This window comes from Emys orbicularis, chromosome 2, assembly GCF_028017835.1.
Source record: "Emys orbicularis isolate rEmyOrb1 chromosome 2, rEmyOrb1.hap1, whole genome shotgun sequence".
Lineage (NCBI taxonomy): Eukaryota > Metazoa > Chordata > Testudines > Emydidae > Emys > Emys orbicularis.
Genome location: NC_088684.1, coordinates 77881350 through 77953438, shown reverse-complemented (window position 1 = coordinate 77953438; position 72089 = coordinate 77881350). Strand labels below are relative to the sequence as shown.

Sequence of the window (72089 nt, the reverse complement as noted above, 5' to 3'; positions counted from 1 at the left end):
ACTCTCACTCTGACCAGGGTCAGTCTTCTCTGGTTGCCTGCTTCCTGCTCTCTGCTGCTAGGCTCCCTTTGCCAGACTTTCTTTGCAATAGTCAGCCTGAGGTTTCTCAGCACAAGCCACACCTATTTTCCTTCTCAGGCCATATCTTTCTCTTCATAGGCCTGCTATCTCTGAAAGTGGCAGAAGAGGGAATGCCACTCGCTGGGGTCTGGAGGAAGCCAGGTCAATGAAGCAGGGAATGTGTTGAAAAGGAAGTGGGGACCCTGGTCACAGATCCTGATGTGACAGACACAGCTGCAGAGAGTGGGGGAGCATCTTAAGAAATACCAGCAGAAGGAACAGTCAATGTGGGCATAGGGAGGAAATAGTCAGGACACATCCAGCCCAGCTGGAAGAGCAGCTGCCCTGGAAAGCAGGGATAGGCATGGAGAATCACATGAGGAGAGAAGTGGTGATGAAAGCCTGACCAGAGAAACCCACGTGCCTTTGTCTCTGCCCTAGTCTTCATCATTGTCCCTTCGCACCCCTCTCCCTTTGCCTATCTTTCTCTGTGCCCCGTTTTTTAATCCCTGCATCTTTTCTAGCTCTATGCCCTTGTATCTCTTCTGACCCTCTGCTCGTCTCCCTTTCCTCCAATCTATGGCTGAGTGAGCAGCAGGAGTATATATTAGGCAGCAGGTCTACTAAAACCATACCATTGTAAATCTGAAGTTACAGTTTAAATAGGCAGTGACCGATCAGCCTGTCTAGATATTTTACATGCCTTTTTTCAGTTTTACTCAGCCCATCAGTGATTTGTAAAAGAATTTCAGACTTGCAATTCACAGATCATCACATTGCTTCATATAGGTTCCATCTTTCTGCAAGGTTTGAGGCTGCACTCTAGGATCGGAGTTTAATTTGGGCAAGAAATTGGAAACTTTCAGTTTTATGTTGTGTACTGCCATCCTGTGGCCAATCCATGCTGCGTACATTGTGATAGTACAGCTTGATGGCAAGCTGTGTTGTACTGCCTTTGCTGAATGAATGTGTCATATTGTAATTGCATCGTGAAATAGATCATCACTCACACCTGTTAAAATACTACAATTTCAGCATGGGATCAAGCTAATTTGTTATTGTCATTCTAAGCAGGTAAATCAACTGTCATTTTTAGTGAGCTCTCAAACGTCTATTGTATTTTAGTTTTGAAACTATGCTAATTGCTATTTTTATGGTTGAAGTTTAGTCTCTATATTACCTGCTCATTGACTAAAAGTACCTGACTCTCTAAGATACCATTAAACACTGTATTTTCCTTGAATACCAAGTTTATGAATTTTAGATTGCCTGTAAGTGGTGATAGTATAATACAAACCACAATTACCAAATATTGCCCAGTTATCTCCAGAATGGCATAATATCCCTCCCTCTTTGGGTCAGCTGTTTTGAATCTGCAAATGACTGGCTGTAATTAAATTTAGCAATGCATCACACCATATGATACAGGAGAACATTCAAAACATAGTAGTACAATAAGGAGACAGAGGCAGAGCAAAACAAGAAAGGCTCAGCTTCATTTTAGCATAGATAAACATTCAAAAGCTTAGATATGTAATCAAATGATATGAATCTTTTGCAGGTCCTGTCCCCCACTAGGCTGCACACAATCCTAGTCTTCTCCCACCTCCCCTCCGTGGGTTTCAGCTACAGCCCACTCCCTTTTTAGCTTATAGGTAAGGCATAGGTAGTAATACAATGAGCCTACAAGCCTTAGCTAACTGAGGTGTAAGTCTCAAAAAGCCTTAGCATAAGCAGTGTACCAGGAGCAACCCTAGATCATAACATATCAGAAAATGCTGTAATGACTAAACTGCTGACCTATAACTACTAGATACCAGTTTATACCAGCTTGAGGTATTTTAAAGTTAGGAACATCAGCAGATGTCCAGCCACAAGAATACTATGGTAGCTAATAGACACATATGCTAGTGAACTTGAGATAAAAGGACTAGTAGCCTGTGGAAGAAGGGCATACCAACATTAATAGGGTGAGGAACTACAAATAAGGAAAAGGGGACGAAACTCCCTACTGAATATGCATTAGGCATAATGGCATCGACATAACACATTATAAACGTTGTATCCCAGCATGTGTGCCTTGGGAGATGTAGCTCTTGGGAAAAGCCAGGGTTATGGTGATGAGGATGATAACGATGGTAATGGCTAACACTTCAGGTTGTTTTGCAAGGGATTGTGTAAGTACACGGATACCCAGATGCACATTCTCTATTATCTCTATCTACCTTGCTGGGTTAGAGTGTTTGTCACTTTGCTAACTATATTAGTAAAACTATTACAAATACAGAAGGTTTGTCTTAACTGTGAGTGTTGCAACCATGCACGTTGGGGTTCCCAACTGAACAGTAATTCTAATAATAATGGACCTGATTGTGGAACAGGAACCTATCAAACCTCAGAGTGTTAACTAGGAATTCTTAAGTAATTAATATAATTTATACACAATCAAAAGATCAGGCAACACCATTTGTATGGCATTTCTTCTTCATGGAAACCTACCTAGCTAGCCATTTCAACAGCCAGTCTTTTTTTAATTTTAAGGTGACAACCAGAAATCCCCCTGGGCTAGTGGTTGTGCTAATTTTCCCTCTGCTGCTACTAGAGAGATCCATAGCAAAGATGTTCTAGCACAGTGTTTTTCAACCTGTGGTCCGTGGACCCTTGGGAGTCTGCAAATTATGTCTAAAGGGGTTCACGAAAGGTTGTTGTTACCCTAGAACAGTGGTTTTCAACCTGTGGTCTGTGGATCCCTGGGCATCCACAGACTATATCTAAGATTTCTAAAGGGGACCGCACCTCCATTTGAAATTTTTAGGGGTCCTGAAATGAAAAAAAAGTTGAAAACCACTGGTCTAGCAATATCCATCCCAATATGGTGGAGACTGTGAGAGATGGAGGGCATAGAACAACTATGCCAGGAGAATCCCCAACTGGGTGGACTGGTTTTATAGCCCTTTTGCACTGCCAGAACAGTGCAAAGAGGCAAGCTAGGAGCCAGGCTCTTCCCAGTTTATGACAACAGTTACCATACAGTGAAAACTGAAATACTGAACTTTTCCCATTTACTTAGAATAGCAAATAACTGCGGTATCTCAGGTAATGTTGCATGCTAACTGTTTGAAAGAGTTGGCTTTTTAATGGTGACCATTGTATGACATAAAACAAATTACATGATCTCTAATTGTTGCCCTGCTCCATCAACACCAAAATCACATTTGTCTGTTGTGATCAGTTGCTGTAGTGTGTCTAATCTTGCCTGTAGACAGTTTTACATATCTCTGAAGTGCCATGCACCTTTGTTACCTTAGACTATATATAAAATGTTTTACCAGTTATATTTTAACTACTGCATTTCCTTAATTAATTTTGTAGTTCTATCATCGTAGGCAGTTAACAATGGAATGATCATTTAGACTGGATCCAGTATCACGTTTCCAAAAGTGACCAGTATCCGATACTTTAGGGGAAGATGTAGAAAACCCCACCATGGTCAGTTGTGGCATAATCTGCCAATAGAGAAGTTTCTCTCCAGCACTTGTCAGTTAGAATTTGGCTTATAGTCTGAAGCAGGCGGTGTTTATCCCTTCTACATTTTCTATGGGCTATTTTAATGTAAACATGAAGGTTCCCATCTAAATGGATGATTTCCTTGAATCCCAGTAAGCCCCTGGCTTGATATCAATGTTCCACCGTGACTCCATTCTCCTTTCTCTCAGGACTCTCTATCTCTTGCTTCCTGCCCCAGTTTTTGTGACACCATGTACCGCGAGAGTGTAAATGGGGGGCAGAGGTTGCACTTGCAGGAATTGTAATTCTGTTCAGCCCTCAAGGCAAGTGTTCTGCCCCCTCCACGCCTTTGCACACCAACATGTTATCTGGTTTGACACTGCACATCTCTGTTGAACTTGTGAGCTCATCAAACCTGTGATCCCTGTTCTACACTAGCTGCCTATGGGTTTCAGGGTGAAGTTTTAGGTGTGGGCTTTGACACATAAAACCCTAAATGGCTTAGAACCTAATTATCTGAGAGACTGCCTCTTTCCCCATGGCATCTTAGCAGAGATTGACAGAGGTACTCAGGGTGGAGCCCCATTATTACAAAGGAGAAGGGACTGGTGGTCAGGTGTTCTCTATGAGGGACTCTTTAGGGTTAGAATACCTCCTTCCCCACTGGTCTGAAATTGCCTGAATCTGGGAATCTTCAAAGCATATTAAGATAATCATACTTCTTCCCCCAAAATTTGAAAATGTAGGATAGAGTGGTGAGGATTGTGTGAGTGGGGAATTGTTGAAGGGGAAGGGGATTTGAGGTCCTTGGTTGCGTGACTTATTAGTGGTGGGTTATATTAAATTGTACTGCTGCACTCAGAGTTTGTGATATATTTTAAACTATGTCAAGGATGCCTAGAGCGTATAGATAGACACCAGGTTTAGCACTTGCATGTATAAATAAAGGAAGTGGTTATGATCTTTTAAGCTCTCCACATGTGGAATCCGTCTAGCCTTTGACAGGAGTTTCTCATGTAGGTCCAATGGATGTTGCTTCTGGAGATACTAGCGCCTTCTCAAGCATAAATTGATATGAGCCTTTGATGTTCCCCTGTATTTATGTATTATAGTTACTGTATTGTCTCTATGGTAGTAGAATTTTTTTTATTCTTAATAATGGATGTTTTTCTTCTTTAAAACAAATTGAGTTGGTTCAGTTGCTGCACATAAAATATTTTTCAGTTAATTAATTGAGAAGTGAATTTGGGGGAAAAAATCAACTTTGTAATTGACTTGTGAGAACATTTAATAATTAAAACATTAAGGGAGTTGTTTGAAAGCCACGTAATTATGAAAATTAATACCATGAAGTCTCAGAGTTATCATATATAAATATTAGAAAAGGAAAAAAGTATAAATGAATCCAACTGATGTGGAGGGGAGGAAAATCCTTGCCTTTGGGAAAAAATAACATGAAAGAAAATAAGAACCATATAGTTTGTCAATATTGATTTAAGCCTTTTTGCAATAACTGGATATGTATGTAATTATCATTTACGAAAACCCAGCATGTGTGTTTGCCTTGTAAGCTGAATACAAATTAAGGATAAGATTGTCCCTCTATGAGTATACAAGGTAAAGGCAGAAAGGGGGGATCCATGAAGGTACTTAGGCATTGCAACACTGAGCATCACGGCACCTAACTTTGAGGTGCATAGAACATCAAAGGAACAACACTGTGATCCACAAAGCTGACCGAGGTGCCTAGGCTCCTTGTAGAGTGTATGGGGAGAGATGGGTAAGAACATAAGTAAGAATGCCCATACTGGGTCAGACCAATGCTCCATCTAGCCCAGTATCCTGCCTTCCGACAGTGGCCAATGCCAGGTGCCCCAGAGGGAATGAACAGAACAGACAATCATCCATCCCCTGTCACTCATTCCCAGTTTCTGGAAATCAGAAGCTAAGGACAGTCAGAGCATGGGGCTGTATCCCTGTCCATCTTGGCTAGTAGCCATTGATGGACCTATTCTCCATGAAATTATCTAGTTCTTTTTTGAACCCCATTATAGTTTTGGCCTTCACAACATCCACCGCCAATGAGTTCCACAGGTTGACTGACTGTGCATTGTGTGAAGATGTACTTCCTTTTGTTTGTTTTAAACCTGCTACCTATTAAAATAATTGGGTGATCCCTGTTTCTTGTGTTATGGTTGTGATGGGTTCGGTCACAGATACTCCCTTGGGACTGTCACCTGATGTGCTGAGACTACCTCTGAGCCCGTTTTCTTTGCCAGTTTGGGTCTCCAGAACCCTTCCTTGTTGAGCCAGACACGCCAGTCTGCTCCAACACAGACCCAGGGTCTGAACCACGTGCCCCAAAGCTGCAGACTTAACTGAAAACAGCTTCAGAAGTGCTCCTGTCTCCAGCACCCAGACACCCAACTCCCAATGGGATCCAAACCCCAAATAAATCAATTTTACTCTGTATAAAGCTTATACAGGGTAAACTCATAAATTGTCCACCCTCTATAACACTGATAGAGAGATATGCACAGCTGTTTGCTCCCCCAGGTATTAAATATTTTCTCTGGGTTAATTAATAAGCAAAAGTGATTTTATTAAATATAAAAGTAGGATTTAAGTGGTTCCAAGTAATAACAGACAGAAAAATAAAACAAAACACACAAGTCTAAGCCTAATACATTAAGAAACTGATTACAGAGATGTTCCTATAAGCTTCTTTCACAGACTGGACTCCTTCCTAGTCTGGGTCCAGCAATCACTCACACCCCCGTAGTTACTGTCCTTTGTTCCAGTTTCATTCAGGCATCTCTTGGGGGTGGAGAGGCCATCTCTTGAGCCAGCTGAAGACAAAATGGAGGGGTTTCCAAGGCCTTTATATTCTCTCTCTCTGGTGGGCAGAAACCCCTTTGTTGTTCTGTGCAAAATCACAGCTACAAGATGGAGTTTGTAGACAGCTGGGCAAGTCACATGTCCATGTTCAGCTTTTTGCAGACCGACGCCATTGTTTTCATGTTAGTTTGAATGTTCCCAGGAAAGCTCAGATGTGGACTGGAATCTCCCAAAGTCCATTGTTAAGTGTTTCTTGAGTTAAGTGTCAGTTAAGTGTTTCTTGAGTGGGCACTTACTGAGAATAGTCCTTTCTCAAAAATCTGACCAAATGCTTCCCTGAGGCTACTTAGAATCAAACACATTGAGATACAAGTACATAGCCAATATTCATAACTTCAAATACAAAAATGATACACACATACCGACAGCATAATCATAACCAGCAAACTACAACCTTTCCATAGATACCCCACTTTACCTCCTCTGTACAAGGCCTGGTGCAAACATAGGACGCTGGTTATAACAATGATCTATACGGTCACAGTTCATGCCAATAACATCACAATGGGAATGTCTAAATAAAACTTCTGATTCACTTTCTCCACACCGGTCACAATTTTCTTTACCTTTATCATATCCTCCCTTAGTCATCTCTTTTCCAAGCTGAAAGTCCCAGTCTTTTTAATCTCTCCTTATATAGAAGAGAGAGTTCCACTCCCTTAATAATTTTTGTTGAACTTTTCTGAACCTTTTCCATTTCTTATATATCTTTTTTGAGATTGGGTGACCAGAACTGCATGCAGTATTCAAGTTGTTGGTGTACCATAGATTTATATAGTGGCACTGAGATATTTTCTGTTTTATTATCTATCCCTTTCCTAATGGTTCCTAACATTCTGTTAGCTTTTTTGGGTGCTGCTGCTGCACATTGAATGGATGTTTTCAGAGAACTATCCACAATGACTCCAAGATCTCTTTCCTGAGTGGCAACAGCTAATTTAGATCCCATCATTTTGTATGTGGAGTTGGGATTATGTTTACCAATATGCATTACTTTGCATTAATCAACATTGAATTTCATCTGCCCTATTGTTGCCATATTGTTGCCCAGTCACCCCGTCTTGTGAGGGCCCTTTGTAACTCTTTGCTGTCAGCTTTGGACTTAACTAGCTTGAGCAATTTTGTATCGTCTTCAAATTTTGCCACCTCACTGTTTACCCCTTTTTTCCAGATCATTTATACATAATGATACTCTTAAGCACAGTAGATACTTGTTTATTTGTTTACAGCAACACCTCATAAGAGCAACCACCGCTTACGAGCAACATTTCTCCTGGGAACACTTTCCTTACCATGAATTGTCCACTCAGTAACAGCAACATAGCTGCCGCATACGAGCAACATTTGTGACATCACAGCCAGAGGTGGATATTGGAGGGGGGCATGGAGGGGCGTTGCCCTCCGCAAAGGCATCTTTCTACTCCCTTCCTGACCCTGGCCCTTCAGTGCAGCTCCAGGGCACACAGCCCCATCCACTGGCACTGCCTGACAGAACCTATGTGGAGACCATGTGTAGGGGGAGGTTTGGGGGGAGGGTCTGGAAGAGAGGGATTTTTCTGGGGTGGGGAAGCTGGGGTAGGGGGGAACAGCAGAGGTGCAGCTGGAAGGTTTCCTCCTCCCTTTGTCAGTGTCTGGCTTGCAGGCAGCGGGGGTGGGGGTTGCTATTTTGCAGTGGGGAGTATCAGGGACTCCCCCCATGCACTGAGCTGTCCCCTCCATCTTGGTTGCCAGCGGCGGGGTGTTGGTGAGCTGTTTTGCAGTGGAGGCGGTGAGGTCGGGGGACCCCCCCCTCAACAGGGCACTGACCTGTCCCCTTCCCCACTCCTGTCTCCACTGTCTGTGGGCTAGGAGCCACCCTCCCCCTCCATTGCAGGCTGTGCATGGTGTCCTCCCCAGCCTTCCATCCCTTGTCAGAGTGGAGCATGAAGCTGCCAGCAGGAGCATCCTCAGCCTGTCCCTGGCAGGCGGGCTTGCTCAGGCATTTTGCAGACTGGGGGTTCCCCTGCCAAACTCAGGGTTCCTCATTTCCCCCAAGCTTGGGTTCCCTCCAACTCCTCTGCCCCAACATTGCTGCCCCACCCCTTCTGAAATGCCTTTAAATGCTTCATATACCTTTGGTCAGACAACACTCCCCATAACAGCGGCAGCTCTTAGGAGCAACATAGCAAAAGCACACTGATATGTTGCTCATAACGAGTGGTGTGTGTGTGTGTTTTTCCTAAGGGGATGTCTATACTGCAAAGACAACTTATGGCATTGAGTCTCAGAGCCCAGGTCAATTGACTTTGGTTTGTGGGGCTTGAATTGCAGGGCTAAAAATAGTAGTGTGGATGTTCAGGCTCAAGCCCAGGCTCCAAGACCTGCCCCCTCCTTTGCTGGGTCTAGCCCTACCCCAACCATCAGCACTGCTACTTTTAGCCCTGCAGCCCATGAGGGCCCCATACATGACTTAGGAGGCTGAATGCCAGTCTTCCCCCAGTGTGTATCATAGAATATCAGTGTTGGAAAGGACCTCAGGAGGTCATCTAATCCAACCCCCTGTTCAAAGGGGGAACCAATCCCCAGATAGACTTTTGCCCCAAATGGCCCCCTCAAGAATTGAACTTATAACCCTAGGTTTAGTAGACCAATACTCAAACCACTGAGCTATCCCTCCCCAGATCATTCTGGGGCTTAGGTGGAAAGTAGGCAGCAGTGAACATGCTCAGAGGCAGGAAAATAGGTGCCTAGGGAACTTTTACTCTGAAAAATGTAGGTCCCAAGCGAGTAAATTTAGGCACCTACAGAGTTGTCCTCTTTCTGTTATAATAGTGATTCAGCAATTAATTCCTTTTTTGCTGATTAATTTCTCATGGCTCTGAAGAATTACATTTCATAGTCTTATTGTAACTATTTCCTCAGAGAGAACTCTCCAATTCATCAAGATAAGTACCCCCATTCCCACCCATCCCCATTCCTATTTAAAGAATAGCAGTGGCCTAAAATGTACATAAGTGAGAGTTAGACCTTAGGTGGTATAAATGGGGGTAGCTCCATTGAAGTCATTGGGACTATGTTGATTTATAGTAGCTGAGGATCTTGTCTCAATGTAGATTAGACCATTTAAAATGCATAATACCTGTCTTTGGACATAGTGCAAATCTAGGGTTACCATATTCCCACAATCAAAAAAGAGGACACTGGGGGGGGGGGGAAACCCCGCCCTAGCCCCGCCCCACCCCCACTCCCTCCCACTTCCCACCACCTGACTGCCCCCCTCAGAACCCCAACCCCCCCTGCTTCTTGTCCCCTGACTGCCCCGACCCTTATCCACTTGCATGGGTGGCAGAGTTGTAGAAATTTTGGTGGTGCCCAGAACCCCCCCACCACCACCACCTGCCTAAGGCTCTGGGAGGGGGGTTGGGTGGGGGGAGGAGGTCTGGGGTGCAGGTCATGGGCTGGGGATTAGGGTGCAGGAGGGGTGCAGGGTGCAGGTTCTGGGATAGAGTTTGGGTGCTGGGTGCAGGCTCCAGGCTGGGGCAGGGGGTGGGTGTGCAGGAGGGGGTGAGGGGTGCAGGCTCTGGGATGGAGTTTGGGGGTGGGAGGCGGTGCAAAGGGAGGGGGTGCAGGCTTTGGGAGGGAGTTTGAGGGCAGGAGGGGGTGTGTGGGAAGAGGGGAGGGGGTTTGGGAGGGAGTTTGGGGATAGGAGGGGATGCAGGGGTGAGGGCTGTGGGTCTGAGGATTAGGGTGTGGGGGGATGAGGGCTGGGGATGAGGGGTTTGGGGCATTGGAGAGGCTCAGGGCTAGGGTGGAAGGGCAGGGTAAAGGCAGCCTGTCTTCCCATTGTGGGACACTAGGACCCGGGGGCAGCAGACAAGGGAGCGGCAGGCAAGGGGGGAGCCCACGGGAGGGGGACGTGAGGAGGGGGGTGGCAGGTGGAGGCCGGGGACCCATCCAACACTCCCCCGCACCCTGACTGACCCCCTCCCCCGGACACCCCTTACCTGGCTCCACGTGTTTGCAAAACACGCTGCCCGGTGGGTCGGTTTGTGTGTTACACAGGGCTGCAGACAGAGGGAGGGGGGAGCAGGGGTGGGCTCTGGCTGCTGGAGGCCAATGGGAGTGGGTCAATCGGCCCAGCCGCCCAATCAGCAGCCGCACTCTGCATGGAAGGGAGGGAGGGAGGCGAGGGAGAAAAAAACCCTGGACATTTTAACCTTGTTACCAATTCCTCCCGGACGGCTATTTAGAGACGCAAAAGCCGGACATGTCTGGGGAAATACGGACGGATGGTAACCCTATGCAAATCTCATTTCCCTCTCACAGCACAGCACTGTGCAAGATATTGAAGCAAGGCCCAAGGACATAACCTTGGCCATGAATTATGCCTTCTCATTTTGTGAAGCAAACAAGTGACCAGAAGGCCAGGTACAACACAAGCTTGCAAAAGTTATTTTGAAATAGGGGCACAATTTGGGGACTTTTGCAATATAGTAATTAGGTAGTTACACCACATCCACATATATGATTTATTAAAAAACTGATTGATGCAAATTGTTAGTGATTAGAAGTAAAATTATGGACACATATGGGAAATGGGCAGGTACAAGCCTTATTATGGTCACAGAACATGGGCAAATATAGTTATACATCCAAGTAGCTACATAAACAAAGAGTATAAAAGGTCTAACCCAGGTCCCTAAATTTGGGATTGTCGGGGTCCTGAACTGATGTTAACTAGTTTGGGACCTGCCCTCTGATACAATCCACTGACCGCATTCTTCTATCTTTGTTTTCCATAAGCCTTAGGAACATGTAAGTATGCCTATAATCCTAAGAGCTATCTCTCTATTTGTAGATTTAATTTGTTTAATTATATTGATGAGTGGGTTTATTTGAATGTTAAGTAAAACTTGTACTTATTTCTGTCATCTGTCTCATCAACCCCAATCAGTCAATCTGTCCCAATCAAGAATTACAAGAATCTTCTAAGTAGCCACCTCAGGGGAAAGGAGCTGTGTTTAAAATAATTATAATAACTCTATTACACACACTTGCAATAATTGATCAGACTACATTATTAAATGAGCTAGGCCCTAATACAATATTGGTGTATACCACTAAACAATCTACCCCATCAATAGGAACATATATGTCTGGCACTGTAGTCACAATCCTTTTGCCAGTTTTCAAACTATATACCATATTGCCAATCTCTAAGTGTTCAAAAATCAGGAGTCAGACCTCCCTACTCCCCCCAAAATGAGATTTTTTAAACTAATTTTATTTACCTTCTGGTTTGAGGCTTTAGGGTTCACACACTAATTTTTATTAAATGAGAGCTAATGTGATCACATGACTCCAGGAGCTTCGGCTTTAAGAAAAACATGAACCATCACCAGAGGTAGCAGCACTGCCTATATTTTATTATTTTGGCTGGTTCAAGAATATGTTACCCTACATGGGGGGAGAGACCATGGGCAAGATTATGACTTTTTCTGTGCTGCCATGCAGGGGAGAAAAGGTAAATAAGGCTTTCCCTGTGCTACCTCCCCACATTGCCAGTCTGTGCCTGGAGAAGGGGAGGAAGGAAGAGTATGTGATGCACTGGCTAAAAGGAGGAAGTCATCCATTGATGTTGTGGGCCAATAGATGATCCCACCCCACCCCACAACACACAGTTCCTCTTCTGGACTGCATGTGTGGCCATGCATAGCTGAGCGACCCTTATGCAGGGTGAGACAAAATAGGCTTGTCTACAGGGTCAGTGCATGGAAAGCCGAGGTGTAAATCTGCCACACACCAGCTTGTTCCATTCTAACTGGTCATGTGGACCCTGCTATGCTATTGTGCACTAAAAGTTCTGTAGTGTGCTTTGACCTACTGCTGTTTGAAATGAGAGTATATCAAAGTGCACTACTGAGCTTTTAGTGTGCAGAAGCTGGGTCTGCATGACAACTGTGTGCAGCAGGTTAGTGTGCTGTACATTCACACCCTGGCGTGCTGCACACGGAGTCTCCTTGTGGACAAGCTCAAGTCTTGCCCAAATTGTAGAACAAACAATGGCTTTGCTGAACTCCTCAGTTTTAGTTGTGTTTTTTGTTTTTTTTAAAGTGGAATAACTCTTGGAGGATGGGGGTTGACGTCTATATGTATATACCTGTATTATTTTTCTGCAATGCCCACTTTCAAGGTGCCTGAAACTGGACAATCTGTTTTCAGGAAAATTGCAGGTAAAGGTATATGGAGTGAGTTTTGATCTATGGTAATATTTTTAAAAGCTTTTTAAGAAATCCCAGTTTTGATTGTCTTTAATATAAATCTGTCCTGAACTACTTGAAACAACTTCAAAGTAGGCAACAAGCTCTCAAAGAAGAGTTTTAAACTACCCATTTCATCTCTCTTTTCTCGCTTCTTTTTTTCTTTCCTTTTCTCTTTGCTCCTTTTCTTTCTCCCCCTTTTTTTCCCTTTCCTCTTTTTGTCTTTTCTGTCTTCCTTTTTTTAAAGCCCTACAAGAAATGTTAGGTCTTTCCTTGAGGGAAATAATAAAAAAATAATCGCATAGCCATACGTTTGTATATAATTAAGACTTGTTTTAAGCATCAAAAGCAAACAAAAGGAAGTATTTCTTCCCACAACACACAGTCAACCTGTGCAACTCTTTGCCAAAGGATGTTGTGAAGGCCAAGACTACAACAGGGTTATCAAAACAAACTAGATAAGTACATGGAGGATAGGTCCATCAATGGTTTAGTCAGGTTGGGCAGGGATGGTGTCCCTAGACCCTGTTTGCCAGAAGCTGGGAATGGGTGACAGGGATGGATCACTTGATGATTCCCTCTGAAGCACCTGTCATTGGCCATTTTCGGACGACAGGATACTGGGCTAGATCGACCACTGGTTTGACCCAGTATGGCCATTCTTATGTTCTTATACTAAAACAGTATGTAAAAATATCTCTTGTTTTGAATATGGGAATTGTATCAGTCATGAGCTAAAGGTTTATTCTTACATAGAGTGAATGAATAGATAACAAATCAGGAACAGTGTAAAAGGGAACTATATACTGACACTCTATTGCTCCATGTTCTCATTCTTTTATATTTGTATGGGCTTATGTAAAGGTGTTGATTGACAGCCCTGAAGAAAATTAATCTAGTATTTCTCCACAGAACAGGTCCAGATCAGGCTGTGTCAGGGCAAGATAAGCCTTGCTATCTTGTCCACAAATGTGGCTCAGCCCCAGTCTGGAAGAACGACTTTTAGGGTGTGAAGGTAATTCAGTCTCTATGTACATTCAGTGCTTGGGTTCTGGGCTGGACCTGTCAACAAAGCTACCCACAGTGGAGTTTTATTGTGTGGCTATTTTCTTTTAGGAACTGGACTGATATGGTTACATGCCAGGGTGCAATTAAGAGGTTGTCTCACTACTTGTCCTGTAACTTTGAGTGCCTTACACTGCTCTGCTGCTGTAGCTCACTGTCTGGACACTCCCAGCCAGCATACAAGCATGCACTTAATGTCTGTGTGTTGAGCAGCCATGGTGCAGCAACTCTGATACCAGAAGTCATAGTAACACTCTCATCTCCACCAGCCTTGGTTACTACTAGCCAAGTGACCCCAACACACCCCCAGTCCCGAATTTCCCCAAAACTATCTTCCCTGAAATGCCCAACCCTCTCCTAGAACATTCGGAGGAGTATTAAAGTCCATTGCTCCTGTAAAGAGACAAAAGCACAACAACTTCTTGCTTTAACCAGCATTAATAATCACTTCAAGTCGAACACAGTAGTGGATTGATTTAGAATAAAAGATAAAACAAGTTTATTTAATCAAAGAGAGAGAAAGAGCTTTTAAGTGAATTGACGGAGAGAGTGGCATTGAATAATTCAGTCCCTCCTATCCTCTCAACACTTACTTATTTCAGGAAACACTGTCAATTTGCCTCTTACTCAGTGCTTGTGTGAGGAAGTCTTCACCACGGTGTGTGCAGGCTAGTTCAGCTTTCCTGGGTATTTCTTGATTGGCATGTTTCATCTCAAACTCTCTTATCTCTCCCTCTTTATTCTTCTCTGTCTTGACTAACCACCATTGTAATTACTTTAAATTAATTAAACCTCTAAAGCATTTGGGGATCCAGTTTGTATGAAATGCAGTATACAAAATCAGGGCTAGATTGTGACACCACATGATGGATGGTATTAATCTGTGTTAGGTAAGGATTTCACGATTTGGCTTTAACTGTAGTATATTGGCGTGTCTATTATAGACCAGATTATGGCTACAAAGACACAATCAGCCCTTGGATACAGAATAGATTTCTGCTTGTATGTCCAATGATTAAACCAGAAATGTAGCATAAAGGCCAGATTCCATGCCCAAGTAGGAAATCTCATGATCACTCCAATTTAGTGCGGGGGATGCTTATGCATGTGCCACAACCTGGAGAGTGAAAAAAGAGGCAGCAGCAAAGTGAAAAGCCTTGGGAAGCAAGAGAAGGAGTTTATGTGAACATTTTTTGCTAAGCAAGCTAACATAAGGCCAGGCACATTGGCTTTCAAGGCTTCAAGGCATATGTTGATCATATTTATAGATCAAGAAGAACTATGTACAGCCTTGTGCAGTTGGCTAGGTGCATTAAGGTATTTTGACCTTTGTTGTTATGTTGTACCTTTGAGCTAGGTTGTTCTGGCCACTGTGCTGGATGTGTGGTCTGATTCGGTATTGCAATTTCCATGTTTCCATGAGAAAGACAGCTAGAGGGTCTCACAGCCCTTAGCAAGGAAATAAAATTAGCCTTATAAGGTATCTCTCACATGACAATACTCAACACCAGTTGCACAATGTATCCCTAGTTTGTTCTATTACATTTATGTTCTATCTTGTTTGTGAATTAGTAATGTTGAAAGAAATGTTGCAATCGCTGTTCCTTAGAAATTTTAGTAGTATAATCATTCTGATTAGAGCCAGTTAAATCATGTTAGTAAAACATGTCTGGACAGCAAGAGGCGGCTGCCCTGTAGCAGCAAAACAATGTTCAGGACAAGTGTTGAATCTCATCAAGCAGAAAACATTATGTACTGATGTTGGAATCTCAAATCACTTTTTGAAATAGGTTGCATGATTCTGAAATGAAGACTGAGAAACAAGTAGATATAAATCTGATTTCTGTGCATTCACTGGTGAACTTATAGGCAGAAAGCCATCTTCTGAGATTCCCCTTCCTCACTCATTGTTGCACTTTCTGAGTGCTTCCTTTACCTTTGGCAGGTGCTACACATATTAGCACATAAAGGAAGATTATGATAGAGGCATGCTCTGCTCAGTCCCAGTTCTGATCTCGTAGCCTTTACCCTATTTCTGTTTGTCTGGCACAGGGGATTGATGCAAGTCCCATTTAAGTCAAAGACTTAACTGGGAGATGGAAAATGCTTTTTCAGAGATGTCAGCAAAGTTGCCATTGTCGTTTTTGATTTAGATAATCAAATTTGAAAACATTTTAAAAATAAATTTGGATATTTTAAAAGACTTTTTATGAGACTCTCAAGCTCAGAGCTGTAGCTAGTGAAGTGCACAGCATGTTTTGTCTAAAGCTGACTTCACACTGCTTTGAACAACACATGCTCATTACTGTGTTATCTAAATTTGGGCCACCCAGTTCTGACATGAGCGCTCTGCCTTCATCCCCACAACTCTTAATGGGAACTCTTTCTTCCCAGTGTGATGCTATCAGCTGCCCTAGATTCTAAATCTACTGTGTCAGCAAAGAGTACACAGGTTCTCAACCTGCTCAGACTTGATGTTTACCACTTCTAGCTCAGCTCCAGATTTGACAGTGAATCCGGAGTAAGAGAGCTAGCTTCTGTATGTGTAACCTTTCTGCCCATCTAAGTTGGCAGCAACAAGGGCCAGGTTCTGTATCTAGGGGTTCCGTTTCAATAACGCAATGCAAAACCGGCTCGAGCCCCGACCCAGTGATCTGGGACAATTACATACCACCCCCTGGGCGCCTCTAAGAGGCAATACTTCCCCTCTCGCAAGCACGGAGTCTGAGTGTAGCAGAAAATGTTTAATAACATGAGGTAAACGACATCAGCATTAAATTGGAAAAAACACCACAAACAGGATTCATAACACAAACCATGAGCAAAAGACCCACCCCAGCAAATTGGGCTGTGTCCTTTCCCTTTGGTTCTTGAATCCAGCAACCCCAAAATCACCCAGAGTCCCCAAAGTCCAACACCCCCAAAGTCTCTTGGGTCCAGCAACCACCCAAAGTCCCCAAAGTCCAACAACCCCCAAAGTCTCTGTCCCTGGTCAGTGCAGCCCCAGAGTAAAAGGGGGGCACGCAGGGTGTTAAGGGGCACCTTACGTAATCAGAGGCCGGCCGGCCGTCTCTCCATGGGGTTCCGCCGCAGCCTTCACCACGAGCCAGTCCACTTCCTGCCGTCCCACGAACTGCTCTGCTCTACGAGCTGCTCCGCTCCGCTCACCGACCTGTGAGCCGCTCCAGCCGTCTCCACAAATGGCTCCGCTCACCGACCTGTGAGCCGCTCCAACCATCCCCACAAATGGCTCCGCTCGCCGTTCCTTGGGCCGCTCCAACCATCCCTGCAAGGCTCCACGCCGCTCGCTGCTCCGCCAGCCGCTTAGCAATATAGCTTCAGGCTCCCCCACTATTTAACACAGCACTCAGCTCTTAATAACTTTAGCTCTTCTGTGATTTCAGCTCTTAGTAGGGGGGCCCCAGTGCTGGTGCACCATTAGCCCAAAGTGAATTCAGCTCAGCAGCCTGTAACTAGACTCCTAATGGAATCAAAGTTAGCTCTGACATTCAAGAGTGGAGAGAGAAAGTGTTACAATTGGTGTTTCAAGTCCTCAAAGGGGGCCCATACCATTATGTACAAATACCTGTCCCCATCCTCTCTCAATTCACTGGGTTGTGGAACCCATGTCCCTTGTCTAGCGAGTGCTACTTAGGTGATGGTGAGACACTCTGTCATAAAACAGTTTCATTGTCCTTGATTCACATAATCAGGGTAACAACACTTTATTCCTCCTGCCCCAATAACAGAGAAACTGGGGATCCCACCCCATCCAAAGTAACCACTATCAGTTGCTGTTGTCTCATGCCAGGCGGGTGGGTGTGCCTATGCAAACAAGATTAGCCCCTGGAGTTCTTTTCCACACTTGCCATAATTCACCACCAGATGTCAGGGTAGAGCTCATCCTGACTCTGCTTACATCTGCATTTGTAAGACCCTGCTTTAAAAAAAAAAAAACTAGAAAAAGCAACAGGATGTTTGTGCTCAAGGCATTTTTCAAAGGGATTTTTTAAGTCAACCAAGTCTGTCTGTATAGTTTATCTAAAAATATGTTTTAAATGCTTCCTGTGTGTGAGTTAAACTGGCTGGTTCTGGTAGCAGCAGCTATGTTTGCAACTGCAGAGCTGTAACAAAGTATTGGACTGAAAATATCTCCCTCCGAAATCAAATCAAAGTGAACTTTGCAACAACAGCAACACGTAATCAAACCGTAGTTTATTTTACTACAAAGCCTACTCGGGCTCTGTTGACAAATTAAATTATCTCTGATCTTTCTAGCAAAAACAACTTCCTTTGAACTATCAGACTATGGTCAATGGCTTGCAATTCCCTATTAAAATCAAATCAAATCAGTTCTTCTTTCTCTCTTTACGTGTTCCTCCTCCCCTTTTAAAATGAGTTATGTTTCAGGCAAAATATCTAGCTATGTTACAATTCTAGAATATGAATTACAAGCTCCTTATGCAGTTTTTTCTGTCCAGTCCAGGCTGTAGTGTTGCCACTGCTCAGTTCCCCCAAATGAATGGCATATGACCCAAATTGTAAATTCAAAGCCAAATTATATCTGGCTTTGTGCAGGTGCAAGAGAAGATGTGGAGAGTCCCCTCCACCCAGCATATCCATGCCATAATGCATGTGCTCCAATCAGGAGTGCCTGGAATGGGCCAGCTAGTGCTGCCAGCAGTAATCACCACTCCAGAGAGGGCATACATGAGTAGAGGGGTAGTGTGGCCAGGACCTTATCCCTCCCCACCTCTATAGAGATAAGTACTAGAACAGGGGTAGGCAACCTATGGCACACCTGCCAAAGGCGGCACACGAGCTGATTTTCAGTGGCACTCACACTGCCCGGGTCCCGGCCACCGGTCCGGGGGGCTCTGCATTTTAATTTAATTTAATTTTAAATTAAGCTTCTTAAACATTTAAAAAACCTTATTTACTTTACATACAACAATAGTTTAGTTATATATTATAGACTTATAGAAAGAGACCTTCTAAAAACGTTAAAATGTATTTCTAGCATGCAAAACCTTAAATTAGAGTGAATAAATGAAGACTCAGCACACCACTTCTGAAAGGTTGCCGACCTCTGTACTAGAAGGTGAGTACTGGGAGTAGGGCAAGCCACACTTACTTAAAAATATCCCTAGGGGCATTATGTCTTACACAGACATAACATACACTTCATGTATCCTTCCACTGCCATTAGAGCAGTTGGTGCTCTTCCCAAGCCAGGGGCTCCGAGTCATATTTTGATCTTTAATTTTTTGTTTTATATAATATATTCTAATTAAACTAGGTAAGTGCAAAGATATTCTCAAAGGATATGTGGAAAAAAATGAAATGAAGAAAAATGAAATTAAATGATTTTAGTGAGAATGGTTATGGATGATCAGGTGTTATGTACCATCTGATAGTTTCAGCAATCAATATCCTGCTCACATATGAAGACACCTACTGTATGTGTACAGCCTTGGAGTGTAGTACTAACAACCTCCATGTTTAAATACAGTTGTTGCTGGCATGCTGCTATCTCCACTTCCCTTACAAGTGTGAACTGAGTTTCATCCCCCCTCCCCCCTCCAAAACCATGTTACAGGCTAGTGCAATCTATGCTATAGATGCTTGGAAGGATTAGATTTTTATCAGTAAATGTCAATTTCCCCAGACACACGCCAACTGACGAAAAAATATTTCCATCGATAATCATCAAAATTCACCGAAGTAAGAAAAATGTTGCTAGAAACCTTTAGCTCTGGTTTCTGTGTATATGTTTACATGATGTTGACAATTTGTGTTTGAACAGTTGCAAAGCTTTAACTTTTTGAATCTCAACATCTACTGTCATTAAATAATTTCCCACCACTGTGAAAATTTAAATTGATAAATATCAATTTCTTTTTATATGTCACAATTATAAAAAAGAAAAACATCTAGCACAGAATATCCTGGGGAGAAGTAAATAGCATTGTTTGATTAGAGCAGATCTCAGCAGGAAAATTATCACTTGGACACAGTGGTTACAGAAAAGGTTGTAGCAGTGTGGACCAGGCTTAAAATCTATAGCAACTTCTTTTCCTCATAACATTAGCGTCCTGTTCATAATAACGTTATAAAACCGATGGATGTTTGTGAACGAATAGGAAGGGGTGCCGCTACACATACGGTAGTGTGGTCTTTCAACTTTCATTCTGATGGCTTTCATCTCCGGTCACTATTTTTATTGCATTAGCAAATTTTAATTATGCAAGTTGTTAAGGAACTACTGTAGAAATGTGTGCAGCGAGATCACTAGTTGCTGACTAAAGGATATGTATAAAGTAATAGAAGTGCTGCTGCCCCTCAAACAAAAAGCTTTAGTGGCAGTTTAGCTATTCCAAAGTTTTGTGGAAGGTTTTAAAAAACCTGCCTCTTGTGCCCTCATTCAATATGCACAGCTCCTTTGGATACCAGAGAGCTTAGGAATGGACTGAAGGAAGGATGTAGCCTTTATTAGCTGAATGTTTCTTGTCACCTCCTTCATCTAGTTGCCATGTGCTTAACTTTAACTTTTTTGTATTAATTTTGTCAGGTGATATAGTGCTGACTAGAATTAAAACAGACTAAGGACCAAATTGTGACTGGATCTAAAGACATTTTGATGGGGTAGCATGTAAATGGGGCAAAGCACTTCCCGCCTCATGTCTCTGTGCAGAAGCTAGGCATAATTTCAGTCCACACACAGTTTGATCTGGTGGTGGTAATCTTCCCAAAGTGGGTAAAGAGGGGATGATAATGGCACCATGGCCTAGCTCAGCTGTTAAGACATTCATGTGATATGGTTGTGATAGTTTGAATGCCATAATTTGGGGTAGAAGAATTATAGATGGAGCTGGTAGCGCCACCTATAATTAAGATTGCCCAAGTCTTCCCATCGTAAGACTGTTTCAATTTGCTTAGATCCTGGTCAAATTTTCAGGCTGAAGTTTCCTCAAGCTGGACTTTTTGGGTTCAGCCACATCAGATTTCCCCTTATTTGGTTAACACTGGTGTTGATTTCTTGCATTTACCACAGTTTTGTTGAGAAGTTTAAGCACCTCCATGCTTTGGATAACGGGCTTGAAATTTGTTGGGGGAAGGGGATAAACCCTGGCATCAGAGATGGTGTTAGAGGGTGGTTTTTTTTTTCTGCTGTTACTGTGAAAACTTGACCAATTGACGAGCCTCTGAAAAATTGCTGTTTGCATATGCTCAGAGATGTCTTAGAGTCAGGGCTGGCTCTACCTTTTTTGCCGCCCCAAGTCGCGAAGCAAAGGGGGAAAAAAAAAAAAAAAAACACAGCCGCAGAAGTGCCGCTGAAGAAGGGAAAATGAAAAAGCTGCCACCGAACTGCTGCTGAAGAAGGGGGGGGGGGGGAGGAAAGGCAGTGCCGCCCCAAGAACGGACAGAGTGCCGCCCCTTCAGATTTGCCGCCCCAGGCACCTGCTTCCTTAGCTGGTGCCTAGAGCCGGCCCTGCTTAGTTTGGTAGCTGAATTCTCAGAAGAGTCCATCTATGCTGAACATGCTCCATCCCAGAGCTACAGAGTGTTAAGCAGGACTTTCTCTAAAATTGCTGGCCCAGACAGCACTGGCCACCAACACTGAGATCAGGGAGTTTCTCTCCTGTGCTCTCAATGCTCCCCTTGGCTGGCACCTAGACAGTATGAGGGAAGAATCTGCCTGACACAAAGGCAGAGAGGACAAGAACAAGACTGGGCGTGGGAGAGAGGTGGAAAGATTGAGACTTGGACCTGGGCACACGTGTGTGTGCCTGCAAGACTAGTACTTGCTGGGTAAGAAGACTGGGACTTGGAGTTGGGAAGAAGATTGGGTAGGATAGGGAGGGAGGAGACTAGGAGCCTGTGGTGGGGGAGCAAATAAGACAGAACTGGTGCAGGGACAGCCTGGAGGGAACACAGACCAGGAGTCAGGCTTGGGGTGGGAGGAAGCGGGGACTGCATCTGACTAGTATTGCAAAATCCCCTCCAGAACCTGTAAAGGAAAGAAAAGATTCTCAAGTCTCACCAGTCCTCTGGTATCAGCAACCAATTCTGATGCTCACTGTAAAAGTGCGTGCCTCGTTCCCCTTTAGTGACTGGTCTGCAATTTACTACTGCTGCCAGTTACTCCATTAGCTCAAGAGGCAGAGATCTGTGCAGTGGGTCAAAAGGTTCCAACACTGCAGACGCCAGGTGGGTGTCAATGTGATTCCACACACTTGAATAGCTTTTTTCAGTTTGCTTTTGGAATAGCATCCAAAAATTGTATTAAAAGGTTACAAAGTCACACTCAAAAGTTACGAAATGTCAGACTTAAGGGTTGCCTGTGCAGCCTCAATTTGACCCTTTTTGTATATTTACTACAATACAATCTAATTACCTGCCTCTTTCAGTATTGTGAGGATATGTTTGTGAAGCAGTTGGACACTACAAACTGAAGTCTGGCATTTAATAACTTCTAAATACTTGAGTTGTAACCTTAATATTATTTCAAGAATTTTTGTAGGTCTTGGGGTTACATTAAGGCTTATTGAGCCATAGTCCATTTTGTGAGGCATGGAGAGGATCCGAATCACTTTGTTTCAACTGAAATTCCCAAAGGTTTTCTGGTTGAATCTAAATACTTCAGGGACGATATGGAGCAAACATTAGGGTGGAGGCAGCAATATTTGTTTACATACCACATTAGCAGAACTGAACTGGAAAAAGGGAAAAGACACAAAGCTTGACTTGTACTGTAGTTAGAATATTCTGAAACCCATCTCCACTGGAAATGTAGCTACCCCAATCACCTGCATTTCTGCCTCTGGGAAAATAGTTTTTTGACTCAAAATCATCTCTTCACTTACTAGAAGTGCCTGTGACAGAAACAAGGAATTAGCTTGAAGTGAGGGCAAACCATGACTTACATGGGTGGTCTTTTGCATGGGAGTTATCGGACTGCAGTGTGACATACTTATGTAAGGCTCTGTATAATCTTATTTCATTCCATTTGCCCCACTCATCTTTTCTCGTTTCCTCCTCAGGCAGCTATTTGGTAAAGTGTTGCGGATACAAAATTAATGCCGTACATAGACTAAGTTACTTATTCCAGCTATTTGTAATCATTAGAAAGTTGTCTGACTGCATGGGGGTTGTAAAGTTCAACCTACCACACCTGGGTATCAGCTGAAGACAAACTTCTTTCAGTATCTGAATAGGACTGTCTTTTTAAAAACAGTAATATAAATTTGGACCTTACAGACTAGAGCAGGGGTCAGCAACCTTCAGCATGCGGCCCATCCGGGTAATCCGTTGGCGGGCCGCGAGACATTTTGTTTACGTTGAGTGTCCGCAGGCCTGGACCCCTGCAGCTCCCAGTGGCCACGGTTCGCTGTTCCTGCACACTATGCCAGCCATTTTTAACCAGAATTCTCCACTGGTTTCAAAGAGGAGTTCTGCATAAAAATCAGTGAGCTGTTTGGCCCAGGTGTGGTAGGTAAGTAGTTTTCCATTTAGTTGTTTTATATATTAGAAAAGTATTTAACTACAGTAGTTCCCATAATTAGATCAGGTAAACTCCATGGCTAACTTGTAACAGTGCATATTTCAATTGATATTGCATAGATTCAGGTCTACATCTATTCTTTTTCTAGTATACAAGAAATGAACTACTTTTGCAGTCCTTTTATTTTCCAAAAATCCATTTTATTACTCACTGTTGTACAAAATATTTTTAAAAATGATGACATTAAACAAGATAATGTTTACACAACTAGACAGTTTTTGAAATTACCTAGTTGGAGAGAACAAGTCATCCAAGACCGTAACAATCAGTGAAGTATACATTTTCAAATACTGTGTGCTTAGTGCAATTTTTTTTATAGTTAAGTTTTTGTTTTAAGATTTATAAATTTTACGGTTTATACAAATTCTCAAATTAGATTAGACAATCTATTTTAAAATTATTTTCCTAGTGTAGGCTATTACCTTTTTTAGCATAAGGTTACCAAATTTAACAGGAACACTACCAGGTAGCTATGGCACCACATTTAGGCTTGGTAGTAACAAAAATACTTTACAAAAATGAATAGTAACGTTAAAGGAAAATGGTTTATATGGATTTAAACATTCACCTGCTATTCAAGCAATGCATGCAGCAATGTACAAGTGAAACTGACTCATTTTATTTGAATTGTCCAAGCTGAGTAAAATGTACAAAATAATCAAACAGGATAAATGGTGAATGTAAATTAGATTGGTAACATGCTTTTGGCTCCAATACATTCAATTAAGTCACACCAAGGATGAATTTTTTTGGCCCTAATTTTTAAACAGAGTACTACTCTGGTGTCTTCTTGAATAATGAAAACATAGTTCTGGAATTTTACTTTTTATATTCAGTGTTTATAAAAGACTGATGTGTTGGTTTTTTTGTTTGTGGTTACATTTACCATGGACCCTCATGAGTCAAAGGCTTTCTTATAGCTTAAAAAAAAAAAAAAAAAAAAAAAAAAAAGTCTAAAGGGAAGAGGAAATCAAGTCATCTTAAAATATCTACACCTAACATTGAAGATACTGTATACAAAAACAGAGAAACTAATAATAAGTTCCGTAGGGCCTCATCTTCAGTTGGTGTGAGGTCAGCATAGCTCCATTTGCATCAATGGAGATATGCCAATTTACACTGGCTGAGGACCTGGCCCTTAACATACAAAGAAACTCACTGGTGTGGGTGAGTAGCAATGCCATCGGGATTTACTTTTACTGTAACAAGACTAGTTCAGAATACCTTGGATCTTATTAAAATCTTTGATCTCAGTGACGGTCTTGCCTTTAGTGTTGGCAGTGGACGTTGCTCAGGGTAAATTCAGCTCCACTGCCAAACAGACTACTGATAATCTAGAATACCTTTAACATTTTCATCCTTGTGAAGACTATTTATCACAATTAGATCTTATTAGAAATATTCTCAAGTCTACTTACAGTCTGATAGATAAAATGTTACTTAAAGTGTAAAGCTTTATATCTACCTTTTGCAGTTCTTCAGACAATTAGGGTTTTGCACTGACTTGTAGTCATGTGTGGAATTCTCATTGTCATCAATGGCAGTTCTCCATTGAGCAACATGACCCTTTATTGTCATGGATAACTTGTTTTAAAAAATCATATATACAGGTTAAAAACTATTTCCATCCTAAGGCATGTGTTTACAGAGCAACTCCTAAAAGCAGCATTTAAAAAACAAAAAACAAAAAAACCTTACGTTTCTCTTTTTTTATAATACAAGGGAAATTTATTTAATGCACAAAAGAATCTTGAGAGCACATCAAAGATGAATAATTTACCCAGGATAGAAAATATTAACCAGCTGAAGACTTACTGAATTCAGGAATTGGTGGTTTATATCTTACTATCACAATCATGAGGTCACAATCTTATATACAGTACAGTGTTAAAGTATTGTAATAGGTTAACAAATATATTGCCCAAGCATAATTAAAGTTAATTTTCCTTCGGATCTGTCTATATTTGTACCTGTGAGTAAGTTACAACTCCTCATATTAATAAATAGTAGGATATTTACTGTCCATAACAGTGGGAATCATACTTGAATTTTTTTCAAGAAAAAATTATCAATGCTGTCTGTGTCCAGTTTTATGCTATATTTTGTGTCACTTCTGCTCACAGAAATAAATGACTGATTCCACAATATGATTATAAATCAAATTGTCACTGCCTCCTTTGCCTTGGGGTCCTTTTTTCCCACCTCCAGCGACACACACCTAACCTGAATTTTACAGTAGGCATGAGTAGCCATATTGTATAAAACTTTAGCAGTATTCCCCATCTCTGATGTGGTTATACTAAAGCTCACAAACAGCTGAGGTACAAATTATAATCTAGAACACGATAAGTAATACTTCTGGCGGTCACGAGTTCAAGATATGGGGTCTATTGTACTGCACTTGCATTACAATAGTTATCCCTATATCCTGAACTCATGTTCTCCAAGTGTATTACTTAAAGTGCTTACATACAATACTTATTTACATCCCTTGGGATAGTACATTTGGTGGGCACTAGTCCAATAGGAGGAAATATACTTTTGAACATTGTTACATATATACACTACATACTAGTTTTTCATTTTTGTTTTTGTTTTCCATCCAAATTTTTTTCCAATGTAATCCTCTAGTATCTTAGTCTGAAATTTTACTTGTAAAATTAAAAAGTCTTGGATCTCAATTTGTACAGGTAAGACATTAAAACAAGTTATTTTGATATACTATTTTTTCCTATGAAGAGAAAAGATGAATGAAATAAAGCTTTCCACCTCTCAAGCCAAAGAAAATGAAAAATTTGAAGGTGAATACTTAAAATAAGGAATACACTAAAGTCTTGTATTAAAAGTAAACACAATAGAAAATATAATTCTAAGTAGAATGCAATATTATTGTATTCACATCATTTTAAAAGAAACACCTAAGATATAAACTTTAAAGCATAGCTAATGAGTACAGGCCAAAAATTATTATGTACTGCAGAATTAATGCAGGATTTACATCCTTTTAACAACCCTAAATATATTTTGTAAACCACTTCCCTTAGCAAGAAAAAAAAAATACAGAATACATTCAAGTTTAAAAATATCTATCCTCTGAAAAGCACGACAATACCATTTATTTACAGATTTCAGTACTCTGATAGGCACACTTATCTCTTTACACATGTTTCTGCTAATGTCCTAAACTTGGGTTCCAGCTGATCTAAAAAGTCAAGCACTTCCACTTCTTGCTGATCACTGCAGCAGCCTACAGAACCAGCCAATGATCCTCTTCCTTCATAGTTATATGGAAGGACATAGTCTTCAGAATGCTTATTTTCTTCATCCTGTCTGCACATATACACCTTCTGCATAAAAAGAAAAACATACTATTAGTTTTCTTTAACTGTTATCCTAAACGTATGGCATAAAAATAATTTTTGATTTACCTTTCATTGTTTAATTTTTAATCAGAGTGTGTCCTCTAATGGGTTCCTACATACAAAAAATGCACATGATTGGTCTATATCATTCATACTATAAAATAAGTATTTAACAAAAATCATTTTCTACTGATCACACACATAATAAAATGTGAAGAAACTGGTTAACCTGTTAAACAATTAAATCCATTTGAAAACAAGATTAAAAGCATGATTTACACAAATTCGGCCCTACCAAATGGTCCATTTTGATCAATTTCACAGCCAGAGAGTTTTAAAATTGGTCAATTTCACGTTTTCAGCCATCTGAAATTTCATGGTATTGTAACCAAAAGGTACCCAGGAGGTGGGTCTGATCTCATTTCCCCCCTCCCTGAGCAGCCGTGCAGGGGATGGATAAGTCCTGTCCCTCCCCAGGCTGGGGCGCTCCCAGTAGCATGGCAAGATCAGATTTCACAGGGAAGGGCTTATTTCACAGTCGTGACATGTTTTTCACAGCCAGGAAACTGGTAGGGCCCTATACATAAAACTTGGTTTTGGGTGCATGGTGTAACAATGTTGCACAGCAATACGTGCACCACATCCAGCATGTACATAAGGCATTAAATTTTATCCCTTGGAAGCATTTAGATAAAATCAGTACAATGGACAGTTAGACCAAAAGCAAGTACATCTGTGCACATACACACAGCAGTCACATTCTAAATGGAAAATAATAGTTCTGCTTAAAAACTATTCTGGTGTGTTTCTCTTTGGGGGTAATTGGAGATAGTTAAAGGATTGTCTTAGTTTTGCTCAAAGAGTGGTCTAACAATCGTCAAAGGGGTGGGGGTGGAAGTGGGGGGGGGGGGGAGAACTGTCGTAAATTCAAACAGTATGACACCGGAGACAAATATCAAAATACTTACTTCACCTAGACGAGAATGCATGAAATTCTGCCATTCTGAATATGAGTATCTGCCTTGTTCCATCGTGGACTGTCCATATCCCCTGACTGATTCCAGGGTCTGATGTCCTCCTTTGGACATTTCAAAACTCTGTCCCCCAGTTTTTACTTCATGTCCTATTGTGCCTATGCCAACCCCTTGATCACAAGAATGTACAGTTGCAGCTTGTAGAGGAATGATATTTGGATCCTAAAAGCAAAGATAATAGTGGGGGAGGGGGGGGAAAATCTTACCAAAATACTTCAGATGTAAATTTTTCTAACAAAGAAATATTTCCTTTATCACCTTTGCTTTTGGACAGATCATTTCAAAAGGATACAGGGCTTGGAAATGGTCAGTGCTTAAACTGAAATGTCTCATTCTGTGTGCATACAGTATTGTACTGAATCCATGCTGAGCACTCTCACTGATGTCTAAAGAAGTTTGTGCATAAATCATGGGCAGTTGATGGCCTTTATATGCATATAATTTAGAGAGCCTCCTACAGGGACCACTTTGGGAAGCAAAAAGCACTCAGATACTTTCATATTACAGATCATTTGCTAGTATGCTATAAAGTTACATAAATAAAATATACATAAATAAAATAATGTTATTTAGGTTGCAAAGTCAAGCACTAAAAAGTTGCAAAGCCAAATTTATAGTTGCTTGTGCAACCTTCATTCTGTTCCCTTGGGCATTTCAGTCTTTGCACTGAATGAGGCTGGAGTCCTGTAGAAAAAATTGTATATGATCATATAATTAAAGACTTTCACAATGCCTAGGCACAAGGATGCCTGTGTAACCTTAAATAGGCCATCATAAATCTGACATTTCCTAACTTTTTGAAACCTAAGTAACATTTTAAATGTGATTAACTTTTTAATAGGAAAAAACTGCTACTGTGTGCAACTGTAACACCTCCCCATATCCCCAAATGATGCATGATTATGATTTGAATCCAGAGCCTTCAGCATGGACTGATATTACCTGAGCAACATTAGGTAGCAGCAGAAGGCTGTTATTCCACAGGGGGGAGATAGACTGAGTCTTGAGGGTGGCTGGGTGTGGAGAGCCCTGGCTCAGTTCTCACCTCCCTTTCACCTCATCTCTCCACTCTCACACACAGTTTGGGGAGCTCCTTCCCTGCATAGTGTCCCAAGAAGGGGAACTAGGCTGAGCCATGGCAATTTGGGGTTTGTTTTGGGGTTTTTTTTTGGAGGAGGACAAGGGGAGCCTGGTCAGGTTTTTCCTTCTCCTTCCTTCCCACCCCACCTCCCCTGACCCCGGGAGGTAAGGGTGCTGCCCCGAGAGGGGACTCACAGGTTACTGAAACTGTGTCAGGTCAGGGATGAGACCTGGCTCTTTTTCCTATCTCCAATGGCACAGCTGCTCTGGCAGCTCCTAGGTGTTCCCATGGTGGTAGCAGTGCTGCTACAGCAGCATGAGCCCAGCCTTAGAAGCTTCAGGTGTTTAGTGACTTTGCCATTTTGCAGAATGAATGTTCCCCTTGCAATTCTGGCATTTCCAAACTTGAGCGCTTGATTTTACAACTTTCATGTTCTTTTAACCACATGTGCTAAGAGAGTAACTGATAGCAGTTACACGCTGTTATCCCCTGTATGGACCAGCCACTAGAAGTGAGAGAGAGAAAGAGAATTTGCCAGTGGTTGAATCATATACTTGCTTACAGCAGGGGAATGTGTAAAGACTCAGGATTTCTGGATTTAATTCCAGGTTAGGGAGGAGAGTGTGTCCTAGTTATAAGACTCTTCTGTCCATGTCCCCACAGCCTGTCCGGGTCTCCCTCTACTACACCCCCACCTCAAGATTTGAGCCCCCTACTCCTTTTCCTATTTAACCCATCCCTCTATTTAAAAATTAAACCATGCTTTTCAAATGTACAATACATTTACAAATGCATTATCCTAGCTTTTTATTGTTTCGCTTACTCACTGATTCACAAATTTGCAAAGGGTCTCCATGTCATACTGTGGTGACTACAATACCTTCATTACATGTTCCTACAGTTAAATAAATAAAAACACTACTCACCATCACCTCTTCTCCTGGTGCTTCTGTGTTTGATATAATTAAGTTCTGATTAGCTAAATCATCAGGCACATGTTTACTCACTGCCCCCGTGCCATAACAGCCACAAAGTGTAATCAGGATTACTACACAAGGGAAAATAAAATGAAAACGCATCTTGAGTATAAGGTACTGGATTTTTGTATGTGTCAGAGGAATATGTGCACAGTCCAGTATTGATAAAGTATTTGGATTTGTGTCTGGAGATAAAATACTAAGTGTGATTAGTGACCAGCAAATTTGAAGCCTCTGAATACTCTGGTGTGCAAAAACTAGGGCTGTCAATTAATCGCAATTAATTCACACGATTAACTCAAAAAAATTAATCAAGATTAATCGCAGCTTTAATCGCACTGTTAAACAATAGAATACCAATTGAAATTTATTAAATATTTGTGAATGTTTTTCTACATTTTCAAATATGTTGATTTCAATTACAACATAGAATACAGAGTTTACAGTTCTCACTTTATAGTATTTTTATTACAAATGTTTGCACTGTAAAAATGCTAAAAGAAATAGTATTTTTCAATTCACCTCATACAAGTCCTGTAGTGCATTCTCTTTATCATGAAAGTGCACCTTACAAATATAGATTTTTTTTGTTACATAACTGCACTCAAAAACAAAACAATGTAAAATTGTAGAGCCTACAAGTCCACTTAGTCCTACTTCTTGTTCAGCCAATTGCTAAGACAAACAAGTTTGTTTACATTTACAGGAGATAATGCTGCCTGTTTCTTATTTACAATGTCACCTGAAAATGAGAACAGACACTTTTGTAGCCAGCACTGCAAAGTATTTATGTGCCAGATATGCTAAAAATTTGTATGACCCTTCATGCTTCGGCCACCATTCCAGAGGACATGCTTCCATCCCGATGACGCAAGTTAAAAAAGTAATGCGTTAATTAAATTTGTGACTGAACTCCTGGGGGGAGAACTGTATGTCTCCTGCTCTGTTTTACCCACATTCTGCCATATATTTCATGTTATAGCAGTCTTGGATGATGACCCAGCACATGTTGTTCGTTTTAAGAACACTTTCACTTCAGATTTGATAAAACGCAAAGAAGTTACCAATGTGAAATTTCTAAAGATAGATACAGCACTCGACCCTTGGTCTGAAGTGCCTTCCAAATCTGAGCGGGACAAGGTGTGGAGCATGGTATCAGAAGTCTTAAAAGTGCAACACTCTGATGTGGAAACTACAGAACCCAAACCCCCAAAAAAGAAAATCAACCATCTGGGGGCTGGTGACATCTGACTCAGATGATGAAAATGAACATGCATCAGTCCACACTGCTTTGGATAGTTATCAAGCAGAACCTGTGATCAGCATGGACGCATGTCCTCGGAATGGTGGTCGAAACAAGAAGGGACATGTGAATATCTTGCGACGCTGGCTACAACCGTGCCATGTGAATGCCTTTTCTGACTGTCATATGACATTGTAAACAAGAAACAGGCAGCATTATCTCCCGCAAGTTCAACTTTCATGATAAAGAGAGAGTGCACTACAGTACTTGTAATGAGAGAATTGAAAAATACTATTTCTTTTGGTTTTTTACAGTGCAAATATTTGTAATAAAAAAAATAAAGTGAGCACCGTACACTTTGTATCTTGTTTTGTAATTGAAATCAATATATTTGAAAATGTAGAAAAACATCCACAAATATTTAAATAAATGGTATTCTATTTAGCTTGACAGCAGGGGCGGCTCTAGGCACCAGCAAAGCAAGCACGTGCTTGGGGCAGCCCATTTGCAGGGGTGGCAGGGATCCAGCATGGGAGCTGAGAACCAATAGAGGGCCCTGGGAGCTGTAGTTCCTTGGTTAGCTCCCTGCCTATAGAGCCAGCCCTGGAGCAGGGAAAGAACTACATTTCCCAGCATTCTCTTGGCCACTACCAACAGGAAAGAGGGGGAGGGAGTGACAAAGCTGAGACCTCATGCTGCAGCCTGCTGTGAGTGGAGAGCTGCACTGTGAATAGGGATACCATATTTTAACATTCAAAAAATAGTACACTCCACGGGGAGGGAGGGTAGCCCCACCCTGCCACCATCCACTCCCTCCGATTGCCCCCCACAGAAACCCCAACCCATCCAACCCCCCGGCTCCCTGTCCCCTGATCACCCCCTCCCAGGACCCCACCCCCTATCTAAGCCCCACTGGTCCTTGTCCCCAACTGCCCCCTCCTGAGACCCCTCCCCAACTTCCCCCCTAGGACCCCACCCCCTACCTGTCCCCTGACAAGCCCCTGGGACTCCCATGCCTATCCAACCGCTGCCTGTCCCCTGACTGCCCCCACCCCCGAACCTCTGACCCATCTAACCCTCCCTTCTTCCTGCCCCGACTGCCCTCCCAAAGCTCTGCCCCATCCAACCCCCCCCGCTCCGTCCCTTGACTGCCCCCCCAAAACCCCCTACCCCTTCTCCAACTCCCCAGCCCCCTTACCATGCCACTCAGACCAGCCTGTCTGGCTTCGCGCAGCACCAGACACGCTGCTGCATACATGCTGCCGTGCTCCCCTGCGGAGCCATAGTCGTCCCCCTCTCCCCCCCCCCAGCACCTGCCTTCCAGATTTGAACACCCTCAAAATTCAGGAGTGCTCAAGCTCAATTCGGGCAGCTGTTACTTCATTTCTCCCAAATCAAATATACTGATCCACTGTAACTTGCTGTAGAAAAAGTATGATAAAATTGAGCAAGAAATGCTTCCCAGTGGTTATTAGGACTGGAATTGCTATTTTCAACAGCCTTGCCTTTGTTTGTTTGTTTGTTTAAAAGGAAGACAGTGATATTGCATTGGCAAATTCCCCACAGAAAGAAAGAGTGGAGCAAAAGAATAATAAAGGCACCTCAACTTTTCCTCATTTATGTAGGACAGTCTTATAATATGCATCCAGATATCCTCCAATCACACAAGCTGAAAATTGTTCCACTTTACTGCAGTTCTGTAACCATATGGGAACCAATCCTGTCTGTGTTCTGTGCACATCTAAAATACCTGCTGAATGACCTGCCCTGGGAGCGAGTTACCAGTGACCCAAGGCTGCGGCGGAAGGAGGGTGCAGGTGTGGGGGGGGGGGGGGGCAATGGTGGGTAGGTAGGAGGGAGCCCAGAGCTGGGGCGGCAGGGTGTGTGTGTGTGGGGGGGGGGGGGGAGAGGAGAAGAGAAGAGCCCAGGGCTGGGGCGGCGTGGGGGGGGGGGGGAGGGGGAGGAAGAGCCCAGGGCTGGGGCGGCAGGGGGGTGCGGGTCGGGGGGGGGGAGGGAGAGAGCCATGGGCTGGGGCAGCAGGGGGGTGCAGCGAGGAGCCCAGGGCTGGGACAGGGGGCAGCCAAAAATTTTTTTGCTTGGGGCGGCAAAAAACCTAGAGCCGGCCCTGCTTGACAGCCCTAAAAAATAACTATACAAAATTCCGACATCAACTCTCCCCCAAGGGAGGAAGAGAGAAAAAAAGAACCACAAGTGACAGATATTAATCACATCATTTAACACACTTCTGGAAGTTGCTCAGATACTATGGTGATGCAGGCTATGTAAGAATCTTAATGGAAGAGGCACTGTCAATTACGAAACAGACTAGTATAGAATTTTAAAAAGAGAATATTTTGCATTTCATATAAATGCATACTTACATAGCAGTAATAGTGATCCCAGAATCATTGCAAGGATGGCCCATACACCAAGAGTAACAGCTGGTAAAACTTGTCGGACAGTACCACAATCACTTGGAGTAGTACAATCACAATAGTTAACTGTAACCATATTTGTTCCTAGTCTTCCGGCATTATCCCTCACATTGATAGGAATTTTATATATTCCAAATGGAATATCAGTCCTTGGTGAAAGTAATATAGATCTATCTGCAAAAAGGATAAAACAAATCCAATGTTGAATGTTAAAAAATTGTTACCTTTTCTTTGTAACTGATGCAAAGGAAATTTCTAAGGCTCCAGCCCTACAAAGGAATCCAAGTGGATGGACTATATCACCTAAATACATAAAATCCCGCTGAAGCCACTGGTGTATTAAATGAAGTCAGTGACACACTGTACAGGGGTAAGGGTCTGCCCACAGAGACCTCTTTGCAGGATTGGAGCTTAATTCTCTAGCTTTCAGTTACTGGATAGGAAAGCAGTTATTCTGTGCCGTACCATACAGTTAAGTTTTATCACTGACATGGACAACAAAAAATATTTCTAAGATTTACACCCCTTCTCTAAGTATACTTTGTTAATGATTAAGAACAGGAAATGAAAGGTGAGAGCTGCATAGTGAGACCTCTTCTTAAGGTCACTAGTATGAAACTTTGGTAGGTTTTGTTATTGTTTGTTTTCAGTTTTATTGATTTAAAATGATATTTGTTTTCACAGTGAAGATGCCAGCCAATGCTCCTGATGAAGGGACGTTCTGTTGTCTTTTTTTCTATTAAAGAAACAGAAGCTAATTAAATCTTCCTCCATTCCCTAACATGGGAACTGCCATAATCAGAGTAGCAGTCCTAGTTCAGTATCTTTTTTTCTGGTAGCGAGTGGCCTTATAGCAAGATGTCTTACATGCCTTACAGATGACTTACAGCAAGATGCCGGGAGAAGGAGACCAAAGCCCTGAGGTAAGTGGGGAAGTCAGATACCACGAGGAAGCACGAGCAGGAGAGCGCAATAGGGGAGATGACAGAACAAGGAGTAATGGTCTCAAGTTGCAGTGGGGGAGGTTTAGGTTGGATATTAGGAAAAACTTTTTCACTAGGAGGGTGGTGACACACTGGAATGGGTTACCTAGGCAGGTGGTGGAATCTCCTTCCTTAGAGGTTTTTAAGGTCAGGCTTGACAAAGCCCTGACTGGGATGATTTAGTTGGGGTTGGTCCTGCTTTGAGCAGGGGGTTGGACTAGATGACTTCCTGAGGTCCCTTCCAACCCTGATATTCTATGATGCAAGAAACCAATATTGGATAACAATGAGTAAGATGCCCACTAGAGAAGTTTCTTCCTAACTCCCATCAGTTACTGGTTGGCTTTACTCAGACATGAAAATGTATATCCCTTCTAAAATATTTCAGTTTGTCTAATGAAACTCTCGATTTTTTTAATATAAATTTCTAATCACTTAAATCCCTCCAAGCTTTTGGCCTCATTAATACCTTGTGGCAGTAAGTTTCACATGTTAAAGAAAACCCATACACAATACAAAGTTGTTAGTTTTAAATTTGATGCCCCTCAAGATAACAATGCGATGATTAGGAACAGCATGAAAAGGAGTGCCTAACCACAGTCAAATTTTTATAGTTATGGTACAGGAGAGTTTGAAGGAGGAAGCGTGAAACAGCTTTGAGAATGTTTATGGGGAGCTCCTTGTAGATACGGGAGAAAGAATAAATGTGCTTGTTGGACAATCTGACAAAATGGACAACACTTCTTTATTGGGAGAATGGAGGCAGAAATAGACATCTCAATAAATGAGTAAGATTTATAGGTAGGGTGAGATAGACCAGAAAGGGTCTAAAGTAAAAGGTCTTAAGTGAAGACAAGTAATTTTTGTGTCTGACTCACTGGAGAAGGAGAGAGATGAGAAAAGGGGAAGAAGGGGGAATGGTTGAAATGACAAACTAGGAAAATGACACTGGGACAGCATTTTGAATGCATATAAGTAGGGCAATGTTACATTTGTCAAGGCTGGAGAGGAGGAGGTTGTAGTAGTTAAGAAAGAATGTGGCGAGGGCCTAAACAGGAATTATAGATGTCTGGAGAGAGAGAGAGGAAAGGCTGGATCTTACAGATGTTGAGCTACAGGAAATAATCAGGGCAAAACACATTTTTTCCCATCTGTTTTTGACTAGTTCCAGTATAACATGTTGTACCTTCTAATCCTCCAGCATAACCGTTCATTTTAAAGAGATATTGTACATTTGTGTTAGCAGCTCGGCCATGTCATTCTTAAAAACCATCAGTTTCTGGTGACTTTTGTTATTGTGTTTTTCAGTTTATTCCATCACCTCCTCTTTTGACACTTCAATCTCATCTTTATCTGAAATGAGTGGGATTCAGATTCTGTGCCTCTCAGAAGACACCATCCACCTCTGCACCTTCCTATTTCTGGGTTGATCAAAGTGCCAGCATGGCTCTCAGAGTAGTTAGAGCAGCCCCTGTATCTGCTGTAACTTACAGGAGTTTCCCCACTGTTGCAAAAGGGCTATTCCAAAGCCAGAATAACTGGAGCACAGAGCTCTCTGGAGCTCCTCTCCATCTCTTTTCTGTTCCAGGTACCCTCAGCTGGTGGCTCTGCAGGAGGACAGCATTGGGCTACACTTCAGGGGCATGCTGGACTGTATAGAGGGTTCTGTTTAGGGAGTTAGAAAGGAAACTTGAATTTGGCCCTAGTTTGAAGTAGGTGGTTCCCTAACTTCCTCATTTGGTGAAGAGTGATGCCAAGAAATGTAGCATTTCTGCCATGTCCTTATTCTCCCTTAAGTGTCCCCTTTATTCCGTTGTAATCCAACAGACTTACCTCTTACAATTTTCTTGCTTATATTTAAAAATCTTCCTATTTGTTTTCAGATATTTGGCTATTTGCTCTTCAAAATTGCTTTTAGTTCTCCTAACTTACAGACTTTTTGCCTGCATTGTTCCTTTTTATTCCTTGGACTTCCATTTTCTGAAGGGTATCTTTTAGGTTAAAATAAACTACCTTTCTATTTGATCATACTGGTTTCTATCTTGCTTTGCTACTTCCTGTCTGAGGGTTTGCATGCTTTCTGTGACTCTGGTATGGTATGATTAATCTCCAAATACTTATTGTTAAGTATGTCAAAAATACAAAAAAGTGGCACAAGTCTGCTTACTGAAAAGATACAATAAATCTGACAATTAATACTATTAATATTCTTGTTTTTAAAAAGAATACACAATATTGCATACCATCTTGTTGTGTTGTTTGCCATCCTGAACCCATACTCCTGTCAGAAATATCAAATCTGAAAGGTGCAGAATAGGGAGACTCATTAGAAGTGACTGCAGTAATATAAACTGGTTTTCGGTCTCTGCACATTGTAAAGTCTGTTGGAGTCACGGTGGGGTAATATCTGTTGCAAGCACTTACAGTAGCCAACACTGTTCCAGTACCTGTTTTACCACCTACAAGACAAAAATAATAATTTCAGTGCTGTTTAACTTTTAATGCTCTCCAAGTTTTAAAACTCTGTGGTTTCATCTAATCCAAGCTGGTACCCAGGATTTAAAAGTAAAAGCAGACGGGGAGTTTCCCAACCTTTCCCCTAGCTTATAGGAATACTGATTTCCCCTTGGCTGCTGATGTGAGGGCTCAAATAGGCAGAAGACTGTGAAATGAAATCAGGAGCGGATGCCTTGCTGGGTGGCTTTGGGGGGGAACCCAGCATTTCTTGGAGCAGGTATAGCAGCATCTGATAGGAGGGGAAAAGATGTTCCAATTGGTATTTTCTTACTCATCTCAGCTCCTCTAAAGAAAAATCTGCCTCTTGCTGCCCCCGCCCCCACACATTTAGGGAACTGGGGTAAAAATCTGCCTGGGAATTGGTCCTGTTTTGAGCAGGGGGTTGGACTAGATGACCTCCTGAGGTCCTTCCAACCGTGATATTCTATAATTCTATGAATCATTCATAATAGATTGTATGATAAATCCCTGTCTCGAATGGTCATAAGATCTTTAAAAATGCAGGCTATTCAACGGGGTATTTCAAAATCATGTAGAAAGAATCCTGCCTTTGTCCCCGGTCTCCAATATCTGTTTTTACATCATTACAGATTCTCCATCCTAATCAAACCTAAATGATGGTGTTTACGAAAGTGGGAGAGTGATGCACCAGGATGCAGGGGTCAACAGTTCCACATGCTGATGTATTCGCACTTTGTTTGGCTGGCTATGGTCCTGCGTGGGAATGTGAATTCCTTTCACATACAATTCTTCTATTGTCCCTACTCTTCCCCTTGCATCATCTTGCAGTGATGGGATGCAGCAATGCCACATCACCATATAACAGACCTATGACAACAGCCACCAACGCCAGTAAAATCCTCCTCTTAGCTGAACTGACCCACTGTCAACACCTGAAGTTATCTAGTAACCTCTACGGAAATGACTAGGACTTACATATGCAGAATGCTGAAGTCAAATTATTTCTTACTGCTTCCTTTTATAGATATATCTGCTCACTGTTATATACTGCACTTACATTTAGCATCTTAAATTGTAAAATTTGAATAATCTAATTACATCAAAATTAGTCAAACTTTTTAAGTACAGGTTCTGCTTACAAAGTAATTTGAAGAACTTTAAATTTATTCCCATTCAGGTTTTAACAGGTAAGGGCTAGATCGTGCCACTGGGTCTAATGCATTTTTGCTTTCAATATGAAATGCATGTTTGCAATGCTTCTAATAGTACTCACACTGTCACACCAAAATATTTAAGTCTTTGGGCTGCAATCACTAAATTTACCTTGAGAATCTATTAGCTACACTAAGCATTTGGGAAACAAAAAGGGTACTTCATTAGTTTATCTCAATTATGTCTTTTCCTAGGATAAAAAATAGAGAACATGTAATCTTTTAGTTTAATGTTAATTTTCAACTCCAAAATCAGTTTTAGAGTGAGAACCTGATTCTGCAACCCTTAAGCATGATGAGTAGTACTTACCTGGCTGAGTAACCCCAGATAAAATAGGGACTACTAATCTGAGTAAGTATAACTTATTGTGAGAAGTGTTGCAGAATCTAGCCTTAAGTAGGGTATTGGAGAAGAGAGAACAAATATAATATAGGGGGGGGGGGGGGGAAACCACAACAGTAAAGCAAAGTTACTCTTAAAAGTGCTCTTAACTTATATGCTTCCCAGTTAGACTGCAAGGGATCAAACAGAAGATTAAAAATAAGCTGTACAGGGATTTTGTATTTACAGAATGACATCCTGATTCCACCTGCCCCCACCAGCCAACCTCATGGCTGTCTGTGGTACCATCAAGGGGATTGGCGGGGAGGAAGGTTATTTGGGAATAGGGAAGGAAACAAACCAAAAGAAAAGTGTTCACCAATGAAAGTATCAGATTTAATATATTTCAAAATAAATATTGAAGCATTTTAAATGAGAACTGAGCTCTTGTGGAAGTCTGGCCCCAATTGTGAGTGATGAATACTTTTGAAAATCTGGCCCTGAATGCAGTTGCTCAAACTAGAATAGCTACTCCCAGTCTCTGTGAACGATTGTTATTCTTTTCCTCCTATTGGGGGAGGGGAATTACCACTCCTAAAAAAATGCAATGGTAAAAAGCCTGTCTCCATTACAATCAACTGCAGGTTAAGAGGAAAATAGTTTAATGTGACACAGTTCCATAAATATTTGTGTGCGCACACAAACATGTGCGATTCATTTATAGACCAAATACGTTATACATATTCAACATTTGTACTCACTTTGGTCTACTGCAAAGACTGTAATATTGCACTGCCTGCCTGTCATATCTTTGTCAAAAAGTTTAGCAGTTCTGAGCTCGCCTGAGTTTTCATCAATGGTGATCCAGTTGCTTTGGCCAGGTGCTATCCGATAGCTAGTAAAAATAAAAATGTTTAAAAAATAATTGTATAATGCTTATCTCCCCATATCCCCCAAAATGCTGTACATTTAATAAACCAATATAATAAAATTATTTATACCGTATGCCTTCACTATTTCCTGTTTCTGGATCCTCTGCTAGGTATTTGCCAACCACTGTTCCAACTGTCGCGCATCCGTCAATCGTTATAGGAAACAAACAAGGTTTGAATACTGGTCCCTCATCATCATCTAGTACGGTAACTCTAACAGTACAGCTGCTGTGGGAAAGTGAACTTGAATATGGTACTACTGCATAAGGTATCTCATTAGATGCAGCAATCTCAAGTATCCTCAGACTGGTGGTTTCGTAGTCCAATCCCTGTAAAATAAATTTAGGTCTATTAAATTCACCAAAACCTCCTATAAATTTTCTCATCACAGTTTTTAATAGTAAAAAGAGACAAAGTCAAACATGGTCAGGATTTTAGAAAAGGACTAATTATTTTGGGTGTCCCACCTAAGAAACCTTAAAGCGGCCTGATTTTCAGGACGTGCTAAGTACCAGCTTATTTAAGAAAAAGAAGAGGCATCCCTAGAATGGCATAAGAAGCACCACAAAACATGGTTATATTTGTAACTCTTTATTGGGCTGCTCTCCACCCCAAGGGCTATGTTAAAAACTAAGTATGTTTATTTCTAGAACTGAGGCCTGGTCGGTCTACACTTAATTAGATTGCCCTAGCTATACCACTCAGGGCTGTGAACAATTTTGCACCCTGAGCACTGTGTATATGTTGACCTAACCCCCCAAGAGTCCTTCCATCGACCTAGCCTCTTGAAGTGGTGGATTACCTACATTGGTAGAAAAACTCCTTTCATTGATGTACAAAACGTCTATGCTATGGTGCCACAGCTGCTGCATCACAGCTGTGCTGCTGAAGCGTAGACATGCCTTGACTTTCTTCCTAGAATACTTGCTGCCTTTCCTGTCTGTTGCCACAAGTCAAGAATTCTTTCCTATTAGAAATGCATGTGTGTGCTTAGTGAGAATTCAACAACGGTAAGAGCCTCTGAACTTCTAGTGCAGTTGGCATGACAAGTGTTTTTTGTTTTGTTTTTTGTACATGGCATCTAGGCTGTCCTTAATGGCGGATTTCTCACCTTGTAAGCCTCCCATTTATAGACACTAATAGAGATATCAGGTTGCTTTTACACATTCAGAAACACTGATAAAACAAAAAACAAAACAAAAAAAACCACATTCTTGAAATGCTTTGATTACCTCACACTTTCCAATATAAAATTCTTCTCTTTAAGAGGACAAATACGATGAAGCCATGTTCCATACAGCAAGTATGGACATTATGGGGAAAGCATAGTGTTAACTCTTAAGCTAAAACAGAATCCGAACTAGCTGTAGCAGAATTGTTAGAAATGTTATCCTGTGTGGGCCAGCGAGTAGACACTAATAGTCTACTACTACGAGAAATTTCAAGTGAGTTGGTACACTTTGGTCATAGCGGGGTGCTGTGTTTAAAAAAAAAAAAAAAAAAAAAAAAAAAGTACCCATACTTATCTGCACATAACAGAGATTTACATTTTCCAAGTACATATTAACCTTCTGTGCACCTTGGGAGGTACTTATGATTGTTTAAACAAACAAAAAAGCAGATGGTGAAATGGAGACACAGAGAGGTTAAGGGTCTTGTCTCATATTGCCTGTCTGTAAAATAATACCTATAGAGGAAATCTAACAGACCTGAGCATATACAGGAACTAAGGTGTATACAGCCACAGGTAGGCAGAAAGGCAAGAATCATTTACCTACACACTCCAAATTACAGAGATAGTTAAGAAACAAAGGTTAAGTGACTGTTTTGAATGGGTTACTTAAACGCCGTGAGTTTCTGTTTCCCATTTGTAAAATATGGGAGGATAATATTTCCTTCCTTCACAGTAATTTTATGAACTGTAGCGAAACATTTGTAAAGAACAATACTGGATAAGACCAAAGTGTTGTTATTAAGGGTAGTCATTGGCAGAGATAGTATAAGAACTCAGGACTTCCTGGTTTTAAGCCATCACTTAATCCATTAAACTATATGATCTTTTAGAGGAAGACCTCTTAAGAACCTGAGCCAGCCCCCATTGACTTAAATGGAAGAAAGATCAGCACTTAAGAAAACTGGATGTGAACCTGCAAATCTATACATTAGTATGATGCATTCTTTAGGTACTTAGTCTCAATGTACACTTTACAGGCTTGTCTACATTACATCACAATCTGGACCATGAGGGTGGGGGGCAGGATGTGAATTGCAGGGCACTCCAAAGCATTGTGCTGTAACTGCTCCATATAGACCCTGCTGGTGTGAACTAAAAAAAAGGTACCTAGTTCATGTTGATGTAGTCCTGTTTCAATTAGTGAAAGGCACCATTCCTTGTCAAAACCAGATTAAACCAAATGTGGAATTTGGGCCTAGCTATTACAGAATTAAAATGAATTACTCCACTCCCTCCCCAAAAAACATTAGGAAAACTCAAAAAAAAAAAAGGGAAACATCTAAACATTTTATCAAATCTCACTAAACATGTTGTCCAATTTGCTACACATTTTCCAGAAAAATTCCACCCTGAGAGAAATATCAGGTGAATTTGTTTGTTCAATTTGGGGAGGAAGCAGAGCCAAAATCCAACAGACAATTATGTGTTATTAACTAAACAGAATTTATAGCTACAACAAAAAAGTGAAAACTAGATGTGGGTTTTTGTTTTGCTTTTTAAAAAACAGACTTTTGGCTGATGTTTTCATCTTTGCTTACCTTAACAACACATAATACCCCTTCATTTGTTCTTCCATCTGTTGTAATAGCGAAATGATTATCTTCATTTCCTTTTACAATGCTGAATCTACAGTTCCAGGCAGGTGAGTTAGGCTCATCCTTGTCCAAACAAGGAATTCTCAGTATTTCCACATTCACTCGGTTTTCCAGTACTTTTGTTTCATACTGAAATAAATATTATCTATTGTTTAAATTAAATAAATATGAATTACAGTATCAATTACTTAGTTCAGGAAATAGTTATATTGTGTTTAAATGCAAGGCCTTAAATCCAATGGCCAGTGTAAAGGTAATGAGGTTTTGGTTCTTGGGTTTGTTTATTTGTTTTTCTCTAAGTGAAGCGTTAAGCATCCCTTTCTGTGATTGTAGGCAAAATTCACTGGTTGAAATCTTAGTTCCATTGACTTCACTTGGGCCAGGATTTCATCCGGAGAATTTCGCCTTCGCCAAAAGGAATACTTAGAGAACAAACAAAAACATAAAACCTCACTACAGCAGCTTTATAGTTTAAACTGCTACCAAAGTGACATGAGCTAAACCAGAAAAAGATAATCTTGTACCAGAATAAGAGTGTCCTTTGTGAAGAGTTATACCAGTATAACTATAGTGGCTTAAATTCACTCTTTTCCTTATACCAGTATAACTTCCTATGTAGGCAAGCCCTTAGATGGTCTGGTTGGATGACTGGGAGAATCCAGTCAGAGATGATTAAAAAAAAAAAAAAAAAAGACTTCCCATCTAGGCCCTGTAATAAAGATAGTTGAGAAATATGGTATTTGGAAACCAGGGACACAGAGAAAGGGATAAACAGTCCAGGAGAGTCACTCTTGGAGAAACAAACAGGGTCCCAGCTGGATCCCAAGAGCTCCTTAGTTTCCTTGGAAAAAATGTATATTGGGTCTGTTCTTTTCCTGTAATTCCATAGGAAAACCCATCTAAATTTAGTTTGCAATGAAGCATAAGATTAGAGAAGAGTAAATATGCATGTATACTATTTATTATTTTGAAACAGTTTTATCTAATGCTTTGTTCCATTTGCTAATAAATATACTTCTTGTAAAAAGGCTGTTGGTCAATGTACGTCACTGATCAGAAGGCTGTCTGAAGAGAGGATCAAGCAGGTTTCTGAACTCTCATCGGGCCTGTTGGCATGGACAGGGTATTGTACCAGATTCTGCTGCAAGAGTGGGAAAACTGCAAGATTCCACCCCAAGACAGGTAAGGGTACGAGGTCTAACACCTCAAGGGGTGCACTCAGAATCCAAAAAGGGACAGAGGTGCAATCAACCCCACAATTGTGACAGAGGCATAACAACAAACAAACTTACAGATGAATGGCCAAAATATGGGGCATTGTCATTTATATCTCCAACGTTAATGACAACTGTTCCCGTATTACACAAACCGAAAGACTGACCATCCATATCTCGTACTTCAATTAGCAATACATGTTTGCTTATTATCTGAAAATGAACATAAAAAAATGGTTACAGATAAAACTTTCACATTCATGTAATAGTCTGTCACTTTTATTGTAGAATTAAATGCTTTACTTCCTTCCCCTTCTTTCTAAAGATATATTAAACATGTAATTATTTTCTAGGATAAAAGAAATAAGACAACCAGCTTTATGAATAGAAAAAACTGTGAAAAACACAAGGAAAATATTTTTCAGTGGCTAAGCAATACCAGAGCTCAGAAAGTTTTACTAGAAACTTATTAGTCATGTTGAATACCAGAGAAGGATCTCTATAATGTCCTACACCCACAATTGTCTCCTCTTCCCTATAATATATATTTATTACACACACACACACACACACACACACACAAGAGCCAGGTCTTCCCCATCACACGCACACCTGTCTGCTGGGAAAAGCAGCAAGGAGTTCTACATAGTCTGATACACTATTGTCTGGTGGTAGTGGGAAAGTTTCCCATATACTATGCTGTCTCTTCCTGGGTCTTCTGATGCTGAACAGCTTCACCCACTGGTTGCTGCTCTTTTCTCTCACCCTTCTGGTGAAGGGGATTTCCACTGTCTTCTCCCACTACTCATGGATGGAGCAAAACAGTATATCTTTTAACTCCATAATCTTGTGCTGACCTCTCTCATGCTACACCTTGAGTAAAAGAGTGGAAGTGCTTTTGTGATAAGTCTTGATATGATAAGGCATGCTTGTCAGCAAGGTCTGACAACACATCCAGATAGGATCATTGAGGGGAGGGGAAAAAAAGCATTTAACTGGACAATAATTTGAGTCACAGCAGTAAGATGCCTAACAACACCTGAGAGAGAGTGGATCTGGTAGATTAGGGCTCCCTAGATTTGCTGGGCTAAATTTGGTTTGTTGGGAAGAGGGGACAATTTTGCTTCATAAACTCTTCAAATTCATCTGTAGGAAATAAGTGATGATACTCTCCTCTCAAGATTCACTTTCCATGGCCATCACCTCAATATTTCTCATTCACAATACCCACAATCTCAACATTATTCTTTTTCTAAGGCTTTGTCTACACAGGGAAAATTGATGGGCATAGCTATTTCACAATATCCCTCTGTATGGACGTTGCAGCCTTCTTTAATATAGTCCACTCCTAAGCCCCACTGCTCTGTTTCTTCACTCTTTGTTGCTTGCCTAGGAACCCACAGCTCCCTTTGCAAGTGACACAGTCAAGTGATGCTGACAAGGTACTTCAGAGATTGGAGCAGCAAAGCAAAATTGACACTCTCACATTGGGTCAGGGAAGCAGAAAAAAGTTCAGACTCCAGTTCATCTGTGTTTTCCCCAAGCTATGGAAGATTCTTGCTTCTAAATCATTAGAGACAATTTGAAACCATATATGGTGCCTCTCTCATCTCATTAAAATCTTGCATAGTTTTCTGTGAGCAGATATATACAGAGTTGTGAAGTGAAGCTAAATATAATGCTGTAGATAAAAGTTACCTCTCTATCCAGTTGTTGTTTTTGTGTGGTAATTACACCTGATTCATGGTGAACAGAAAACATTTGGGGTAATTGCGGTTGTTCTGATACAATTCGATATCTCAGCTTAGTGTGCAGAGTATTTGGTTCATCTCTGTCTTGTGCAATGACTTTTCCAACTACTGTACCTGTATATACACAACATTATCAATGTTAAATTCCAAAAATACCCGAAGTAACAAATACCAAACTAATTATTTGGTACTTATTTGTACATAAGATGGAAACCCCAAATGTTGCTTCTTTACACGACGTGACAAGTTGGGGGAATCTGTGTACTATTTCTGATTGTGTGTGCATGCATGCGTGTGTGCATCTTTATCCAGCTACAGACTTCATTTTGAATGTACTGCTTGTTTGCCTTCTCTTTTGTACTTTTACCTCCATGTTGGGCTGGAATTCCAAAGGGGTAGTGGTATGGGGCTAAAACAGTAGAGAGACATTAAGTCTGGATGGTCCACTAAGCAAAAGGAAGCCCTCTAGACAATAGGCTAGTTCCTACCCAGGACAACTGCTTTAATCAAATCTGTGGTCATCTGAAGCTGATCAAGGAGTCACCTATCAAAGGGAGAGGGGGGAAAAAGGAGAAGAGACCAGAGATTCCATATTCTGGATGAGAAGCCATGTGCAGGAAAGTGGAGGGAAGGGAGAGGGCAGAGGAAGGATCCTAGACTCCCTAGACTGTTCTGCCCAAAGCCAAAGCACTCAACAGAGTGGTAAGGAAACTGAGGCAAGGAAAAATGCATACAAATGTTTATTACAGTGGAACCCCAATCATCTAATCTAACTGGGACTGGGGCCAGATCAGATAACCAAAAATCCAGATAAACTGGAGAATAGATGGCTGGGGCTTCTGCTGTCATCCTAGGGTGGACAACAGCACCAGCCCCAGCTGCCTGGGATGGATGACAGCCCTGGGTGGCTTGGTTAATAAGGAGAACCAGATAATGGATGCTCAGTTAAATGGGGTTCTATTGTAATTTGTCTAGATCTGTGTATCTCCCAGGCTATATAAAAAGAGTAATAATGTTTAGAAACCTGTGCAAAGGCTGTCTGTCTGCTTTGACGATCACATACCCCTGAAGTCAAACTGTAAACCAGAAGGCTCACACCTTCGGTGGAATTCTGGGAAATGTGCCTGAGCCGCTAGTGACAGTTGAAAGAGACAGCACCAGTTTCAGGCCTAGGAAATTAGGCTGCGAAGTCCCCACTGCCAAGAGAGGTATCAGACACAAAGGTCCTATACCTGGGAGTCCCTGCCGAGAGGTCCAAAGCCCAGGAGGATACCTAAGCTCTCCCCAGCACCAGCACAGTAGGGGCATATGAGATTCAACATTTGGATACCCTCTCAGCAGTCTGGCAAGCATCCAGTAGGGGGAGCTTGACCAGCTCTGTAACAAGTTTACTATAAAAACAAGACCTGAATATTATTGAAAACCTAGTAAAAAGTATAAATTCGTATTTTCTATTTCTGAGCATTTGCCTGATTCTTTTTAAATCTCTATTTATGGCTGCTTTCAGACAGATTAATAAGACACACAAAATAGGGTCTTTACCAGAAATACAAAAGATCAGATTTCAGTGAATTGTTTGTATAGGAATAGCCCAAACATAGCTACATTTCTGGAAAGCTTTAAACATATCCAAATTATTTCTTCCATGGAGTAATCTGATTTATCCATTTACTGAGGATTAAATTCTGATACAATGAGTAGCACTGTACTCCATTCATAGTCCCGCTGATATTCAAAGGTCTAGACTGTAACCCCATAATCTGCCTGGTGTAAGAGTAGAGGAAGCTGCACTTCCTCAGGAGCAGAGCGGAGAATGAAACATGACTCAGTCCCAACTCCACCCCTTCCCCACTATTATTCTGGACAGAAAGTAAGTTAATTCATCCCCTTTTTGTGAAGCAATTTACACCCCTACTCTGTGCTCCTGGCCAATAAGGAGAAGGAGAGGTGGCAGAGCCAGGGTTCTTTCCATTCCTTGTCCCTTCCTGTCCATTCGCTTGAAGTAGACCGTAGCAGGTAATTAGTCCCTGCTCTCCCTATGACTGGGCCTTAAATAATCTAACACAGTGAGATACTAAATTGTGAATACGGGTGGCAGAATCTGACCCTTACTTTGATGTTCAAGAAAACAGCAATTTACACAGTAGTGCCTGGGCCAAATTCACCTGCAGAATAACTTCCACTGAAGTTACACTAACAGTGAATATTGCCCTTTGTCTTTGGCTCCAATTCTCCTCCCGCTGAAGGCAACAGAAGTGTTACTATGGATTTTGGTGGGAGAAGGAACATGCCTTGTGGATGCATGGCCTTTAATCTTACTTCTGAGAGAAAGAACACACCTTACAGTAACTAAGGGTAAAATTTTGCCCCTTCAAAAGGAGGACAGGTAAGAAATATCAGTAGATCTTATGCTATAACTACAGCATAATGTAGAACAATGCTTCTCAAAGTCGGACCGCCGCTTGTTCAGGGAAAGCCCCTGGCGGTCCGGGCCGGTTTGTTTACCTGCCGTGTCCGCAGGTTCGGCCGATCGCGGCTCCCATTGGCCGCGGTTCGCTGCTCCAGGCCAATGGGGGCGGCAGGAAGCGGCGGCCAGCACATCCCTCGGCCCGCGCCGCCCCCATTGGCCTGGAGCGGCGAACCGCAGCCAGTGGGACCCGCGATCGGCCGAACCTGCGGACACGGCAGGTAAACAAACCGGCCCGGACCACCAGGGGCTTTCCCTGAACAAGTGGTGGACCGGGGCTTTGAGAAGCACTGATGTAGAATGTATTTTGCTTTGTTTTTTTAGGATGAGAGACGACAGCCCAGGGCAAAAAGCGGTGCTATATCTATTATTCTGGCAAATATGGTCAGTGTTTAATGTATAACTATTGTATAACTATTGTACTCCTGTGTGCGTTCATTCTATATTTAAGTATTTTGGTATATATGTTGCACTTCATTCTAGGTGTTCAGTCCAGAAGTGACTTTAAAACCCACTTCTAAACCAGATATAATGTGGACAAATAATACTTGGACTGACCACTCGTTTTGTAGCTGCAATATGAAGAAAAAAATGCTATAAAGTTTACAACTCTTACTTGCATGCTCAAAATGAATTGTGAGTGAAGAATCTGAGTATCGTGTCTTTATATGTTGGCTAAACATTAGTCACCGTGAAGTCAATGTGACTATTCCCATGCTTAAAGTTAACCGTGTTCCTAAGTGTTTGCAGGATCCAGGGCTCAAATTTGTGGATCAAGTATAGGGATGTCAGTTCTGCATTTTTGCTTTAAATGGTCATTCTCCCCTTCCCCTCCCCCCCATGAATTGAATGGGCTCTATAACAGTTTGAGATACCACAAAATGAATTTTTAACACAATGCCAAAAGTTTATCATTGTGGCTTTCAAAGTAAACCTGCATTGTCAATTCCAAACATTAACCCTGTGATAGGAACAAAAGTGGTATTTCACAATTCTTTATTTGAGTTTTTGAGTAATTATCTTTGTACATTATGGCTAAACTGCCCCCATTTATACAAAATATGTGCAGAGTTTTTAAGCTAATGGCTGGGGGAAAGCTGAGTGGTGCAGAGGAGCACATGATTCAGACAGATGTCTCTTAGGGGAGGATTTATTAAAGGGAATGTTCTATATCCTGGTAAAGAAGACAGGACAGAAGTTGATAAAATACAGGTAGAAGAGAAACAGTGAAACAAACACACACACAAAAGAGTCCCATTCAATTACATCACATGAAGGCAGACAACTGAATACTGACAAATTTTATAAGTGCTTGTACACAAATGCTAGAAGTCTAAATACTAAGATGGGTGAACTTGAGTGTCTGGTATTAAGTGAGGATATTGATATAACTACATACCATAGAATCTCCATGGATAGAAATTTCATGCCTAAATAAGACAACTCTAGCAGTAGGAATATACTACCATCCATCTGACCAGAATGGTGACAATGACTGAAATGCTCAGGGACATTAGAGAGGCTACAAAAAACCACCCTCAATAATAATGGGGGTTTAAACTATCCTCATATTGACTGAGTACACATCACCTCAGGATAGGATGCAGAGATGAAGTTTCTAGACACCATTTTGCTTCTTGGAACAGCTAGCCCTGGGACCCACAAGAAGAGAGAGGCGACTCTTGATTTAGTCCTAAGTGGTGCACAGGATCTGGTCCAAGAAGTGAATATAGTTGAACTGCTCAGTAATAACGACCATAATGTAATTAAATTTAACATCCTCATAGGCCAGAAAATACCAAAGAAACGCACCACAGTAGCTTTTAACTTCAAAAAGGGGAGCTACACAAAAACGAGGAAGCTAGTTAAACAGAAATTAAAAGGAACAGTTGCAAGAGTGAAATGCCTGCAACCTACATGGAAACTTTTTAAAACCACCACAATAGATGCTCAAACTAAAATGTGTACTACAAATAAAGAACAAAACACTAAGAGGACCAAAAATATGCCACCAGGGCTAAACAGAGTAGGAGAAGCAGTTACAGACAACAACAACAAAAAGACATCCTTTAAAAATTGGAAGTTAAATCCTACTGAGGTAAATAGAAAAGACCATAAATTTCGGCAAGTCAAGTGTAAGAGGAAAATTAGGTAGGCAAAAAAAAAAAAAAAAAGAACTTGAACAACTAAGCAAAAGATACCAAAATTAACAGCAAAAACATTCAAGTACATCAGAAGCAGGAAACCTGCCAACCAATCAATTGGGCCACTAGATGATTGAGGTGCTAAAGATGCACTCTAGAAAGACAAGGCCATTGCAGAGAATTCTTTCCATTGGTCTTCACTGCAAAAAAATGTGAGCCATTCTTTTTAAGTAACAAATATGGGAAACTGTCCCACATTGAGGTGTCAAAAGAGAAGATTTAGGAACAAATTGATTAAATAATAAGAAGTCACCAGGACAGATGATATTCACCCAAGAGTTCTGAAGGAACTCAAATATGAAATTGCAAAACTGTGATATATAAAACTTATCACTTAAATCAGTCTCCGTACTAGATGACAGAAAGGGTAGCTAAATGTAACACCAATTTTAAAAAAGCTCCAGAGGTGATCCTGGCAATTACAGGCCTATAAGCCTAACTTCAGTAGCAGGCATATTGGTTTAAACTATAGTAAAGAGCAGTTATCAGACACACATGAACAGGGCCGCCCAGAGGATTCAGGGGGCCTGGGGCAAAGCAATTTTGGGGGCCCCATCCATAAAAAAAAGTTGCAATACCATAGAATACTATATTCTCGTGGGGGCCCCTGTGGAGCCTGGGGCAAATTGCCCCACTTGCCCCCCCCCCTTTGGGCAGCCCTACAGATGAACACAATTTGTTGGGGGAAGAGTCAACACGGCTTTTGTAAAGGGATGCCTCACAAATCATGCCTCACCAATCTATTAGAGTTCTTCGAGAGTAGTCAACAAACATGGACAAGGGTGATCCAGTGGATATAGTGTACTTGGACTTTCAGAAAGCCTTTAACAAGGTCCCTCACCACAGGCTCTTAAGCAAACTAAGCAGTCATGGGATTAGAGGGAAGGTCCTCTCCTGGATCAGTAACTGGTTAAAGACAATAAACAAAGGGTAGGAATAAATGACCAGTTTTGAGAGTGAAGACAGGTAAATAGTTGGTTCTCCCAAGGATCTGTACTGGAACCAGTGATGTTCAACATAGTCATAAATTATCTGGGAAAAAGGGTAAACAGTGAGGTAGCAAAGTTTGCAGATGATACAAAACTATTCAAGAGAGCTGTCAGCTTTGGATTAATTAAAGTGTTACAAAGGGATCTCACAAAACTGGGTGCCTGGGCAACAAAATGACAGATGAAATTCAATGTTGAAATGTGCAAAGTAATGCACATTTGGAAAATATTCCACCTAATACATACAAAATGATGGGTCTAAATTCTCTTTCTTGAGTGGTAAAAATTAGCTTGGAGTCATCATAGATCTTCTCAATGTGCAGCAGCCGTCAAAAGAGCTATTAGGAACCATTAGGAAAGGGATTGATCATAAGACAGAAAATATCATAATGCCACTGTCCATGGTACGTCCATACCTTGAATACTTTGTGCTGGTGCCCCATCTCAAAAAAAAAATAAAAATAAAAATAAAAAAATTGGAAAACATACAGAGAAGGGCAACAAAACCGATTAGGGGTATGGAACAGCTTCCATATGAGAAGAGATTAAGAAGACTGGGACTGTTCACACAATGCACAGTCAACCTGTGGAACTTGTTGCCAGGGCATTTTGTGAAAGCCAGAAGTATAACTGGGTTCAAAAAAGAATTAGACAAATTTATGTAAGATAGGTCCATCAATGGCTACTAGCCAAGTTGGTCAGGGATGCAGAGGTTGGGACTGGATGACAGGGGATGGATCACTTGATAATTTCCCTGTTCTGTTCATTCTTTCTAAAGCATCTGGCACTGGCCACTGTTGGATGACTGGATATAAAGCAAAATGGGCCATTGGTCTGAACCAGTATCACGTTAGATATACTTTTTGTACTGAGTGCACAGAATCTCTTTTTCAAGACTATGCTCTATTTTAACTTCTAGTAGCCTTGATGGTTTATAAGACCATTATCTGAAAATCCTCCCTTCATGAAGTACAGTACCATAGCACACTCAGTAAAGCCAGTTTTTCCAAAGGCCTGCTGATTTGAGTGTGCACATAATTTGTCCATGTGTATATGGCTAACTATCTGGCATGCATATACAGGTGTGGATATTGCATGCAAATTGAAGCAGGTGCAAATTTGAAATAAATTGGAAGTGCTTCGGAAACGTAGCTTTCAATATAAAAATACTGATTAGTTATTCCTACTGAAAAACTGATCAAACATCAGAATTATACACAATCATTGTGGTATGTCACTGTTGGAAGTTGATAGCATTTTAGATATTTATTGGTCAAAAATCATACAGTGCTTTTAAAAAAAAAAAATCATAAAATTATGCTTACCAGCATTGCAATGTTCGGGAACAACAAACTCAAAAAGGTCCTGTGTAAAAAATGGGGCGTTATCATTATCATCCTCTATTTTGATTACATGCGGCAGTGGTTTCTCTGGTGAATATCCATCTGGAGTGGTTGCATAGCAAATTATCTATAAGAGAGAGAAAACCTTAGTTGCCCACTGTTCTAGAGCTGGGTGAAATATTCCTTTTCAGCCCAGTGGATAACAGGATCTACAGAATAATTTCTGCAACGCACAATGTCAAATATCCTTTTCATAAGCAGACAAAAAACTTAATAGAAGTAAATGGCTTATATCTGCAATAGATATTTTGCAGCTATTTGCATATACTAATCTTTCCTTCTTGACCATGGAGGACAAAGCTGAGCTCTTTCTAGCCATTGGTGCACTAGGTTTCTTTTCCTTTTGTGATTAATGGTTTCTGCTTCAGGATAACATGCTAGACCCAATTTCAGTAACAAATTTGTTTTCAGTCAGATGCAAGAGGAGATTATTGATGTTACAGGCTGGCAGTGGTAGAAGTAATGCATTTAACTGCTTCCCAGCCCCCATGACAACCATTTGCATTATTTTCCACAGTTACAAGTGAAAGATTTCCATGCTGGGATCTGAATACACTGACCCACTGTCAGTCACAAAGACACCATCCTTAACCAACCCATCTTGTGATCCAAGCGTCACACTCAGTGGTGCTCACTTAAGCAGAGTGCAGCTTTTGGCAAAAGTGGAAACAGAGGAGTGAGCAACCAATGCAATACCAGCAATTTTGTGTGTGGGGACTATGTAGACGTAGATGCAAGAACAAGCTACAGAATGATTGCTTCAGTTTTACTGAAAGGTGCATTCCCTCTGCCTCTGGGGGTAGGGCAGCACTTTTTGTAGACTTTCCACACTTAATGTTATTTCTATATTCTCCTTGGTGGGCAATCTGAAGCTGCCTTGTCTGACACTTTCCTCCTCACTGTCAAAGTCAGACATACTTGGCAGTTCTACAAATTCCCGTGGCAGAGAGACATTAAACTTATTAATTCCATAAGTTTATCTTCTGGCATACCTCCTTCCTCACCCTACAAAGAAACGTTGGCTGACATTAGCATGCCACACTCTAGTGTTGCCAAAAACAGCAGAGCCAACACTTTGTATAGTTTTGCTTGTTTCTACCTGAGACAACAGTCAGGCAAGTAAAAACGTGTTTTCAGTAGTGCATAGACAAATGGTGTCCAAACATAGCAAGAGTCTCTGATACTCTTCTAATTATGAGGTGCAGAAAGTGAAGAAACAATGGCAGTAGACATAATTGACCATGTGTTTCTTATTTGCTTTCTTTTCAATTAAGGTCTGAGCCTGGCTAACCAACTGCCTAAGAGAAAGGAGGAAGTATATTCACTGAGAAATAAGCCGGAGGGAAGCAGAATGAACAAACATCTAGTGTGCAGTGGAATTATTAGACTGTCTTATTTTTACTATTTCCCTATTGTGTAGGAAAACAATGGAATATTAATGTTCCCAACAGTCCATTGGAAGCAGAGCTATCCACTTCTGCCACCTCCTTACACCTCTCAGCCAGCAGAGAGAGCAGTTTACCCATTTAATAAACATTAAAACTGAACTGAACAAGCAAATGCTGAGGAACTAATACAGCTCTCTTGATTATCTTTTTGTCTCATTTTAACTTTACGTGGACTTTTTCAATTCTTCCACCAGAAAAGAAGTCTTGTAAAACTAGATCTTCCTTCACTCCCACCACCAATTTCTGCCCTGTAAATATCAGGGATACTATTTGGGATAGTTGTCTGAGCACAGATGCATTTTCCTCCCATTCCTGTTAGAACACACCAGTGAAGTACTTTAGCAATAGAATGAAAATACATTTAATTGTGTATACAATTTAGGCCCTTACCGTAAAGCTTGGAAACTGTTCACGGTCTACTGGGCCAGTAGCAAAAATATTCCCAGTTTCTCTCTCTATATAAAACAAACCCTTTGGATCTTGATCAATTCCAGGACCAGCTGCAGAGTAATGAATGACGTAGTTTTGGGCTGTGTCAGACTGGACCTATAAAGAGTAATTTGTTAAACACAGACAAAATAATTCATCATTAAACACCTTTCTGTTTCTGTGTTTTCTGAATTAATATAAGTGTGGGATAGAAAACAGTGTCACCCTTCAGAAAGGATGTATAAAATCCAAGTCTTAGGTTCAGGTACTACAGCAGCTCAAACTTTTACACAGAACAGGAAAATGGTCTGCTTTGTGCCAATCTTCAGGGCCGGCTTTAGCAAGTGCGGGGCCCGATTCGTGGGGCTTGTACTCACCGGGCGGCGCGCCGAGTCTTCAGTGGCACTTCGGATTGCTGCGCTCCGGGTGGGGCTTGCTGCGCTCCGGCCGGGGCGGCGGCCCGAGGAGCGGGGCCGCGGGCTTGCCGCGCTCTGGCTGGGCACGGGGCCCTCTTAGGTGCAGGGCCCGATTCGGGGGGAATCGGCCTAAAGCTGGCCCTGCCAATCTTAACTACCTTTATAGTAAATGCACTTCTGAGAAAGGCTGCTAATCCTTCACAAATACCAATGGAAGAAAATCCAGCTTGGAGTAGAGTGCATGGGGAAGGGGAAGATGTGAGTAAAATATATTTAGTCTCAGCATCATTATAGACAGAGCTGCCAGGTGTAGCTAAGGTTGCCTAATGCTTTTCATTAGAAACCCCTATTTTCAATCACTCACTCATAACCATTCTGGTTAACATTTGCTATGTCTGAGATTGACTTTTTAGGCAAAACTGGTTCAGCTATTTATGACTCGAAGTGGTCTGTGGGGGTTTTTGCCACTGTTAGTTCTTACTAAAAAGTTTCTTTCAAGAAATCTAGAACCTTCTTTCTTTGGAGCAGAGACTTGATATTGGCAAGGGGATAGCACTGGGGTCAGTGAGATGCCTTTTTTCTTGTCCTCATAAAAATCCACCCAGATTTCACCTGATTATAAGCCTCTAAATAGTAGTATTTACACATAAGTAGAGCTTTTTAGAGGAATGCTGCTAAAATCTCCAGAAGTGCAATAAGCATGCTCCAGACCCACAGATCTCCATAGCAACTGCAATGAACATGTTTTCAGGCCCCACCCGGTCTCCTACAAAGTAGGCAGAGAGCTAGTGCTCCAGACAGAACATAAACACAGCAGCAGCATCTCTCCTCTTTCGCCTCAGTGAAGAAGTGCTGGGCAAGACTGATGTTAATAACTTTGCACAGTTCACAGCCTTTATTATTGAGCGAAACCTCACACTTCTACTTTACTAGGCATGCAAATAGCATTCTCTCTCCTTTACACTCTTAATTTGGCCCCTTTATGTATATGCATGCTACAGTCTTCAGTGACATGATCATATTATTTGTTCTACGGGACCCCAGTATAGACAAAGAATGAGACAAAAGTTCTGAGAAATAGGACTGGGATTCAGGAGTTGTGTTCTAGACTTACTTCTGCCTCAGACTGCCTATGTGTATTTGGCAAGACTATCAATGCATATACACAAAGGGGCTGAATTAATCTTACGATTTTTTTCCTGAAAAGCAGTTACTAAGGATTCACCGTTGCTTTTCTAAAACAATAATGTAGTTGGTTTTCTTCACTTTTTTGCAAAGATGCCATCTGAATCCAAAGGCAGTGGCTTACAGTATTTTGTACTGGTCAGATAGGAAAGTCACTTACATTATAAAAATAGCTGGTGTATAAAATGTACCTGTTGAATTTGCATTGGAAAAGGTCCAAGAGAGTTCTCCATCATAGAGGATGGGAGAGGAGCCCACCTTCTTTTGGTTCGCCTGAGGATTGTATCTCTAGTATGTCTTGTCTTAGGTGTCTGGATTTAGAAGACCAAAAGAAATTAAATAAAGATCAACTCAAAAATTCTTAAGGTTTATATTCTTATTTGCTTTCCCCTCATTTCCCCCCACCCCCAGCCTCACAGATTTTTCAGAACTCTCTCCAAATCTTAAGGACCAGTTTTTGCTCTTTTAAATCCTCTTTTTCACCATTCTACTTAATCCTGGTGTCTTGAGAATTCTTCAGCCCTGTGCAACATTCATTATTTTAATACTTCCTACCAATATACAGTGCTCATGAAGTTTTTTAATTGCTTAAAATTTGCTTTTCTAAAATCTTAATGCCCTCGATGAACGTCATAATTTCCAGCCTTTGCCACCTCAAGGAGTCCTGAAAAATTAAAACCTATGCACTTATTAGGTATTGCTAAATTAAAAGTACACAATCTACTATACAATAGCTATGCCTGATCATTTTAAGAGTTATAAACAACAACTTTTACACAATGAGAAGCCAGACTGTAAAAAGAGAGTTTCCAAAAAATAAAAAGTAAAAGGTCTGTAGCAATTGTGAGCCTACCTTTTTTTGATGAGCTAGCAAATTGACGTGTATCTTCTTTTCTTCATGTCTTTGAATGTCCTTGAGTAATATGGTAAAAGTCTTTTTTTCAGAAGATAAAGAAATGATATTTGTTGTATACACAGAACCATCTTCTAGAATTCTAAAGTCAGGATCGCTTGAACTGATATGTTCTGTGGACTTAAGGCACTCTTTCAGATTTACTGTAAGAAAGAAATTTCAAAGATTCTCTCAAGTCACAACAAGACAAATGGTTTCAAACTTACATGCCTAAAGTTTGGTTTATATTTATGCACCTATGTAAAAGTGGCCCGATTTTGAGTCTATGTGCTTAGCACCTCTAAAGGTCAGACTACTTTTATTTAAGAATTTAGAGTCCAGCTTCTGAACAAGCTTACATTCATGTTGCACATCCATCCATTCGTTAAGCACATTAAGCCATTTGCAAAGGATACTTGGCCATAGCGAGTACTTTACACAGACACTGTTGGGGGAGGGGGGGAGGAAATAGGTTTAATTTGGGTGACTAATGTTTCCCAAAGTAATATAATTCTTCTTGTGTATTTTTTGCCCCCCAAAGTGCTTACCTATCCTAAAATAGCACCATCACCCATGTACATAAATAATTCTGCTACAAGACAGTGGGTGAAATCTTTTCTCCATTGAAGTCATTGGCAAGATTCCAACACACTTCAACGGGACCAGGATTTTTTCCAGTATGGTCAGATAAACTTATTCATAAAAACAGATTCCATCTCAGTGTTTCCTAAGTATAACCACTGAGGGGGTAATTTGACAGTGTTCCTTTCTCTTCTTAAAAACAGCCTGCCTTACTGTTGAATGTTCAAACATTATTACAGAGCATTTCAGCAAATAATACCCCTTATTGTTCAGCATTCAAGACACCAGGGAATCTTCCTTCCTTTGCTAATGGCACTGCTTTCCCATAAGTGAGCACTTGAATGTGAATTCTGCCTCTGAGGCAAGGTAAGTCAGCATTATTCCTAGTACTGAACAGCTCTGTGTATTGTTATATCCTGTAGGATATTAAAATCATACAGAACTTAGCAATTGTGGGGAAAATCCTTGCTTATTTTACTATTGTGCTATGAGTCACCAGTTGTATTACAACAAAAATGGCATTCTTTCTCAATAAAATGTTAAGGAACAGCATTCAGGCTACAATGGCATGGATAAATATTTGTAGACAAACAGATGCATTGTATAAAATTCTTCCATTTAGTAGTCCTTTATGGTTAAAACTTTTTGAAATATTCTTCTTGAATAAAGTGAAATTAAATGAATTACTTTCATATTCATTCAAGTTAAAAGAGGATACATACCCACCTCCCTCATACAAAATACACAATGATCAGCTGCATAGATTTTCATTATAAAAAACTGACATTAAGGTTAGCTTCTCCATTGCATGTCCTTTTTATTCACCCTCATTTTAAAGGTAGTCTTGATTAATAAACATTCAACAGACTGTGATGGGATAAAAATCTACTGTTCCTTCAGTAGAGACTAGGGCCACTACCCTGGCCCACGTTCCAAAACTGTGCCAATACTGGTATAAGACAGCCTCAGATTCAGCTCTCAGAGGATCTCCATTGTGTAGGAAGATCCTCAGGTGGCACAGAGGCTCTGTAGCAACTCCTACATCACACCCTCCCAGATGCTGCCACAGGAGACTAATCTGGAAAAAGAGGGTGTTGTCTGGTCTTCCCTAATCCCCGTCAAATTGCTTAAACTTGGGCTGCTCAACCCAGTACAAGACAGCCCGAGGATTGAGGAACTTCTCTCCTGAATACTGCACTAAATACTTCATAGCCACAGCTGAGGATTTGGCCATATGTGATTTCACTGCTCATACGTCAGTTACACAGGAAAAATCTGGTTTTGGTTGTTTTTTTAAAACAATCCAAGTTAAATACTATAGGGCTTCACGGTCCATTTTGGTCAATTTCATGGTCGTAGGATATTAAAAATCATAAATTTTCATGATTTCACCTATTTAAATCTGAAATTTCACGGTGTTGTAATTGTAGGGGTCCTGACCCAAAAAGGAGTGTGTGTGTGGGGGGGGGGGCAGAGCTCAAGGTTATTGTGGAGGGGAGGGGGTTGCAGTACTGCTACCCTTACTCCTGCAGAGCTGGGCAGCTGGAGAGCGGTGGCTGCTGGTCGGGAGCCCAGCTCTGAAGGCAGAGCCGCTGCCAGCAGGAGCGCAGAAGAAAGGATGGCATGGTATGGTATGGTATTGCCACCCTTACTTCTGTGCTGCTGCCTGCAGAGCTGGGCCCTCGGTCAGCAGCCGCCTTTCTCCAGCTGCCCAGCTCTGAAGACAGCGCAGAAGTAAGGGAGGCGATACTATGACACCCACTCCCTCCCCCCGCAACTCCCTTTTAGGTCAGGACCCCCAATTTGAGAAACACTGGTCTCCTTCATGAAATCTGTACAGTATACAGTAAAAGCACACAAAAGACCAGATTTCACAGTCTATGACGTGTTTTTCATGGCCGTGAATTTGGTAGGGCCCTAACTACAGAAAATGTATCCCTTCTAGGTAAGCTGTGAGTGTTCAGCACTTGCAAAGATTAGACCACATATTTAGATCTTTTTTTAGATACCTATCTTTAGGCATCCAAGTTGGAAAATGTTGGCCAAAACTTCTGCCTTGAATAAAAAATAAATCTGCTAGTAATTGGTTATAACAAGAATCAAAATGTGCACACGCTGCTGGTGAGCAGCGTTAAAATGTATAACAAAACACAGCAAATCCTTCAGTAAAAGGCTAATCCAATATGCAGTTGAATTTAACTAAGTGGGTGTTGTCCCAACTGCAATAAATTGTATTACAAAATAAATCAGTATCTCCTCTTCATTGTAAAAGCAGCTACAGAAATGGTGAAATGATGATGTAGAGTTTTGAAGGACATTTTGAAGCTTCTCACCTCTGCCAACTAATGTTCCAGCCTCTAATTTAGAAGGAACATTAAAAGTGACTTTCTTGCAAGCTTCACAAAATAAACTCAATACCTGAAAAGGAAAGAAAACAAAAAAGAATAGTCACCCTTGCTGTGAAAGTATTTTTAAACATTGTTTGAAATCATGGCATAAAAAGCATATAGTAGCTAGATTTTTAGTCATGTTAAATAAAGAATACCAAAATGTAAAGTTGAAACATATATTACATATTTTGGTGACTGATTTCAAGTTACATGAGTAATGAGACATACAGGGAGGTTTTTTGCTTTGTTTTTTTAAACAGTCCAGCGAAACAACCTAGAAAGTATCATTTATTACAAATGACAGGAAAGCACTGTGGCATAATGTACAGGGTTAGAACTCAGAAGAAGCAGGGTCTGTTCTTGATTCTCATCATGATGTGTGTGACTTCAGCAAAGATTTTAACCTGTGATTGAAATGCTGGGCCCAATTGACGTCACTGGCAGAACTCCTATTGACTTCAACAGGGTCAGGATTACACTCGGCCTCCCACTTCACCACATTTTGAAGTGGGAAAATAAAAATTTATCTTCCTTTAAAGAGCACTTTGGACTCCATGGATGAAGTGTACTAAAATTCAGCAATTCATAAAGTTTATTTCTATAGGGTTGCATTGATTTGTAATGTTTAAAGGAATAAATATTTTATTAATGTCATATAATACTTGGCACATACATATTAATTTGTATCTTCAAAAGTACTTTACTAAAACTACTTAAGCCCCAAATCTTTCAATTGCATCTGATTTATAAGGCTCCAAATATGTGCAGAGGTCTGTCAACTTACATATATCGCATTACAGAATTGGGGCTTCAAACTTCAAAATGCCCATCTGTAGCTGGTAAATAATAACCACATTTTATAAAATGAAATGGAGGCATAGCGGTTCCTAGTTCAAAAAGCAAGCAGTCTTTGAAATTCCAGCCAATCATGATTTTAAAACTGATTAATTCTGAAACACTCTGGATAACCACAGCATTTAAGATAATTAAAATATTGTGTATGCATCAGTAAAAGCGGCTTTTCCTATTTAAATTATTTCTGTTGTTCACATCCTTTCATGAATCTCAACCATATAACTGAAATCACTATTAATTTCCCAGCTAACATTTGGGTTATTTGTAATAGTAATTAATCCTTACAAAACTTCCCTGTCTCTCCTGGAAAAAAAAAATGTTGCTTGTTTTTTAAATTAAAAATAATACATAATATAATCAGACATAGTTTAGGAGTTTTTTTAGGCCAATGAAATGTTATTTCAAAACATTACCCAACAAGTTTAGTCTGATATTCACATGAAGAGTTATGGAAGTAATATATCCAGAGACAAGATAAGAATAGACCTGCTGGTAAATATAAAAGGGTTCAATATGCTCTGAGTGTATATATGACACAGATGCCTACACTTGCATTATGTAAGGAGTGTTTGTTATGTTGAGTTTTGTTTGTTTGTTTTTGTTTGTTTGTTGGGGGGGTGCAAGAGAAGGCAGGGGAATTTTGCTTTCTTTAATTGGATTGGTAAGTAAAGTACGATTAGCATGGCTTTTTCCCCTCCATTCATCGAGATTACATAAGGGTAAGTAAATGGATTGTGTCTGGGCAGGTAAGTTTTCCTGAGAATTTTCCAAGACTGAGTGCATTATATATTAAAATAATCAATTTCGCCTGGCAATAGTATTGAAAGTTTACTTACACAGGGACAATCTACTCACCTATTCTTTACTCTAATTATGATAATGGGGGGCGGCCAAGCTAATGTTACTTTACTCACCCATTAAAAAGAGTTGTTTTCCTGAAGTCAAATAGAATTGGTCAGGGCTGATAATTATATATGGGTATAAATAAATAAGTTACCCTGCACTGAAATGGGCCAAAAACTGTTCACCCTCCAATGCATGGACCCTCTGAAGGAAATAGGAGTACTTGTGTGAGCATGGTGAGCAGGATTTGGCTTCAGATGAATAACTGAATTTGACTTTTATAAATACAACATAAAGAAACTTTCCTTTTCATACCTGATTTATTAATAATAAATATATGTATAAATGATAATCCTTTACTGCTGTAATAACCAATAGAATCACAGAATATTAGGGTTAGAAGAGACCTCAGGAGGTCATCTAGTCCAATCCCCTGCTCAAAGCATGTCTAGTCTGATAGCCCTAATCAAGAAACACCACTTAAAAAAACGGGGGAAAAAACAACAACAACAAAAAACCCACAAGCACCATTTTGGGCAGTTGGACTAAACAAATCTATAGATGTAGGTGACAAAGCACCAAAGTCAATTTAATTTTTGTGACTCATCTAGTCTTCCCTTTCTAAAGTTCATGTAAGTAAGGATTTCATACCAGAAAGGCACATATCCTCTTCACCATACAACATGATATTCCTTCCATGGCATATAATGGTGCCTTCCGACACTTTAATTTACAAGTTAATGTAAAAGGGGCAAAGGTTACTAAGCCCTACCAAAAAATATATATATATATATTTTTAAAGTGAGAAGCCAGGAATGAACTTCAACAAGCCTTCACTGACAACTAGGGCCCAAAAAGGTTCAAATGAATTCAGGAAGTTTTTGTTTGTTTGTTTGTTTGGGGGGGGGGGTTGTTAAGAGGGGGAAATGGTTCTCTCTGAATCTAGACTCTGCATCTAAACCAAAGTTTCACTTTTTTTAAGTGAAACTTATTCAATAATCAGCAGGCACACAGTTAACATTTCACTAACGCTCACTACATTTGGTTTCTTCTAAAGAGAAAAAACGAGGCTGCTCTGACTGATCCAAACAAATCAAATCAAATCAAATCAAATCAAATCAACGCATCTCGGGGGGGGGGGGGGACACTACTCCAAACACACACAACTACCACCGCCCTAGCCCTGGTACAAAGAACAGCTTTCCCCGCGCCGCTGCTTACAGCCTCACCAAAACCTTGCGGGTAACCACTACGGACCGTATCCTGCGCGGGTGGCCCCAAACTCTTCCCAGCGGCGGCAGCGGGACCAGCCCGCAGAACACCGCGGCCCGGGAAGAGGCGCTGCGCTGCTCGGCGCCCGCTGTGGGGTGGGGAGCGCTGCCCACACTCACCAAGAGGCCGAAGAGGAGCTGCCGACAGGCGGTTCTGCAGAGCGAGCCCCCCTGGCGGGCTGCGGCGAGGGCCATCTCGGGGTGGCTGGGGGCGGCGGAGGCTGCTGGCTGAGTGCGCCCGCGGAGGAGCAGGGGGCAAGGCTGCTGTTGCCGGTGCGGTGGCGAGCGGGAAGGCGGCGGCGACAGGCGGTGGCTACTTTCTTTTCCCTCTTTTTGTTCGGGGCGGGTGGGGCGCAGCGGCAGACGAGCCGTGCGGCTCCTCGCAAGGACTTGAGTTGTTTGCTGTGCTCCTCGCCTGGGCCAGGAAACTCCCTTCTCGGCCAGCCCCCTTCCTCCGCTGGCCAGGTCGGGCCAGGCGCTGCTTCCCCTCCTCCGCCCACCGCGGAACCCGCCCTGCCCCAGCGGTGGGCGTAGCGGCGCACGAAGAGGGAGGCGCTAGGCACACCTGAGCCCCGCTTGCCTGGACGGCTGTGGCTCGGGCGGCTTCCCCACCCTGGCTGGGGGCAGTCTCGGTGGCGGCGCCCTTGTACCGCCGGCCTCCCCGCTGGCAGCGTCCTCCCGCTTTCCCCTGCCCAGCTGGGGCCCCCTGGTTGTCCCTGGGGGCGGGGACCGCCCTAGGAGCTTGGCTTCATTTCCCCAGAGAGCGAGTGAAATCCGCCCCCCATGCACGAGGTAGAGCAGGCAAAGGCGCAGCTGGAGCCGAGAAGACGGGGGCCCGGGCCTCAGGGTCAGTCGCGAGGGGAAGGGAGGCAGGGATGTTGGAAGCGGCTTTGCAGGTGAGCTTGGTGAAGTTGACAAAAGCCTGGGGGCGTTCGCAGCTCAGCGCTTGAGCCGCCGTTTTCAGCCCCAAACCACCCGCAACGGAGGGAGTGTGAGTCAAGCCTCACAACTCACAAGACAAGCTTTAAAATGAGGTTTAAAAAAAAAAAGTTTGTGGTTCTTTTTTTATTGGGCTTCTGATTTTTATTTCATTTAGAGTTCACATTTTCAAGCAACCGAGCTGTCTAGATTTCCCCCCCCCCCATTTTTTTTTAAAGAGAAAACTTGAGATTCTCACTTAATTACATTATTCCAGAGCCTGGGGTGTGAAGAAAAAGCAACAGCTGGCAGTGCGGAGTATTTCTGTGATGGTTTTAAATATTCAAATGGACAGTGATTTTAAAAAAATAAATGTTTTCCCCCTTCCCTCCCAAACTGAATATTGCAATGTTAAACAAAATGAAACTGACCAGAAACAAAGGTGAAGATGGGTTTTGTATTTTGTGGTCCAAAGTGAGTGAGGTATAAAAAGTAAACAAACTACTTAAATAGTGAAAAGTAAATTATTATTTTTAAATACATTCAATTTATCTTCACCCACGAAAGCTTATGCTCCAATACATCTGTTAGTCTATAAGGTGCCACAGAATTTTTTGTTGCTGTTGAACCTAGGGGCTGGTCTACATTTACTGCACTGCTGTGGTGCTTGGTGAAGATGCTACCTACGCCTATAGGAGAATTTCTCCTGTTGATGTACCACTGTCTACACGAGGGGTTAGGCTGCTATAACTACATCGCTCAAGGGTGTGGATTTTCCACACCCTGAGTGATGTAGTTATTTCAACATAAGTGCCTTGTGTAGACCAAGCCTAACCATCTTTCAGTCTACTTTGCTTCCAGTTTGTCCTTTCAGTTAAAGCCCTGATTATCCCTCACCTTGTAGGTCTGATGTATGGGATTTCTGCACAGGCTTGTAGAATCTGCCCCTAAGTGAAATTAGCAGAAAAGAAGAACTGACCTACTGATGGGGCATGTCATCTGCACCATGCATTTTCATTACAGATTTTTCTGTATTTAATAATATTGCTAATGAAATATTTTTCTGTCAAATATGTGTGCCGGGAAACTGGAATTCAGGAGCTAACATTTAGGAACTGGGAGCTTTTCCCCCTTTTTGTTTAATAAACATATCCTGCCAATTCCCTCTATCTTTAAGGCAAATATAGGGCCAAAGCGTGACCCATTCTGCATGCCCATGGAGGCATCAAGCTCTCTTTACTACTCTGTGCCATCTATTCATACTGTGAATGGCAGCATGGAGAGATGTGAAACTTCCTCAGGACCACTACATTCCTCATAATATGTGATTTTGGGTGGAGAGTGAATGTCAAGAAACAGGGAATACTCCATTCCCCTGCACCAGCCAACACAGTTGCACCAAGGAATATGTACTGCACCAGGTATAGGGCTGCCAAAGGTTACATACCCCCTGGAGCAGGGAAACAGATGGTGACAGCTCCTGGGGCAGCATAGCTGTGTGTTGCCCCATACATAGGGCTTGTGGCAAAAATCACAATTGTCCCATAGTAATTATGTTAGAATGAGTTACAGTACCATGCTAACCTTCAAAATATTAATGGGTCATAGCCTACCATCAAAATTACACAACTTTCATTCATTTCAAAAAGAATTGCAGACATGGTAAAATGCCAGGATATGGCTACAATTTGGACCCAATTATGACACATTTTCAAATGTAATGCTCCAAGTGAATCAGACTACTCATATTATTAAGCATTATGTTCCACAATAAGTATTTGCCCTTTTGAATCCTTAGTTATGTGTCAGCATATTTGCCTGGAGAAATCCATAGCAGTATAGTTAACAAGAGCTGGGTGATTCCAACTCCTTATTCTGAAGGAGTGGCTAAAAACCTGAACCCTCTTATCACATTTACATAAATATTTCAGTCCTTGTAGAATCGTACTCTGAATGTATTTACCCTTCACCAAAGCTAACAAAGTACTGTCTTTAAGATAAGAATATACTCCCCTAATTGAAATCCCAGTATACTTTATTGTAATTCTTCTACTGGTCTCCATTTCTACAGATTATTATTGGCTTCTGTTGGTTGGTTTCTCCTGGCAGACCAGTAGCCCTGGGAGCCAGCAAAGTAATAGGCCTGTTCCATTGTTCCAAAAATATATTTGCCAACTGGACTCAGATAAAAATTTTAAACAGAAAATTCCATTGGGGTTGGTGAAGAAAAATAGTTTTTATTTTCGTATTTCACAAACAGGTAAACCATGCCCTTCATATGCTCAGCACTACATTAGGTAACTAGGAGCTCATTTATATCTACAGGTGGATCTTTCAGTCTGTTTTCTTTCTCTGCCAGCTTCTTTTCTCAATGTATTCCTGGCTCTAATGGCTTCTTATTTTCTTTTATTTTTATTTCTTCTGTTCACTTTCACTTCTCTTTAATTCATCCATGGTTCTTCTCACACATTTTAAACTTCTGCTTGCTGACTGTTCCCTATTTCTTTCCTCTAAGGTGGAGCCTGCTTCTCTTACTACATTTTATTCAGTTTTCTCCTCCTCCCCCACCCCCTGCCAAAAATCTGACCATTCCAGTTTCTACAAAACCTTTAAGAAGGTTCTGATTCATCCCTTCGCTGAAAACATGTTCTTGATGTCTGAATAGAAAGAAAGTAAGAAAAATATTATACCATTATACCTACAGCAACAGTACCCTGAAAACAAAACAGTTGTTTAAGGTGTACCCTTTAGTATAGATTCAATAATAGATTTATAGAATTTGTTTGAATGTATATATGGATGAATGTATATTTTCATTATGTTCTTAAAGAAAAATAGAAGAAACACAAACAACTTCCTCAAATGCCTTTTACTAGTCACTGTAGTAAGTAGTCCAAAAGCGGAATTGTTCTGGTATGTGTTTACTTTCTCAACAAAACAAAAATTTAGATATGACACTTGTATTAAAATAAACGAAAAATACTAAGTTTGGGCAATAGTTTAGAATAAAATTTCATTAACTACAGTTTTAATACCATTTTAAGATATTTCTTGTCTTGCAAACTGTAAGCGAAAGCATGTTACTAAAAATTATGGCAATAGAAATGAGCAATTGTGTTAGTTCACTTAGGCCAGGTCTACACTAACCCCCTAATTCGAACTAAGGTACGCAACTTCAGCTACGTGAATAACGTAGCTGAAGTTCGAACTAAGGTACTTCGAACTTACCTCGGTCCACAGGCGGCAGGCAGGCTCCCCCGTCAACTCCGCGGTACTCCTCTCGTCTAGCTGGAGTACCGCAGTCGACGGCGAGCACTTCCTGGTTCGACTTATCGCGTCCAGACAAGACGCGATAAGTCGAACCCAGAAGTTCGATCGCTCGCCGCCGAACTACCGGGTAAGTGTAGACCTACCCTTAGAGTCACTATAGAGTTTTGCAGAACTTTCATTAACATCAATAACAATTCCAACTGCAGAGCAATAGGAAGATTCGGAACATCTTCCTTTCCATGTTCAGGCAGGACTTGCTACAATCATTCATGTCTTTTTCAGCTACAGAAAGAAATACCACAATGTGGCTACTGTTGAAGACCATTCTGAAGCCTCAGCTAGTTAAAAATGTCCCATTCACTACAGGAGCTTTCCATCAGCTTCTGAGGTGTTGGTTTTTAACCAATAAAGCCCTATATAATTTATGATCTGGCTACTGTAAATACTGTCTCTCTTCCTATGTGTCATTGCAGTGACTTCAATCAATTGGTACACTTATGTCACTAGATGTGTATTTTTGAGGCCTAGTGGCAGGGGCCCATAACTTGGGGTAAAGTTTGGCACTTTGTACCACACTATTCTGAGCATGGAGCCCCTTCAAATGGCCCCAAGAGGATCACTTTGGGGCAAGGTGGATCCTCCAGTGGTATAAAACCAGTGTTGCAACTCCAATACCACCACCTCCTTCCTACTGGTGGCATAGATATATGATCTTGGAAAAAGGGATGTGGCATTTGCTTCATTGATTACTAATTGGTCCATGGGCTTGTAACAGGTCCCCTGCCCGGCCTTCTTCCTGGGGCCCACTGGCTGCCCCAATAAAGCACAGAGAGGCTTCTCCTTCTACAGCACCTGTGTCTTTATTTACAGACTTCTCCCACCACCAGTGATATACTATATACAGTTTGCAGGCCTTACAATCTCCACTTCCACCCAGAGCCTGCCCTTGGCCCAGAGACTGACCTTCCCCTGGCCATCCCCCCTTCCTTCTGGCTGCCAGCCAGCCTTTATAGCCCTTGAACCCTCAGGCCCAAAGGTGCAGCCAGTTCTAAAGGCCAGGCACCAGACTTCTCCCCAGCCGCAATCTATTTCCCCTGATTGGGGCTGGCTGAGCAGGGGCTAATTAGGTGCCTCTGCACCAGCACCCTGCTACAGGGCCCCTTGGAATATAATCTAATTCCAAGTGTTCTGGCTGGTTGAAGTTATTTAGGAATATGAGAGCAACACACCACAAGCCAAGGATTGGAGCGAAGGGCCTAGAGACCACCTTTGCATCTTCCCTTCTGAGTGGCACTGTTTTAGTGCACTCCTTGATTGCAGTAGCCAAGAACCTAAATCAGAATGTTTTCAGTGCAGCATTACTTGCTCTGAAACTCACTCCCTTGGTGGTCCACCAGAGGCCATATTTAGTGTACTTTAAAATATGGGTCAAGAGACATACTTTTGCCAAGCATTAGACTATGAACTGTTCTATATGTTGAAGGGAGTCTAACGTGGCAAATGTTCTTAATTTATATCATGCACTCAGTTATGAAGGGTATCTAAAAAATAAATGAGACTGGCCTGAAGAAACTAATAATTCTCCAAACTCTGCCTTTATTAATCCATCAGAGGGGATGATATGCAGCTTGTCTTTAATTGTGAGAATAATTATTAAAAAAAGGTTTAAATCCTTCAGACTTTACTCATTCCCAATTGACATTTGGACTGAGTAAGACTGCAGAATATGGCCCCATGCTTTTACAGTATGTTTTCTTTTTGTCATAAGAAACCACCTAACACATCCAGAAAGTCTAAATAAAATGTCTAATTTTAAAATTATTCTCATTAAAAAGTTTTTGTTTAATATTTTTTTTGAAGTTTTATCAGTCTCTTCCCTAAATAAAATGATACACCCAAGCATACTTTAACTAGCTTTTGTTGTTTTTACCTAGTGATTTATCTCAACATTTTCATATGAAAATCACCATTTGCCAAGACAAAAGGTGTATTATGTCAGTATGAATATACCTTTTGTCACAGCAAAACCTGATTTTCATCCAAACCTCTTTGAATTATGAGATCATTACAGATACGTGCTTCATTGTGCCTAGTCATTCAAATACACCTCTACCCCCATATAACGCGACCCGATATAACACGAATTCGGATATAACGCAGTAAAGCAGTGCTCCGGGGGGTGGGGGGGGCGGGGCTGTGCACTCCGGTGGATCAAAGCAAGTTCAATATAACGCAGTTTCACCTATAACACGGTAAGATTTTTTGGCTCCCGAGGACAGCGTTATATCGAGGTAGAGGTGTAATAGATAATGTCACTTGCAGGTTTAAATGAGTGTAAATGATGGCTTCTCTGTAACTTGGGTCTTTAAATCATGATTTGAGGACTTCAGTAACTCAGCCAGAGGTTATGGGTCTGTTACAGGAGTGTGTGGGTGAGATTCTATGGCCTGCAATGTGCAGGAGGTCAGATTAAATTATCATGATCGTCCCTTCTGGCCTTAAAGTCTATGAGTCTTTTTACCCATACAATTTAAAATACATAGTTTCAGAACTTAAAACAACTAAAGAAGATGTATTTTAAAGGAATATTATCAAAATTATTTTATTTCCAGTATTTGAAACCCATTTTTTATAACATGAATCTGGATTCTGTACAATATTTGAATTGCTTGAAGAATATAGCATACAGTGTGGAAATTGTTCAACAGTTTAAACCCTGGAAGAACTTTATTCATTACTGAACAATATACTAGACCTCTACCGCGATATAACGCTGTCCTTGGGAGCCAAAAAATCTTACCGCGTTATAGGTGAAACCGTGTTATATCGAACTTGCTTTGATCCATTGGAGTGTGCAGCCCCGCCCACCCCGGAGTACTGATTTACCGTGTTATATCCGAATTCGTGTTATATCGGGGTAGAGGTGTACCTTCAAAAATGCTCCTTTCAGGCAAGACCTGAGAAAAAAGATGGATGGATCTTAAACCATGCTTTGAAAGCCAGCTGACTTGGAATCTACTAGACTAGTGGGAGAAGTGAATACCAGAGTGAAGGACCCTCTTCTGAGAATCTCTGTCCCCATTCCTAGAAACCAGAAGTTCCCAGGCTGACTTGTGGCAGATACAGCAGAGACACAATTTTTCAGGTAGTCAGCACCTCACTATCTAGGGCTTTACAGATGTATGTGACCTGGAAGTAAACAGAAAGTCAGTTCCATCCAGAAATTAATTTGCTATAGCTCTCTCATCAAACAGGTGAGAATTTTATTCTGTACTAGCTGTAGTCTCTGAGCAGTTGTCAAAGGTAGCCTATGTACAGGACATTGCTATAATCCAATCTGGAGGCTAAAAGGGCATGGGTAACTGCAGAATGGTCTTTGTCAGAAATAAATGATTGGAATTGCCTTACTGGGTATGATTTTTTTTTAATTGTTTTTGGCTGCTAATGCCACCTGAGAATCCAAACAATCAGAGATCCGAAAGCACCCCTAATTATGAGTCTTTTGGATAAAGGGTGAGTGGACCCCTTAAATATTGGAACAGATTCCATTCCCACCATAATTCCTTAATACTTCCTCTAGTCACTTGCATCCCCTCCATCTTGTAGCAAGCATATGAGCTGAGCTGCACATTTTAAATAAATTAATTAATGGAGATGTCCTATCTTCTAGAACTGGAAGGGACCTTGAGTCGAGTCCAGCCCCCTGCCTTCATTAGCAGGACCAAGTACTGATTTTGCCCCAGATCCCTAAGTGGCCTGCTCAAGGATTGAACTCACAACCCTGGGTTTAGCAGGCCAATGCTCAAAACACTGAGCTATCCCTCCCCCTATAATCAGCAACTGGATATGACTTACTTAGATTTAGAATCTCCTGTGCCTAGTGACACATGAGGCAACCCAATTTTTCCATTGCTGTCTAACTCCATCTTTCTTCATCTCCATGATGGCAGCATTCTTTTAGTTTGTCCTATGATAAGTCCCTTCTCTTTCCTCTTTCCCTCTTCACAGTGGGAATCTAATCTAAGACATACCTTGTGCTTCTTCCACAGGGTAGCCTGATGACATGACCACACCACCATAATCGTCGCTGTCTAATTACTGAGTCTGCAGTCTGCTGACCCATAGGTGCAGCACTTTATTATTGGTTAGATGATCTCCCCAATGGATTCCCAAGATTCTTATTAAATAAAGCTGGTGAAATGTTTTCATTTCCTATTGAGTACTTCCACCATCAGCCACATTTCCAAGGCATACAGTAGTGTCAGAAAGACAATAGCATTGTATAATATCATTTGAGTATGTAGATGTATCTTCTTATTCTTCCGGATATGAGTCCATTGTTAGAAGTAAATCATCACCAACAAAACTAGCCGAGTCTCTCTGCCATGCTCAGGCCAAAAGCCAGAATGAAAGGGAATTTTTATGACTTCAAATTATATTCAATCTGCCTCATCACAATTATGTCAATAACCTGATTCAAAGAACAGGAGAATTAAATACATGGTGATAAATGATTAAATAACATCATTAAAACATGTATTTTTGAGCCTGGGCCTAACACACTCAGCCCAGAAAAGTTGTCACCCGGACACTACCAGTCTCACCCAATAACAGATCTAATAGTGCTGTACTTGATTTTCCTAGACATAAGGAATGAAGGCCACCATACAGGCCTTTTAGCACCTCAAGAATCATACTGAATTCCTATTCCTCTCTGTGAGAAACACTGAGTTTTGCTTCTGAGCAGGAATAGCACAGGTTTGCCAAGCTGACTACCACTGGAACAAGTTCTCTGGTCAAGTTTACATGGACATTCTAGTGGATGAGAAGTGTTCTTTGCTTTCACTACAGCTCCGTATAAGATTTCAAAAGAACTTCTTGACATAAGATATCAGACTCTGTGCAATTTCTGCCTCTGGTGTTCTAGTCTCCTCCCCATGCTTCATTCTTTTTGCATGCCATCTGTGCACCCATGAGATGGTGTAAGAGGAGACTAATTGAGGAGCCACTGCATGGATAGGCAAGGACAAAAGATGGCTATGATAATTAATGGTATTAACAAGAACCAAATCTTCAGTTATTACTGTATTGTATGTATTATGAGTCTGGAGATTTAAACTTTTTTTGTGCTGAATGAATCGTACATGTAAGTCTGGATTTAGTGCTGTGATATGCTTATGTATTTTTTTACTCATGTATTCTGAGAAAATTATTGTTTAAAAGATAATTATTTTTTAAAAAGGAATAAAACAGCAGAATTAAATTATAACTTCATCTAAAAGACTCTGTTACAGACTTCATAATGATAGAATTTTTATTTTGCATACATTTTGGCATTTAA

The 72089-nt window shown here is 41.3% G+C and overlaps 1 protein-coding gene across 1 annotated transcript; it reads right to left on the bottom strand.

Annotated features, from left to right (window-relative positions):
- Positions 1 to 26483: 26483 nt before the first annotated feature.
- On the bottom strand, positions 26484 to 62755 carry DSC1 (desmocollin 1). The gene is made up of 16 exons (XM_065398968.1): positions 62681 to 62755; positions 59535 to 59619; positions 56581 to 56783; positions 55919 to 56038; positions 54088 to 54243; positions 52172 to 52316; positions 45134 to 45300; positions 43514 to 43648; positions 42165 to 42350; positions 39462 to 39721; positions 39222 to 39355; positions 36693 to 36908; positions 33413 to 33640; positions 29738 to 29859; positions 27665 to 27892; positions 26484 to 26681 (listed from the first exon to the last, which is right to left on the bottom strand). Exons 1-16 carry the CDS (start codon positions 62753 to 62755, stop codon positions 26484 to 26486), a joined length of 2658 nt encoding a protein of 885 aa, XP_065255040.1.
- Between the last annotated feature and the right edge of the window lie 9334 nt (positions 62756 to 72089).

Excerpts from the sequence above, each read along its gene's own strand:
- DSC1 (XM_065398968.1), bottom strand. The coding sequence starts at position 62,755 with ATGGCCCTCGCCGCAGCCCGCCAGGGGGGCTCGCTCTGCAGAACCGCC. Across the intron at positions 56,039-56,580 it reads TGCTAGCTCATCAAAAAAAG|ACACCTAAGACAAGACATAC; the intron begins GTAGGCTCACAA and ends TTCTAAATCCAG. Across the intron at positions 26,682-27,664 it reads TGCATTCTCGTCTAGGTGAA|AAGGTGTATATGTGCAGACA; the intron begins GTAAGTATTTTG and ends CTTTTTATGCAG.